At 37.4% G+C, this 72,089-nt stretch overlaps 1 protein-coding gene across 3 annotated transcripts; it reads left to right on the plus strand.

Annotated features, from left to right (window-relative positions):
* The first annotated feature begins 26,422 nt into the window (after positions 1-26,422).
* On the plus strand, positions 26,423-54,800 carry LOC136201162 (uncharacterized). 3 transcript variants are annotated; one of them, XM_065991754.1, is made up of 13 exons: positions 26,423-26,796; positions 28,504-29,140; positions 30,201-30,385; positions 31,077-31,157; positions 31,238-31,279; positions 31,371-31,415; positions 37,077-37,163; positions 37,499-37,625; positions 37,724-37,804; positions 39,207-39,332; positions 39,758-39,822; positions 54,226-54,331; positions 54,434-54,800. In XM_065991754.1, exons 1-13 carry the CDS (start codon positions 26,776-26,778, stop codon positions 54,538-54,540), a joined length of 1,710 nt encoding a protein of 569 aa, XP_065847826.1. In that variant the 5' UTR covers positions 26,423-26,775; the 3' UTR covers positions 54,541-54,800. The 3 variants fall into 3 exon arrangements, with proteins under 3 accessions (XP_065847826.1, XP_065847840.1, XP_065847833.1); XM_065991768.1 differs by having other exon boundaries at positions 37,499-37,586; XM_065991761.1 differs by having other exon boundaries at positions 26,430-26,796; positions 54,440-54,800.
* The last annotated feature ends 17,289 nt before the right edge of the window (positions 54,801-72,089 follow it).

Genomic DNA, 72,089 nt, shown 5'->3' on the forward strand with positions numbered 1-72,089 from the left:
CCCATTTCTTGGAGAGAGTTTCCAATATATCTTTTTAAATTATTTTTGGTACTAATATTGCATAAATTCATTGTGAACTCTGGAAACTACCAATTTTTCATTAAAATTCCAAGAAAAAACCCCATGCTTTTAGTCGGGAGGAATCACACAATAGACCAGGAGCAAATCGCATATAAATTCCTATATTGATAAGTAACTGAAATTTTGACATTTTTCAAAATAAAATAACAATTAATTCCTATGATGACAAAACAGAGAAAAAGGATTTTGAAAACGGTAAAAAAAAGTTAAAAATATGCTTTTTGATGTAATTTCCTCTAATTTTTTATTAATTTCATATTAATTTTTTAACAAGTTTCACCTCTCATTTTATTTCTTTTTTTAAAAAATTAAATTTAAATTGGTCCTGTAATTAAATCACCTTTAATTTAGTTCAATTTATTTTTCCCCCAAATTAATTTTAATTCGTTAGTTTGTATTAAATAGAATCGATTCAATTTAATATTAGTCTCGTCAAATTCGACATATTTACAAATCATTACCAAGATTTAATTATTCGATAACAATATGAGCAGTTTATTTGGATCACTAAATAGTGATCTTAATAAACAATTGACAAGTAAGCAATAAACCAAACGTTAGTAAAATATGATAATCTTAGGTAATATATATATATATATATATATATATATATGTATCTAAATATGTAAAAGTTCAGTTATCGAGTTTAGTCGCTGGATAGCGGTTGTAATATAATTTGACTATCCTAATCATTGAATAATGATCCGGGCAAATAATAATAATAAGATTATAAAATATAAAAATCTCTCTATATTCATTTTATTAAGTATAATGGTGTATAATTTTCTTTTATTTATCGGGTTTAATTGCTGGATAGCAACTAAAGAAAAACTAGATTATCTAGGTCATTAGATAATGACTCAGATAAATAAACAATAAATAATTGTTAAATTATATACCATTATATCCTTTATATATATATATAAATACGTACATATTAATCTTTATCCACTTTATTTAGGATTATAATCAATCGATAAATAAAATAATTTACAACTCTTTGCCAACTTCGATCATTGGATAACGATCCTATACCAGATTATCTCGACCACTGAATAGTGATTCGGATAAATGAACAGCAAATAATTGATAAATCATACATTATTATGTTTTAATATTCGATCGCTGCATAGCGATTATATAACGATCATATCATGTTGATCACCGGATAGTGATCCCAATAAACACATGATATAAACTTTGCGAGCGTTGTCAAAGGCTTGAATATATATACAATTAACGATTCTTCAAAGCAATAGTGGACACAAACACATAGATCAAGCGTTTACAAGTACAACAATACCGATTTATCGAGCGGGATAGGGTGAGATTTCATCTCTTCCATATACGTAACCGGAAACCGAACTTAGAATCATCGTAGACCACTATCTTATCCGAACTTACCCGAATGGGTCAATTCAGAATCAAATCGGTGTCCAATCAGACCGTCAAACTGATTGGTGGTGACTCAAAAACCCATTGGACCGGTCTCCTTAGAGTGACAGTCTGACACTGTTAGCAAACCAGTAGAGCGGGAGCCATTCGAAAATAGACAGTTCGCGATCCGCGGGCACGGGCGCGACACCTCGATGGATATTCGAGGTACAATCAAATTCAAATAAGCACGAAGGACAAAGAAAATACCATATTCACCTGCCCATACACATTTGCTTACAATAGAATGCCTTTTGGATTGTGCAATGCTCCTACTACCTTTCAGAGATGCATGATGGCGATATTCCATGACATGATTGAGAAAACAGTTGAAGTCTTTATGGATGACTTCTCAGTCTATGGCATGTCATTCGAGACATGTTTGTAGAATTTGGAAGCTGTTCGAGCAAGATGCAAGGAAACACAGTTAGCTCTAAACTGGGAAAAGTGCCACTTTATGGTAACTGAAGGCATTGTGTTAGGTCACAAAATCTCTAGCAAGAGTATGGAGGTTGACAAAGCTAAAGTCGAAGTTATCTAGAAGCTACTACCCCCAAACTCTGTCAGGGACATCCGAAGTTTCCTCGGGCATGCTGGGTTCTACCGACGATTTATCAAGGATTTTTCGAAGATTGCCCAACCTTTATCAGCTTTACTTCACAAAAGGGTGGAGTTCAGGTTTGATATATGGCCACTGTCGAACAACTAAAAGAAAAGTTTGTGAATTCCCCTATATTGATCTCACCAGATTGGAGCATACCGTTCGAACTCATGTGTGATGCCAGTGATATGAGTGATGGAGCTGTTCTCAGACAAAGGGTAGAGAAGAAATTCAAGCCTATTTACTACGCCAGCAAAACTCTGAATGAAGCCCAATAGAATTACACAACAATGGAGAAGGAGCTACTGGCTGTGGTCTATGCTTTTGACAAATTCAGATCATATCTCGTGCTATCCAAAGTGACTATTTATACGGACCACTCTGCACTCAAATACTTGTTCAATAAAAAGGATGCCAAGCCTCGTTTAATCCGATGGTTACTATTGCTCCAGGAATTTGACCTGGAAATACGAGATAAGAAGGGCTCTGAGAACTTAGCTGTAGACCACCTATCCCGCATTGAAGCCATCATAGAGAAAGAACAGCCAGATATAGCCAATTTTTTAGCTTGCAAGTTTATACCTTTTCGTTATTCAACAAATAAAAAGAGGAAATTCTTTGCTGATATGAAATACTTTCTATGGGAAGAACCATACTTGTTTAAACTTTGTGCAGATCAACTCATCCGGAGATGTGTGAGCCATGAAGAAGGAGAGCAGATATTACATCAATACCACTCATCTGAATCAGGCGGTCATTTCGGCGCTAATAGAACGACAACCAAGGTGTTTCAAGCAGGATTTTTCTGGCCTTCTATCTATAAAGATGCCCAAAGGTTTGTGCGGGAATGCAACGAATGCCAACGCTCAAGTAACATCTCTGCCCGGAATGCTATGCCACTAAATAATATTGTTGTATGCGAAATATTTGACATATGGGGCATAGATTTAATGAGGGCATTTCCAAACTCGTTTTGCAATCAGTATTTACTGGTCTCAGTGGACTATATGAGTAAATGGGTGGAAGCTGTGGCCTCTCCCTCAAATAATGCCAGAATGGTCATAAAATTTCTCAAATAGTTGTTTGCTAGGTTTGGAGTGCCTAGAGCAATTATTAGCGACCAAGAATCATATTTCTATAATGCTCTGTTTGAAAGGCTTTTGAAAAAAATATAGAGTTACACACTGAATCTCTACTCCATATCACCCCTAAACCAGTGGACAGGTGGAACTATCGAACAGGAAGCTGAAAAGAATTTTAGAGAAAACAGTCAATTCGTCCAGAAAGGATTGGTCTCTAAAACTCGATGACGCTCTCTAGGCGTATAGAACAGCCTTTAAAACACCCATAGGAATGTCTCCTTTTCCGACTGCTTTTTGGCAAAGCTTGCCACCTCCCCATCGAACAAGAACATAGGGCCCATTGGGCACTAACCTTTTTTAACTTTGATGAGCATAGCGTAAATGAAAATAGGTGTGCGCAGCTTAACGAGATGGAAGAATTCTGACTGTTCGTCTATGAGAATGCAGTCAAGTATAAGGAACAGACAAAGATCTAGCACAACAGGCGAATTTAGGCCAAGGAATTCTACGAAGGACAACAAGTATTGTTATACAACTCCAGGTTGAAATTGTTCCTTGGGAAACTTTGATCCAGATGGTCCGGACCATTCACAGTGCATAAGATGTTCCCTCACGGTGCTATAGAAATTCAATATGGCGCAGGTAAGGTGTTCAAGGTTAATGGGCAACGCCTCAAACACTACTTGGTTTATGAACCGAAAGGTGGAGCGGATGTGACCCATTACCTTAAACAACCAAATTAAGTTTTGCCTTATGCTGAAGACAATTACGCAATATAAAAAAAGGGTAATTAATTTATTAGTCCCTATATTTTGACAAAACACACTGTTTAGTCCCTATATTTTCAAAAACACATGGTAAGATCCCTAACCTTTTTCTCAGTGAACTGTTTAGTCTTTCCGTCTATTTGTTATATTTACCATTTATGACTTCGGAAATGACTAAATTATCTTTTACTATTTACCTTCAAACTTTAGAAGAGGAAATCCAATTTAGAAGAAGAAGCTATTTGTGTGGAGAACAAGAAAAAGAACAGACCCAATATTTACGAATTTGAACGATTAAGAAGAAAATCAAGAAAAATAACACTCAAAGTTGATTTCGGATACATTAGAGTTTAAAGGAAAGGAAGATAAAGGAAAAGAATTACGCAAATGCAAATTGACTAACAAAATCTTCATGAGAGTCTAACGGTAAGGACTAAACAGTTCACCGAAAAAATGTTAGGGACTAAACAGTTCATCGAGAAAAAAGGTTAGGGACTTTATCATGTGTTTTTGAAAATACAGGGACTAAACAGTGTGTTTTATCAAAATATAGTGACTAATAAATTAATTACCCATAAAAATATAATTAGGAACGCTAGTCGAATAATCTTATCGTATTGAAGCATTCTATACACTACCACTGAGGAAAAATGAACCGTCGTTCAAAAAGGACAAATTTTCGAAACTTGACACTCACATGATTTTGAAGTTTTGCTTATTTACCCTTGATAGACAAAAAAATCATTGTTGAGATGAAACCCACCCATGTATAGATTAATTATGTTTTAAATTTCGCACTATATTTATTCTTTTTTATTTTTATTATTTTACTTTGTTAATTTTTCGTCTTAATTTTTAATATCATCTTAAGTCTATCTGTTGGCAGGTGAAATGGCTGTTTCAAAAAGCAGCATTAGGAACAATTCACTGATATAAGGCACTATGCTGCATTTATTACTACCGTCGGTCACGTCATTCAACTCTGACTTCTCCATCATTACGCAACGTAATCAAAGTGGAACGGGGAAGGGTTTATTCATGTTCCCAAACAGAAAATGGGGATAAGTTCATTCATGTGGCAGTTAGAGTTCTGATTGGTTGTTCTGATTCGAACCGCCACACACATTTTGTATTCCCCCCATCTTTATAACCTCTCTTTTTGAAAAACCATCTCATTTACACTGCTCCTTTCTTACTTCTCCTCATCTCTCTACTCCTCTCTCCATTCAGATGGCCCGCAAGAACACTCGCTCTTCCACTACTGGCAAACAGAAAGAGAAACAACCTGGTGGTAGTGGAAGCATAATAAGCTACAACGCTTTATCCCATTAACTACTAACCTTCTCCCACGAAACAGAGCAGCAGAACTTTCAAAACACTGATCTCCATGCAACCCAGAAGATCTGTTGGGACAGTCTTGAAACCGTGGGACTGACCACTAAAGTGAAGACCTTTACCGATGGTGCCAACCTAATGCCATTCTTTGCAATCGATGATGAATCCTATAGAGAGCTGACCTTGGAATTTATCTCCACGTTCCAAAAAGACCCGTCGATCATCGAGAAGACGCACCATAAGCGCTACCAATTTCATCTCCGAGGCAATCACCTCAACTGCTCCATCAACACGATGAACATTATTCTAGGAGTGGTTCATCAGGATGGGCTGGAAGATGAACCCTACACGTCGGCTGTGTGCGAGATTCTGGAAGACTTTGACGTGGCTGCTTTCTGGCAGACCATCATGGGGCAGACGGACTATAGCCCTAGCATATCAAAAGCCTCCAAGATAGAGAACTACACGCTCAAGTACATGCACCGTATCCTGGATGGTTCCCTGTTTGGCCGTGTTCACCAGGCCACTGTCCCAATGGCTGATTTGTTTGCTCTTTACTATATGTATAACCAGAAACCTATGAATGTAGGTTACTTTTTTACATAATACATCTCCGCACTCCAGTAGAAGAAAAGTGTAGCTGGTTTGTTCTGTGGTCCATACATTAACACCATCGTGAAGAATGTGGGATTCTTTGACCCGAAATTCACTACACTGGCAAAAGGACCAAGTATGGAGCCTCTGAACTTGAACACTATGAAAAGGCTGGAGATATGCTGCGATGTAAATGGAGTGTGGTATTTGTGGAAGACCGCTGAGGCGCTCAAACAGAAGGACAAGGACCAGCCAGAAAGTTCAAAGAAACGTAAGAGCAACAAAGGTTTCGCCCAGCCTATTGATATCTCACCCTTAAAAACTTTGGCGGAAGAACAACACCATAATGCAGGTGACGAGAGGTTTCCAATAGGCTGCTCGCTTAAGCATGGAAACAATCTTGATCAATTTAAGGGTGATGGAATAGCGGCTAACGGCATACGACCAAGAGATAAAAATCCTCAAAGCAAGAATAGATGTGCTGGAAATGGGAAACAACACTGCCGGAACTAAACAAACTGTTTTCGATGCATCCAAGCCTATTCCAGACAAAAAGCCTCTTAAGAAAGAAGTCAGTGAACTTGCTGCCCTGAAAGATGCCGATGATATGGGGGGAGGATGCTCTGTCCTCCCAATCTCCCACTGTTTGATTGACTACGCCTCTCTCTCCTACTTGTGCCTGTGTTTATTTGTTGCTGGATGCATGTGTTTTTGCAGATGTAGAATTCCTTACCTATATTATTGTTCATTGAGGATAATGTTTTGTTTAAGTTGGGGGTTGGGGATTCTAGTTTTAGCATCTTTGCAACTGTTCAGTCTTTCTTGCCCCCCATGCTTGCTGCAATTATTTTCTCTTGTTATACAATGTACATCTTCACTCCACCAAAGTCAAAGAACATCACCCCCATACACCTTGTGCGCTTCCTCCATCTTATTCCATAGGCAGTCAGAGAAACTCCTCTAGCTAGTTGCAAACAGTTTACTTGTTTTGACTCATAATTAATAACATGCTAGGAATAGGAAGATTGAATTTATTTATGAATTACTTTCTTATGCTCGTTATTGCATGATGGCTGCGAACAACCTGTGAGATTTGAGCCAAAATGTTGCACGCAAGTGTGCAAATTTATTTTTTAATGAGTGGGCTTTGCATGCTTTAGCTGTAGGTAAACTTTGCCAGGGTTGCCCTTACGAGAGGTTCGCTAGATATTCAGCATAAAAAGTTGATCGTTCCTAAACACCTACCCCATCACCAAAACATCATATTCTCACCATCCCATAAACATCTAACCAGTGAGGTAGTTGTTCAAATATTTTAGAGCCAATGAGCAAGGTTAAACACCAAAAAGCTTGTTATGCTGATGCTTAGGATGGCATATCTTTATCAAAAAAAATCAATCAGTAAGGTGCCCCAACCTCAAAGAGATTTGAATCAGTGCTTAAATGAACACAAAGAACCTGTCTAGCAATCTATAAGAACAATTACCCATCACTTCTTCACACTTCAATCCTTTGACCATCTAAACTTCACCCGCACACCCTCGAGATGATTCTGCTTATGCCGAATAGTTGCAAACTTCTTATTTGGACCAAATTGCAAAGTTAATACACACACACTAAGGTATGCATTGTTGTTGAGTGACTTAAATGCCCATAAAAAGGAGCGAAACATGGCAAGCTAATGAGTGACCAGATGCAGCTTATTGTGATAATGATACAAATAAGAGATTTAGTTCATCATTTATTTCAATTTGAGTAGTCCTAACTTGTTTTAATTTTTTCATGAATCGAATATCTTAAATTGCTTGCATTAGCTGGATTTGCTTTCTTTACTGTATGTGCTTTCACCACCTTGTACATTGTGTTGCTTGAGGAAAAGCAAAAGCTCAAGTTGGGGGTAATTTGATGTGAGCAAGATAGACAAGATTGTGAGGCAGATCATTCATAGAAAAGAGCTACAAATATCAAAAGTTTCCACCAAGAATGGGAGAAACAACCAGAAATAACAGTTCACCAAGGATTCCTCTTGAACAGTTGTAAAGAAGTGCAAAATCATATATTCAGCAACAGAAACGGGCCGAACAAACACGTTTCGGATAAACACACGGGTCAAGCAGGAATCAATGAGAGAGTGAAACATGGGAGACAACTTTTGTGCACCAAGATGAAATGGATGGTTGTGATGTTATTGTTCTTTTCTATTTTTGCGTTTGGTACCATTTTGCCCTTACTGTATAGGGTTAAAACTTCATCCTAGGTGAAAGATATTATTACCGGGAGCCACTCTCTCAGTTTTTCTTTCAAGTTTCTGTTTTTAGTTTTATTTTGGAAACGAACATCTTATTCACTTATGGAAATGAGTGAGCAGTTTACTTGTTGCCGGTCTTGCCAGCCATAAATGGTGATTGTAAGTATTCCTTTTTTGTTAATGAAGCATCTTTATCGATGAATGGATATTAAATGGTATATTGAATGGTTTAGATAATGATCAAGTCTAAATGCTAGTGATAAGGGATGACATGACTGTGCTCCTGATTCATGGAAATAGCCATTTGATGCATATTGTTTTGGACGGGCACAAATATAACCATATATTGAGGTTTCATTTATGAATGCTCTTAAATCGTAATGCTGGAATAACTTAGCTCAAGGACACTTGGTTAAGCACTATTCTTAGAATCTACAGAAAAAGGGACACCTGACCTTAGTAACGTAAGAAGGAGAGACTTTAAGGATGCCTATGTTAATAGATTAGTTATATGAGCAATTGCCATTCGGCACAATGCTAGACCTACAGCTGTTCCAACCTGGTATTTGATTCAATTTATTCATGTTTTCTTGGTCTACTGCATGTTCACCATAACCACTTCAAATTTATTAGATCTAGTGATTAAGGTAACTAATTCTGAAATTAACTCAATCCCTGTGGAAATGACATTTGGTTTTGCCCAACTACACATGACCTAGTATACTTGCTAGTGTCCCATTACAAGAGATCATCATGTAACCCAATAAAGCCCTCTAGCAAATGATCGAACGAGAATAAGGAGTGACTTCAGACCAAATAAACTTGCACCATCGAACCTTTGCTGCATTATTACCCAATGAAAAATAGAAATCCTTGATAGTAAAAATACCTGAAGAAGAACCTATCCAGGTGCAGAAGTCGTCATCATCACTGCCATGCCTAATCTCCATAATATGCTGTTGCAAAACCTGTGGAAGTTGTTATAGATTTATTCATAAATCTCCATTGAGAAATTCCTCAACACTATTAAACCGGACACGTTGGATATCACGGGGCATATTTAATTGTTCTCCCACCGAGGGCTTGATCCATAATTCACTCCAGAAATTCAGCTTTGAATTATTGCCAATCCACCAGTGAGATTGATCCCTAAGAATATAGTAGACCTCTCGAATTGATGGCCAAATCAAAGAATTAGAAATTGCAGCTTTCAGGAGCCTAGAACGCGCAAGAAAACACCGTTTTAAAAGTATTGAAACTAAAGAGTTCCCAATAAGTAATTCTCACACCATCTTCCCAAGAAGAGCCTTATTAAACCGGAGCAAATCTTTTATGCCTTGACTGCCATACTCAATTGAACTACAACAGACTTTCCACGGAATAGTAACAAGCTTTCTTTTGTCAATACAACTAGTCTATAGAAAATTCCTAATACAATTATTCATCCTTTTCAAAAGCGCCACTGGCCACTTGCAAATAATGAAGGAATAAAAAGCCCTTGTCAATGCCAACTTGATCAAACTTAACCGACCAACAAATAAAAGAGAAGTTCCTTTCCATTTACTAAAATTAGCTAGGAACCTATCTGCAAGAGGCTGTAAATGACAACGCCTAGGAGCTCTGATAAAAAGTGGGACACCAAGATAAGAGAAAGGCAACCCCTGCAGCTTAATATCTCATTTGCCCCTTGAACTTGTCCAAAAAGCTTGATTGACCCCTTGAACTTTCAAAGTGTCCCGATAGCCCCCTCAATTTGCATAAAATATCAAGTTAGCCCGTTGAACTTGCATAAAATGTAATCAATTAATCACTCAGTTGCAAAAAAAGTAAGTTAAATACAGAAGATGGATTGCACACGTCTTAAAAAAGGTAAAACGATCAAGGTCGGGGTATGTGGTTCTAATATTAGAGAAGACAAGTTTTACATTTGAGCAAATAAGAACTTGCTTTTTAATTTATTATGTGAATTATGTAATAGCATTCTAAGGTGCGTGCAACACATCTTCCACATGCAACTTACTTTTTTGCAACCGAATGATTAATTGATCACACTTTACGCAAGTTTAGGGGACTAATTGAACATTTTATGCAAGTTGAAGGGGCTACTAGAACGCTTGAAAGTTCAGGGGGCAATCAAGATTTTTAGACAAGTTCATGGGGAAAATGATGTATTAAGACTTAATTTTGCAGATGTTGTTGGAAGAATCACAACAATAAGCTCATTTGATGTTAATGAAAAGAAACAAAAAAGTAGACTCGAGCTAATGAATTATGAGTATGATCTGTAATTAAATTTTTGGCAATTTAATTTAACTTTTCTTACTTTTATAAAAATAAATATACTTTTATACTTGGTTGCTTAGTTATAGATATGATTAGAGACTTGCGCCACTGTATGGATGAAGGTGGCCATAGATCTTGATGGGAGGTTAATTTTACAAAAGACCAACCATTGGTTATTATTTTAACATCAATGACCGTGAAAAAATATTTGGATAAAAACAATCTCAATATGTTGAAACTAATATTAAATGTTATAAATGTTTTGATAAATCTTAAAAATAAAATGCTTACTTAAAAAAAATGCTGAATTTAATGATTTTAAGTTCTTTGTAGTGTAACTTAAAATTTTAAGTTATAGATTTTAATTTACCAGAATAAGTTATCGAGCACATCTAAATTTAATAAGTGTTGAAAATATTTATTTTTAAGTATTTTTTAGTTATCAAATAATTCGCTAATTTGTCAGTTATAAAGTCACATTTTTCATGTAAAAAATGAGAAAGTTGATGAGATGAAGTGTTCATAATTCTACCAATAAAATTATTTATAGAATGTGTTGTAAATATTATTGACTTTTATTTACTATATTTTTTTCCTTTTTCATCTTTCAATATAAACATATGAAATTGAAAATGTATAAAACTATCCAATAATAATAATAAGAAGAATACTCCTCCTATGATAGACTCCTCACCTCGCCCCCTAGCCGCCCTCACTCCCAACCGACATCACCTCCCTAGGGGAATGGTTCCCATCACCTAGTTCGCCCCTCCCCTCCATGTTCCTATAGACACAGTAAGTATGGATGCTCAGCAAACTGAACTTATGGTTTCGGTGGATTTACGCGAGTCTGGACTTGGAAAAATTGAATACACTAATGGAAATCCTCTTCTCCCGAACATCATGAGTGCCCCCCAGTTGGTTGAAGAATGGACTTAATCGTGGTTTGAATCCCTCATCGTGAAGATACTAGGTCAGAATGTTGGGTTTATTACACTCTGGAATCGTGCTACTGAGCTATGGAAACCAAAGGGTAAGATGGACTTTATGGATCTAGGTTTTTGGATTTCATCTCGTTAGTTCGATCTCTATGAGGATAGAGAGAATGTAATTCAGAATGGCCCATGGATGGTCCAAGGTCACTATCTTACCGTTTGAATATGGTCCCGTTCCTTTGTTCAGTCTGCTGCATCAGTTGATTCCATGTTGGCTTGGGCTCGGTTCCATGAATTACTGTTGCACTACTACAATGAGGATTGTCTCATGCTTATAGGCAACTCATTTGGTAAATCGGTAAAGGTTGATAAGAATACATCATCGAAGGCCGGTGGTAAATTTGTGAAGTTTGTGTGGAAGTTGATCTTTTAAAACCTATTGTGGCTCAGTTTGTCCGTAATGGTGCCTCCTACCATATTGAGTATGAGGGTATGTACATTGCTTGTAAGAAATATGGATGTTATGGCCATGCGAAGGAGTCGTGGTTAGTAAACATTCTGGTTCAACACATGTTTACGCCTCCTGAATCTGAACCCGCAACTGCAGCTTTTGACATAGTTTCTGAGACTGCTGTAATTACTGGTATTGACCTGATTCCTGCCTCGACTGTCGCTGCCCAGAATGATATTCATGATACTTTGGCTACCTCATATGATTATGGAGTATGGATGATTGTATTGAAGCGACTGTATAAGCCCCGCCTTAAGAAAATGGAGCCTATATCTATTTCTTCTGATCCAAAATGTTGAGGTTCAACCTGAATCGAATAGCAAAACCCCTTCTGTAGCTAATGTTTTTGTGCCCTAGTTCATACACGTTGGTTCTAGAATATGTGTTAGAAATTCTGTATATTGTTTGTATACATTTTATATGTGTTATATGAATAAAGACAATAATTTATATTGTTTATATCTTGTGCTATGAAACATGTATGAAGTATCCATTGATTGATAAACATGAACTGTCCAAGACATATTCTATTCATGGGAATGAATATAACTAAAGGTCTATACATCCAGTATTTATGTAGTGGTGTAGGAAGCACCACTGCAACACTTGTATTGTCAAATATGGGTACATATATGCATTGATGTAGCTCAATGTGGGACTGGACCGATCCGCTCTAGAAAGATTCATGGTGGACGTGTCATTAATCTTTCTAAGTGTAGAACTCTCTTATCTCCAGACCTGATTTCACTATATTAAATGACGTGGGATCCCATTCACTTTGATATACGCCTCACAGGTCCATAACATAATGCCAAATATGGGTATGTTGGATGAATCATTGCACATGTTGTTGCGGATAGATGAAGTGAAAGAATTACCATTCACCTAGCGGCAAGCTAATATCACCGGCCACTTGATAAGTGGAACTGAAGAAGTGTATGGCCATAACCTGATAAGTAGTTTACTTATCTGATTCATCAGTTCACTTTCGATCAAGAAATATAATAAACCATGCAGAGAATGACAGCCACCATGTCTCTGGTTTATAATATAGATATGCAATTGGTAAGAGATACTGAGAGATCATCTGCTGGGTTTCATGTGTCTTATATAGATGACTGAAATAACTCGTATCAGTCGGGGCCATAATAGTTTACTAGAACCCACTTACGATCATTGGGCTTTAGACCCATGTCTGGCTGAGAACGGACCCTTGGGATCATGCAGACACAACTCATGAATATAATCATAAATACATGTACTATATTTAATTAGAACAGAACAAGTTAATTAATTGTCAATTAATTAACTAAAGAGACTTATGTTGTTCCCTTATAACGTTACAAGTATAGTTCCAAGATTTAAGTTAGGGCAGACTTCTTTTTCGTGAGAAAAAGGTTTTAATAGCGGCGCTGAGTGAATAGCAAGATACTGGCTTAGTCAACTGGTGACTAGGTCAGTTTCTTTACTTGAGTCAGGAGATAGCACTTAGAGTCTATTCCTGAGCTCAGATATTCAATGCGCACAACTCAGCTTGACCTCTTTACTTGGTCAGTTTTTGTTTAAGCAAGCAATAAATATATAAAGGAGTTTAAGGTTAGAAATGTGGTACTCAGCAGATTTATCCAGGTTCGGCCTCCAAGCCTACGTCCTGTCCCCGGAACACGTTCCGAGATTTCGAATTCTCTACTGAGCTCTTTAACGGTAGAGCATCAAACCTTTTACAATCTTAGCAACTGAGTATAACAAGAGTACCTTCCTCTATACCTCTACTCAATCCTAATCTCTCGCTGAGTACTATAACCGAGTACTCAGCCTCTCATTTCTAATCTCTAGAAATGATAAGTGTTTGTCCTAAACAATGATTGCTAAGACACCTTAGATGATTGAATAATCACTCTAGACTTTTACACAAAAGATATGAAATTTAGTGTAAGATTGCTTTGCTTTTTCTTGCAGAACTTTGCGTAGAGATTTGGTCAGCGTAATGGCTTGATCAAGTTCTGTGTTAAATGAAGCAACTGAAGGGCTCTATTTATAGAGACGTCTGAGGTGTCGGTCATTTCGAATTTCGAAATAACCGTTGGAGGGAAACGGCTTCCTGTCGTTGTCATCCTGTCTTGCTCAGAGCTCTCGGCCAATCAGATTTGAGTATCTTCTGTCCTCGGTCAGCTTTTGGTCAGCTCGGCAGATTGTCTCTCCATTTATGGTAAGGTCAACTGGACAGCATTCTGTGTCTTCTGAACTTTATCCAAAGTGGAAACACTTTGTCTGTAAGTTGTTCTTAGCCAGCTGCTGTCTTGTACTCTTTGTCGAATCAACTCAGCAGCTTCATCCCGAAGTTGTTCCACGAAGGTCTTCTAGATCCTTCTTCCGTTGAGTTGCGTTTTGTACATAACGACAGCGTTTTGACATACGCGGGCCGAGTTGCCTTTAACTGTTTGACTTGGGCTTTGACTTCCGTATTGGGCTTTGGGTCTTTTAATCTTTGTGTCTTATAAACAATTTAACTCAACATTGAACAAACACATTAGTAGAATAAATCAAAGCATTTAAACTTAGTGTGTTTAGAATATGTTTTTAATTATACTTAAACAATTTTGTCAAATCAAAATTATGTGGAAAGGTGTTTCAACAACTTATTGATTATTTGTTAAGTAACAAGTTAATCAATTTAATATTTAATTTGATTATGGTTAATTAATTAAATTTCCAAATATAATTAATTAATCAATTGGTTAATTAGATTGCATAGGATAAATTATTAATCGAACTGTAATGCAATTTAATTCTTTAGGGACTTAATAATAATTGTGGGTTAATTGAATTAGACCTAATTGATCCTAGTTGAATTAAATATAATCTGTAGGGTTATATTAATGATTAGAGATCATGAAGGGGCTAATTAGAAATTAACCACAGTTAACCTAAACCTAATCAGGAAAGGTATTTAAAGACCATGTTAAAAGAATTAAAACCTTACCTTCCATTGCACTGTAAATTTTGGCCAACCCCTATACTAGTGCTTAGTGTTCTTCGTTTTCCATTCCCGGAATTTGGCTAGTACCTATTCGGGTCCTATACGGTTGATGCACGAGCTCTTTGGAGATTCTTGCGACTTGTGGAATCCTTCAGTTGTCTCTAGAAGATACTAAAGCCATGAGCTCCCTATCTTAGTTCTAAAATTATTTTGAGGTTCAATTCGTGGTAGTCTAACACGATTCAAATTGGATTATAGAAAATTTTAACGATAGCATTCCGCTGCGCTTCATTGATTTTCGACGATTAATCCACAACAGTGGTATTAGAGCATATGCTCGTTAAATTGGATATATTGGCCTCTAATAAAAGTTTTAAAACTTTGATTGATTGTATATATTTTTGTGTTTTGATGTTTTGATTTTCTGTTTTGTAAATATTTATTAAAACAAAATATTTATGTTTTTCATTTGATTTAAATAGTCAAGGCTGAACTGATTTTATTCCAGGTCGGGACTGATGTTTAAATCCGGGTTTTAGAATAAAGGAACTTGGTTAAAGGTTAAAATAGGGGATGTTGTTCACATCCCCTAATATGTAATTAAAGGGGCTGCTGAGCAGCCCCTATTTTTTTAAATAGATCCCGAAGACTTCTAGGCTTAAGTCAAGCCTTGCACATAGACAAAGTTCTTAAGCGGTTCAATATGGATCAAGCAAAGAAAGGGTTCCTTCCTATGCGCCATAGATTGTTACTGAATAAGAAGCAGAGTCCCAAGACCAAAGAGGATAGAGAACGCATGGAGAAGATTCCTTACACTTCGGCTATAGGATCTATCATGTATTCCATATTATGTACGAGACCAGATGTTGCGTATACCAGTCGGGTCCCGATAGGGAGTACTGGACGGCAGTTAAGTCAATCTTTAAGTACCTCAACCGAATAAAGGATGCATTCCTGGTGGGTCAATTTAGCCTTTAGAGTAATGTTTTTTGAAGTTTATGTGCGTGTGCAGGTTGAACGGGATCAAATTCGGGCTAAAATCATGTCTCGGGGACCCCCGGGAGTCGCTCGACGAACTAGGCATCACTAGCCCGTCGAACTGGCCTCTGTTCGAAGGGGCATCAAGGGGCTAATTAGAAATTAACCACATTTAACCTAAACCTAATCATGAAAGGTATTTAAGGACCAAATTAAAAGAATTAAAACCCTAGCCCCCCCTTGCACTGTAAATTTCGGCCAGCTCCTTATACCAATGCTTAGTGTTCTTTGTTTTCCATTCCCAGATTTTGGCTAGTATCTGTTCGGTTCCTATATGGTTAGTGCACGAGCTCTTTGGAGATTTTTGCGACTTATGGAATTCTTCAGCCGTCTCTAGAAGAGTCTAAACCCGTGAGTTCCTTATCTTAGTTCTAAAATTGTTTTGAGGTTCAATATGTGGTAATCTAACACGGTTCAAACTGGATTATAGAAAACTTTAATGGTAGCATTCTGTTCGTTGATTTTCGATGATTAATCCCCAACAGTTAAATAATCTCATCCCTCTAAGGTCAAGGCTATCGCAACTGATCCTAACATCTCCAAATCTATCTTCACTTTTAGAAGTCTGACTCCACTAGGGGCGCATGGGGAACAAAAGAAGGATTTTGGCCCTCCAGGGTTCTTCCATTTGCAATCTCGCAATATTTTTAGAGATCTATGTGACAACACCACAGATGCTTCCATGGATGTTGATAATGCACTCAGGGACAAGGATAACCTTCGGTAAAGTGATGGATCTCCGGGAAGAAAGAAAAGAATTCGGGCAGGAGATAACTCAAAAGAACTTCTTGGTACACGTGATCTAAATGTGACTACTGCCCGCCCCTCGGGGCAATCCCATTGTACTTGCTACTGACCCGATATGGTCTACTAATGCCCTTGACTATTGCGTAAATGTTTATTTCCTGGAATTGCTTTGGAGCCGATGGTAATGATCGTCGTCATCTTATCTCTATGTACAAGCATGAAGTACTTGCGCTTCTTAAACCTCGTCTTCCTTCATCTTGACCTGAGGAGATGAAAAGGAGATTGGATTTTTCTAAAGTGGAAGTTGTGGATGCTGAGGGATTCAGTAGGGTAATCTAGTTATTTTGGAATTGTGATAAGTTCCAAATTCAAGTTATGATAACTCGGATCATCTGTCTTGGGGGTCAATGGCACGACCTCTTGTTCTTATCAACCTTTGGGTCCGTCTGTCCCTAAATGATCTTTAAAAAGGATTTCTTTACGGATATGATTCTGCTCCAATAGAATGTTTGAGAGGCTTGGGTCATTCTCAGTGATTTCAATTGTAAAGTTCCGAGGAAAAGCATGGGGGGGCATGCCAAGTGTTTTTGATAGATGTACGATCTTCTCTCAATGGAACAATAACATGCAGTTGATTAACATGGGGTTTTCTGGCCCGTGATTTACCTGGTCACGTGGCTCCTCCCATCAAACTCGAGTAGCTTGTCTATGAGACCGTGCTTTGTGTAATCTGCAATTCAAAAACTTATTCCCGAAGGCTGCCATTCGTCACCTACCCGTAACCGGTCTAATAATACCCCCATTATGTCACCCACGAATTTTGGCTCCTTTAAACAAACTGTTCCGGTTCGAGGCAGCTTGGCTGCAACATGCTAATTTCTGCCAGTTTTTCTCCTCGACTTGGAATGAGTCGGCTGCTATTGAGGATGATCTTTGGGCCCTAACCGGGGAATTGCAACAGTGGAATGTGGAGGTTCTTGGGAACATTTATCATAATAATCATCGTTTTGAAGCATTTGGAAGGAAGACGGTGAGTCACAGGTTCTCTAGGAGTGGATTACTAGCAACCTTCAGCATTTAGGAAATTATGGACATATCCTGGCCTCTATTTTTTGCTTGGTGTATCTGGTGGTTATGGCGATTTCGAAACGATTTAGTTTTTAATGCCAAACCACTGCCCTAGAATGCTATGGCTATTATTTGATGATTTTGTACGGAATTCATCGCAACTAAATCCATTGATAATAGAAGCTCATATGGGGTCTCGAGAACTGTTTGGATCGCTTGGGTACCCCCGAGTGAGGTTTGGGTGAAATTTAACATGGACGGAGTGTGCAAAGGGAACCTAGGTCTTGCTTCTGTCAGGGGTCTTATTCGAGACTCTCTGGGACGTTGGTGTGGTGGCTTCAGGGCTAACATTGGATATTGCACATCCTCAGTTGCTGAACTCTAGGGCTTGTGTTTCGGTCTACAAATTGCACGGGCTCAGGGAATTTGGCAAGTCATTTTCTAGTTTGATTCACAAGTTGTGCTTCGGTTCATGACTGAATTGGTTGAGGCACATAATCCTTTTTCCTGGATGATCACACGATGCATATCCTATCGAGATAGAGATTGGATTATCACTTTAACTCACAGCTACAAAGAGGGCAACATGGCGGCTGACTGGTTGGCAAACTTCGCGGGTTCTTATTCCTTAGGCCACCATGAGTTTGGTGTGCCTCATGCAGGCCTCCAGGGGATCCGTGTTAAGTAGAGTTATTCATTTGTAGCTATTCTTTCTTTTCCCCCAGGCTTTTTATCCTTCCTTTATTACAAAAAAAAAAAATATGTATAAAACTAAAATTTAATTTATAGTAATTTATTTATATCATTATTATAATTTAAATTTATTTTAATTTTAATTATTTATTATTTAAAATTTCATATTCAAAATTTAACTTAACAACTCGTTGACTAGTATTTTATTAGTAGTTAACATCAAAATTAATAATTTTAAAGTGATTTATTAGAATTTGTGGACACTAAAGATAAAACTAATGGAATATGTGAGACAACGAGAAAGGGGTAAAATGCTATTTTTTTGTGAATTGCTAATAGTTACCGTCCTATTTTGACAATTTTACCCTTGTCATATTTATTTACCAAAACTTCTCATTCTCTCATTCACAAACTCTCAACTCCTCAATCTCTCCCAAAATCACATTTGGGAACGAGAATCATGTCGGGAATGAGGCACATCAAAGGAAAAGGACCGATTCATGGCAAGGTACGATTTCTTTTACAAAATTTCATTCGAAAACACGAGTTCTGTCTCCCGATTGGGAGATGGAACTCGAATTCTGCCTCCCAAAAGGTAGGCGGTTTGAGATTTTGTCTGCCCTTCGAGACTCCTCTATGGTGTCTTGACTTCTCAAAATGATACCTGATAAGAATAAATAATAACAGTCAAAATATATACTAATAAAATCAAAATAAATTATAGCAGTCAAAATATATACTAATAAATGTATACCTGATCGTAGTTAATTGAAACTCAATTTCTTTGTGAACCTTATCCAAACTGTATCGATGGCTCTAGTGGAGGAATTACGCCATTGCTTTAATTGGGCGTGTTCATTCTCCACTCTACAGGTAGTTCTGTTGCCAAAGTGTAGGACATTCTTCGTCCATGCAACAACAAACTTCTCCTTGTGAACTAACCACGTCCCCTCAACATAAGAAACAACCTAAGGATACCGTCTCATTGTATCCCTCATCCACATCATATTTTTCTCATATTCCTCTAATCGGCCTCATCAAATCCAACTCCCAATCAGTGATAATAGCCGTCGGGTTCACATCAAACCTAAACAAATTTCTCAGCCTCTTCATCACCCAACGATAGCTCGACTCACTCTCATCTTTCATAATTGCACAAGCTATCTTGAAGTTGTTGTTACATGGAGTCATCCCAACCATTTCGAAAAATGGCATCTTTTACTTATTCGTTTTGTACGTTGAATCCATGCCAATGTACCAGTGGTAGGTTCAGAGTAATTCCACCGACTATGGATGTGCCATAAACATATGCATCAACACATCGGTATCCGGCTCTACAATCGTCCAATGCACATACTTGTTCTCGATAGCTAAATGGAAAAATTGACTCACCACGTCTCTACCCTCAAAACCAATCTTCCTCAACTGATCTCTATAGTTATACACATGTTTTCTAGTTGGGTTGTCTGTTGGATGCTTTTCCTGAAGTGCCGCCAAACTAGCACACGGCTTTGCTTGAGCCGAACTCATATCACGCACAATTTTTTTTGGACGCGGGGTGGGACTAAGTCCGCCTATTTATCGATAGCCATCTAGATAAACAACCAATGCATGGTTGTGCATACCCTTAATCCCTTCCGAAACCATGATCTTCCAACCGATATAGCATTGCAATTGTACGACTTTTAGCTGGAATTTACACTTACATGCTTTTGTCTTAGTTTTCCTTATTAAAGCCCCATCTAAAGTATTCAAAACTCCTATATACCATTCACCACGAAAACTTCTCAAGAGCTTTTGCTTTTCCCCATGTTTATGCGAACCAATAATCAACTCAAAACCATGTTGAATTGCAACTTCTGTTGCCCACTCAATCGCTTCTGAACTTGTTTGAAAAATCATGTTAGTAACAACACAGCTACTATAATCGATCCTGTCACCACCAAAATCTTCTAATGGCACCTGAACATAAATGAAAATCATAATAATTGTTAAAAATTCACTTCGAAGAGTTTTATAGTTAAATAATCGAAAAAACGGGTTCAAATTTGCATGTCTATATGCTTAAGTCGTCAGAAATAACGCATGGCCATTGGACAGACGGCCAGAAAAACCGCCTAGCCGCCTGTGCATTGACTTGGCGGTTTCCCTGGCTGCCTGCCATCGGTCAGGCGGTTTTCACGACCGCCTAGTGGAAAAACGATATTTTTTTAGAAATTTACCCCGTCTTCGAAATTAATGCCGGCTGTAGTATTTTATAGGCACTAGGCAACTTTATGTTCTATTTTTTTTTTATAAATCTAAATTCAATAAATATAACTTAATACATTCTTGACTGAACCAATATAATAACCTAATAAAGATTAAACTTTAGAAAAAATTTATAGAGAAGGAAACAATTAACGGTTATATTATTATGTGATAATGTACAAATTTAGTCGTGTGGTTATTGAAGAAGAATAAATTTACCCCCATGTACAAAATAGTGTAATCTTAAACCTAACGTTTACTATATAGTGCAAATTCAAGCCTCATTAATGAATGATGAGTTTTTTTTTTCTTCATGTGCAATTTCATGTTCTTCCTACTCTCCAACCTCTAGGGTACTAACCACCCAATAAGGTTTGAAATTGCATATCTTCTGTTAATTAATGAAAAAAAATCATCTTCCGTTAATCGAGTTATCTTCTGTTAATGATATTTGAAATTACACCATCTGCTAATTGAAATCCGCTCTTTGTCAATAACCATATAACTAATTTTGTGATTTGTTCCTATTATTATTGAGAGACAAGTTATGAAATAAATTTTGAAGCCCTTTTATCATTCAGAGGCAGTGATTGAAAAAAGAAAGACTATGGGTATTACTGTTGTGATCTTGTCATTCAATTTTGAGAGATTGCATTCTTGTTTGTCATTCCAAATATATAATACTCGTTAATTTTGGATATAATTTCTAATAATTGAGAATTCAATAATTATTATATTATAATTGAAATAAGTTTTGAATTTTATTATATATATATATATATATATATTTTTTATCGTAGGTCAGTTAAATGAGATGCTCTAGGGATAGCTGAGGCCCTAAGCAGATGCTTAGGTCTGCTTCTCTTGGAGCCTCCACTGTTCGAAATCGTTCATTTTCGAAGTTATGGCATATTTTTTTAGAATTTTAGTTTCAGTCGGAAGAGAGAAAAAATTAGGAATCGAGAATAGCAACACCTCATTTTTTTAGGGTGTTGTTAAATCCAGCCCCAATTTCCCACCTCTAGCCCCGTGAAAGGACGAAAGTACCCTATGAGGCTTTGAGGTGGGAAATGGGAGAAAAAACCTCTCCCGACACGCGAGCGTGAGGTAATCACGCCTCACCCTGTGGTGAGGCGTGATTACCTCACGCCCGCATGAATAAATCACAAAAAAAATTATTGATGATTGTGGTTAACTCCAATTATCCGTTTAGAAATAAAAATTACGGCATTTTAACTCGGATTACCCTTTAACAAATAAAATTTAAAAACATAAACATTAAAATAAAAATTAATAAACATAAAAGAGTACATATAATATCAAAAGTGTTAAAATGTATGAAGTTCTACAAAAATAATTTAGTTCGCCCGACGCCACGCGTCCATAAACTCATCCATCTCCCTCTTAATGCATGGAGCATCCTCGTCAGATCGGTGGGTAGCCGCTAGTTGGGTGACACGCCACAACCAGCTAACCCACTGCAAAATAAATAAATATTAAAAAATAAACACATATAAACTAATACTAAATAATAATATTAAATAATAATAAACTTACAAATTCGCTATTGGCGCGAGCAGGGCCGGCTCCAGGGGGAGGCCGCCTAGGCGGCGGCCTAGGGCCTCCGACTTACGGGGGCCTCCGGTCGGAAATTTTTTAAAATTTGATAATTATTAAATAAGTTATGATTAAAAAGTATATAGAATTAAATATATAACAAGAAATAGTGTTAGCTTGAATGGCAAAGACATAGTGTAGATGTTTACAAGGGTAAGAGTTCAATTTCCTGGATTAGCATTTTTTTTTGTTCACATTTTCTCTTATTTTTTCTTTTTTTCTTTGACAACACAAAAGTATAAATTATTACTTTGTTATTATAGTTATTTTTGAATTTTTTATTTTTTTATAAATTACAAGATGAAATTCACTTATGAATTACAATTTGTAATTTGGTATAAAATATTATTTAGACTCTGATTTATTTAAAATTTTAATATTTGACCACTAATTTATTATTTGGTCACATTTGGACCATAAACTATTCAAATTGATTAAATTCTACTTAATTATGATGATGTCTTGATAAAATTGTTTCCTTATAATATGTGGTGATATTTTGACATATGAGCTATGTCGTACGTTTTAAAGTTGATTTACCCAAGTAATTAATGAGATTAAAATAAGAAAACAAATCTCTAAACTAAAATTTATCAAGTCTAATTATCAAAATATCATCATATGTCAATAATTCTATTAAGTTTCCATCTAAATTGGATGGATTGAAATTTCACCAATTTGGATAGTTTAGTGGCCAAATGATAAAATTTTGGATAGATCAAGCACCAAATGACAAAATTCCTTGGATCAATCGATGTCCAAATAGTGATTTAAGCATGTAATTCATAATAAATACGTGACTCAACCAATTTTTAATCTCGAAGATAAATTCTTCTCTTTCTTTCCATAGAATCTTGCGATTAGGTTCGAGTTCAGCCGTCCAAGATTATTTTCCAGAAATTAATATTTTGTCGTCTGCTTGCTTCTCGCATGACTGGTGAGAAGAAACTTGATTTTAAATATATAAAAGAAAACTCGATTTTACATATACAAAAGCAAAAAGAATAATAATTTCTTAGCTTTATTTATTATTATATGACTTGAATTGTAGTTAATAATATATTGGTTTTACTATTTAATATTTATTATTTCTAAAACAGTATTAGATTTAGATATGAAAAAAAGTGCACAATACGCCTAGGGCCTCCAAAATACTGAAGACGGCCCTGGGCGCGAGCATGCTGGACCGGTCCAGCCTGTGGTGCATGAAGGAGATGAGGATGCGAATATCGCATATACCAGTCCATATAAGAAGGATCACAGTCAGTGGGATCGTATCCAACTGGCCGGCATCTCCTCCGATCAATGCCCCAAGCCGATGGAAATCTCCGCCAGGTATCCTCAATTGTGACAGAGGAATGCGTGAGCTTGTACGATAAAGACCTCCATGGTCGTACTGCTTTATCAGGTCTAATAAGCTCAGTTGGGATAGGCTGAGTATATCCGACCTGTCGCAGCGCTCAATCGGGCATATACGGCTCGACGATGTCTCTACACCGTATCGAACCGGCGTAGGACACTCGAAGCCGATCATCATCGGGGACAGGACTATAAGGCAACCACATCACCTGAAAAAAAATACTCAATAATAAATAATAATATACTATAAATAATACTTAAATTAATTCTAAAATTTTATAAAATACCTCTGCTGCCGTCATACGGTCCAGCTGCCCGCGTATGGTATCTAGTCGGGCGGTCATCTTGCCTGGTACCCCGACCTCCCATCTTAGTGCACGGGCATGGTCAGCTGGGATCATGTGAGCTAGTCTATGCGACCGGAACACCGGAAAATACTCGTATATCCACGCCTGTAGTAGGGTCAAACATCCGCACATACCAGAACAGTCTCCTCTGCTCGCTATCCCCAGCTGTCGATACAACGTGGCAAGTGTAGCAGACCCCCATGAAAATCATGTTGCCCCTCTGACACCGCCGTAAACCTCAGCAAGATGGGCCGGCCTAATCTTATCTCCACTATTGTCATCAAACAAAGTGGATCCGAGCATAAGCCACATCCACGCTGTGGCCCGAGTAGCGTCATCCCTACCCTGGATGACAAGCCTGTGTACAGCATCAATAAATACACCTCCACCACTCTAGAAATGTCGGGTCGGCGACAGAAGCTGGTCCCGATCCACCCCAAACATCATCATGCACATGGCATGAAGCCGGTTAGTAGTGGGAGACTCGGACACCATCGCACCGTCGACCGGGATCCAAAGAATCTGCCATACATCATGCAGTTGGATAGTCATCTCCCAGAACGGCATGTGGAAGGAGTTCGTATCGGGCTGCCACCGCTCCACGAACGCAGTCAACAGCGGAGTGTCGAGGTTCCTAAACATGATATGTGGAAGGTGAGACAAACTAGTCTTCTCGATCATCTCCTTCAGCTGTAAAATGACATATATACAATTACTGAATGTTTTTGAGGTTTATAGTTAAAAATACAAAGTACAATAAATGTTGACAAACTAAATTATTCTTACCTCGGGTGACGCACCAGAAAACCACACTCACAAATCTCGACATGCTGTTGATCTGTTGTAGCATGTCAGAAACGACCGAAGCTCTCCTCCCAACATCCGTGAGGCAACATGTCCTAGAAAACTAGGAATCATGGAACCATCAACGGGGCTACCATCCACCGGTCCACTAACTAGCCAGCTCTCATCCTCACTAGCTTTGGGACGTTTGCTGGTCCCTGAAAGTTATAAAATTATACTAAAGTTGTAAAATTATATTAAAGTTATACTAAAATTATACTAAAACTATTAAATTATACTAAAATTATACTAAAGTTATAAAATTATACTAAAGGTATACTAAAATTATTCTAAAACTATTAAATTATACTAAAATTATACTAAAGTTATAAAATTATACTAAAACTATAAAATTATACTAAAACTATACTAAAGTTATAAAATTATACTAAAGTTATACTAAAATTATACTAAAACTATTAAATTATACTAAAATTATAAAATTATACTAAAACTATACTATAGTTATAAAATTATACTAAAACTATAAAACTATACTAAAGTTATAAAATTATACGAAACTATACTAATGTTATAAAATTATACTAAAAAATACTAATGTTATAAAATTATACTAAAACTATACTAAAGTTATAAACTTATACTAAAGTTATACTAAAATTATACTAAAGGTTTATAGTAAAATTATACTAAAGTTATAAAAGTAACTATAAAATTATACTAAAGTTATAAAATTATACTAAAAAATACTAAAGTTATAAAATTATACTAAAAAACACCTGTACTCGCAAAGCGACCTCCTATGCGCTGGGTCGGCCGTCTGACCGGGGTCGGTTGCTCATCGATATCCTCACCCTCGCGATCACGTGCAGCTGCAGACTGTCACAGTACCTGGGCTACCACATTCAGGTAGTCTTCCACAGAATCGCTATCAGGCTCTCTGTCACCAAAATCTGTCGCCCCCTCCGATCCATGAATATCGGGCTGATCCACAATCGGCCCCCTCCTCACCTGCTCCGTCGCAACCCCTCTCCGCCTACGAGTAGATATATCAATACCACGCAATCTCGTATGCCGTGGTGTATCATCCTCGTCGTCCATATCTAGACGACGAGCAGATGACGGGATGGATTTCCCACCCCTAGTAGGCCGCTCCGTCTACAAAAAAATTACACTAAGTTAATCTAAAATTGTAACATATAAATTATAAATTATACTAAATTAATTTAAATGTAAATAATGTAAATATAAATTAAAAAAAACCACCATTGGACGTATGAACATCACGCCCGCACCACTAGTCGGGCGTATGAACATCACGTCCGACCTATGGTGCGGGCGTAAGAACATCACGCCCGACCAGTGGTGCGGGCATGTGGCTATCACGCCCGCACCACTGGTCGGGCGTGATGTTCATACGCCCGACTGCGATTCCGACGATTTTTAAAAACTACCCACAGATCTCATATATAAGCGTAAATCAACGTAATAAAACCGTAAATCTTACCATTTTCGCTTTCCCCTTACGGCTTTTGTCACCATCCATGATTCGATTCAAAAATTAGTCCGGATTTGATCGAAGATTGTACAGGGTTCTTGAAAGGTTTTGAGTTTTTTTTAATTTTTGTGCAAAGTGTAGTTCGTTCAATTTCCAAGGCTAGAGGTAGGAATTTGTGGCTAGGTAGAGTAATTCAACTCAAAAACTGCCGCCCTATATATCCTTCCTGTTTGTGTATGAATGCAAGTAAACGTGGATGTATGTAAAAGTTTCCCATCCCATGGTTTGGAAGTTCGGAGCAAAGCCAATACTTATATATTTCGTAGGTATAGTTGTTTGATTTGTTCTAATGGCGGAGACTTCCACTTTCTCTATAATGTCGTCTTCCCTTCCTCCTCTTTTTATTCTTGGAATCTACCGTATGTTCTCTTCTTCGACATTATATCAATTTAGCCTTTCTACTTCTTCTTCAACCTTCATCCTCATTCAGCAATCGGAACGAAATGACAGGAATTCCCTTGCAGGTTTCTCTGCTTTTATACTTCTTTTTCTTAATATTTATATTTTTAATTTTATGGCCAAATTTAAATCATGCAAGTGTCACTGTTCATTGTTCAACTACTCCTGTGCTTCAATCTTACTAAATTACTGTCAAGTCCGTTGTCGATTGTTTTCGTTGGTTGTATTTGATCAGTTTGTAATTGATTTGTTAAAATATGTCGACTAGTTAAGGCAATAATCATCCTAGGCCTCTAACATTTTCAATTTTTGCTGCTGTGAACATAAAACTTTATATATATATTTTTTTATCAAATGAACATTTAACTTGTTAAGAGAGCTTATTCATTTCATTTGCATTTTTAACGGTTTGTAAGCATTTTTCTTATGTCTAATATGCCAATACTTTTGAACCGTAAGTAAAAAATACAATTTGAGTAATGATATTTTTAACTAATTTTCTGGCATCCAGAGGCTTAATATATATGATATTAATCAACACAAATTGAAAAAATTAGAAGCTAAAGATGCCTTTTCTCATTTATTTTAAAAAACTTCTGATGGAAGTTGTTGTGTTGCAGCCAGCTAAATGTTTACAGTAGTAGTAGTAATTACAATGGCTGTGATGATGATTATTGTGGTATCAAAATTTAAACAGGAACTGAAACCGGAAAATGTATTTAGAAAATTTATTGAAAATGGAACCGGATGGAATTGTGCAAAGAAAAATATAAGCTATATTTATAAATTTTAAAATTATAAGGATGCATAAGGGGAGAGAAGAACAGAAAGAAATTTGTTCATTTTCAAATCTTGAAGAATAAATTTAGAAGAAAATTAAAGAATTTAATATAATGAGATTTGGGTAAGAGATAAGTTAATGCACAGAAGTGTAATGATATAAGTTAATGAATTTAATATAATAAGATATTTTATTTTAAAAACAAGTTTTCAGTATTTTCTAAATTACAGAAATATAATATGAAAAGTAAAGTAGAAGTTTACAGGAGTTTTAATTTTTCTGTAAGGTTTTTGAAATGTGGGAACCCTTAAAAAATAAAGTTTGGCGTGGAGACTGGAGAGTAGCAGCAGATGATATCCTAATTCTATTTGTGTCTTCATGCTGCTTGTTAGATGAGGAATTGCTATTAGAGTTAACATTAAGTTTTACTTTTAAATACTATGCTTATTTTTACAATTTAGTGCTGAAATATTCATTTTTGATTGTTTTATTTGGTTATAACAGGCAGTAGTTTAAACAATATGTAAATTTTTTTAGTGTCAATATGAGCAAAACTTTGGGGTTCTTTTTGCTTATGCTACTCTCTGTTAAGATTCATTGTTAGTACAATAGAGTTGTAATTACCAATATAATGGTTAAAATGTTTGATTTTTTTTTGTCCTTGCACGTCACAAGCAGCTATATATAGTTCGTTTTGTTTAAAGATTCATATATAAGCTATTTTATCCAAATAACCAATGATCTTTAGTATGATAGAATTAGCTTGCTATAAAAATAAACATAGAATCAACTGTATGACTTTTTATGATTTTGCTTCTCAGTTAGCAGTTAATTCTAGTCTTTATATTGTTAACAGTTCATGGCGATAAATAAAAAAGAAATTTACTTTGTCATTAGTCCTTTTACCTTTTAGATGACAAAGGATGTGACATTTACTTCAGAAAGCTATTAGTTTGCTGCCTTCTAATTTTTTTTTTTTTCAATATTGAAGGAACCGTATATTCGAACCCGAGAACATCCATACTTTGATGGTCTATTAAGAGGTGATAATGCCTCAAAGGATCAAGCTTATACTTTGGAGTTTCAAGGGAATGGTGTAAGCTTGAATTTTTCTCGAACTGCATCAGATATTACTGATGCAAGAAGTAAAAGTTCTATTGAATCCATATCTGAAAAATCTATGGACTCACCAGCACAAGATTCACTCTCGGATCCTATTGGGCATTCTGCATTTGAGAAGTTGTCACAGATTTCTCAAGTTAAATCATTTGCATTTTCAAGCTTTAAATCTGATGTGAGCGTTGCATTAGGTGATTCTTATGAATCAACGAAAAAACCTAGTGTTACCATATCTGCAGATGTTCAAAAGTATCATGTTCTATCAAACCTAGCTACACCTGTGATTGAAAAAAGCTTCAGCATGAACCAGAATAAGCAGAATCTGTTAGTGATACCACTGCCTCAGTCTGCAGCATCATTTTACAATGCATTATCCCCACAAGTGGAAATTTTGGAATCGTGCGAAAGCATTAAAAGGTTGAATTCGTACTTGCAAGCTAGAAAAGAAGATGTCCGAGCTGGTGGTCCTGGAAGATTTTTGCATGCTATAATTGCACAAGATATTTCTGGTAATTTCCTTCCATATATTTTCTTACAAAACTTACTGCTTCCTCAATCTTTCGAACATTAACAAAATGTTTTATCATCTTCCATAGGAGAAGTCTTGTACATGCTGATCTTAGACTACAATAAAATATTTAGGAGAATACTTCAATAGAATGAGCAATGTTGTAAAAAATGGGACCAGATACTCTGGTGCAACCATTTCAATTATTTCTAGTCAAGTAAAGGATATGAAATTTATTGACAACTAGAAGTGTAAATTTTTGGTCATGTTCTTGAGTTACTCCTTATGGATATGGTTGGGGTTTGAAATCTGTCTTTCTCGCTCAGGGTGCAGTTTCATTCAACTTTTTAACTATTTGAAATTCATACTTGAAGAGAAGTTTGACAATGTAACCAAATTTTGATTAAACTTCATCACAGTTGGTGTTAATGGACAAATAGACTCTTTGCAACTTTCATTTGTTTCTCTCTTTTTTTTTTTTTTTTTGATAGAGTTTCTCTTTTTCTTTTTAATATCACGTTTTGCAGCTATACAAATGCATGTAGTGCTTCAGTTGGTTTATCCTTTTTATTGATTTGTAATGTGACTGCAATTTATATGCAAATAATTCAGCTGTAGAACAGAAGTAGATCGAATTCTTCACATAAATCCATGATGTCTTGTTTCAATTATAAGGCTTTTTTTCCTAGATGGTCTATGGCCCCAAACAACAAGTGTTAAAAGCCTCTTAAGAAATAAGAAGGAAAAGAAGAAAAACTATTACAATTAATCTAGTGAATTTGGTAAAAGAAAAGTGCAGGATGTAATAACTAACATCCATTCATGTTCAAGTTGCAAAACTATCTCTGAATTCACTACGTGGTCATATTTCTTTTCTTGTTGTAATTGGAAATCTTAGCACCAGACTAAAAGTTTCATAATTCATAAAGATAGTAATGTCATAGCTGTGTGTGAGAGAGGGGACAAAAAAGGAGTGTTATAATACAGAACCAAGAAGTCAGAATTTTCTTCAACTGGGAACCCATTACATGCTCATACGATTACTATCCGTGCTTTTGCAGATGTTGGATCTGTTGCTGCAACAATCATGTATGCCTTCTACTTGAATGAAACGCTTGAAAGTGACCAATTATGCACTGTACCAGTCATCAGTATGAAAAGGGTGGACCTAGGCAATCATGCTGAACTGAAATGGTTGCTGGATTCATGCCAAATTGATGAGTCATCTCTAATATTTGTTGATGAGGTATACTTTACTGAACTGATCAATATATTTGAGAATGAGTTGTGGGTAGCATGTGGTGCTTGTATAATTGCGTTGACAGATTATTGGCATGAGCATGAACAAACTATGGCCATCCAGTTATATTTGCTAACTGATTCATGGAAAATAGTAGAAGAATGCGTTGAAGCATTTGCTGAGTTATATATATATAAATATTTCCCATTATAAAGGTTCAGAATATTAATTATTGGTTTGTACATATTTTTTTTATATATATTTTTCTTGTTTTACATGTTCCAGTATGTATATCTAGGAGTTCCATGTATTTTACCCTACTTCCACTCTTATGTAATAAGCTTGTTGCTTTGATATTTCTCTATATGGGACTTCTGGCATGATGATCTCTTGTTAATTTTATTAATCATGGCTAAATTATCAACTTTAATATTTTTACATATTGTTACATAGTTATATATCATTCCTAATATGAAATAGTTGGTGAAAAATCAGTATATTAGGAATTGTCTTTAGTCTATATCATTTTCATAATTGGATCTGCAGTTTAGCTTTATCTTATCTTTCTCCTCTTTTATGAAAATACTGGAAGTTGTGCAGCTTTAAACTGAAGTTAGGCAACCTTCACAAGCAAAATGCTTTCTCTCTCTCTCTCTCTCTCTCTCTCTCTCTCTCTAATTGATGATATGTTGAGCAGATTGACCTTGCCTATTACAATCTGTTTGGGAGTCTTAAACTTGTTGTGTTAAATGGACACAAGCTTCCAACAAAATTAGAGGTAAATATTTTGTGGGCTGACTATTTTTTGAATTTGATCTTGATTGGTGGAGTTGATAGTAATTAGTTTCACGTTTGAAGGCCTTAAAGGGAGCAGTAGTTGAAATATTCAATTGCAGAAAGGTGTATTTCATCAACTGAGATTTGTTGAACTATTAAATTCTCTTGTTAATTTCAGAGTTGTGAAAGCATGTTATTTTTGTCTGTTTTACAGGATGAATCTGTATCTTCTGGGGTTGAGGATTTCATCATGGGTGAGGTATGGTATAAATTATGCATCAGTAAGAAGCTACTTGTAGTTGAGGGATGAAGCTACTTGAGCATGAGATTGGCATTTTATGATTTTAATGTGTCATGGATGAAGGTTAATGCTTTTGGAATTCTTGATTGACCAAATAGCACAACAGATATATCACTCTGCACGATTGTTTAAAATGTTTGTCAATGTATTGATATTTATGGCATTAAGAAAAATAATTAAAATGCTTCGACTTGTTTGCAGCCCATGAATAGTAGGTAGAAAGTTATGTATAGCATAGTTGTCAAATCGAGAATCGACCTGGGAATCGAAATTCTCATTTTGTGAAAAGAAAGATTCGGTTCAAATTCGTAATATTACAAAAATATAAAATATTTACCCTGTTGAACTTAAATATTATCAAATATTGCTCTATAAATACAATTTTAATGTCAAAAAAGGAATCATATAAACCAAGTACTTAAAATTTAGATCTAGATCTAATGCAAAATGCAATTCTAATAAAACTAATTCACAAATTGGACTCTGTTTAATAACTTAATGGAGATGGAGAGTTTGACTTTCGGACTCTGTTTTCTTGTCTTATTGCCAACTTGATAATTATGCAGTGGAACTAGTTTGAGTTGATAACTTGATAAATAACAATCAGACTTGAGGAGAGTGAGTTTAGTAGTTAGTATTGTTGAAGTTTTTGATGAACCATGATGAAGATAATTTGCTTCTGATCATCTATTGTTGTACCACGACAAAGCAAAGTGCCAAAGACGTTTTCTGAATGGGATGAGATGGGACTTACATATTGATTTGAAATTGGAAAGTCATATGTGTTAATGTGTTTTGATTTGTTAAGGATTACAACAACAACAACAACAACAAAGCCTTAGTCCCGAAATGATTCGGGGTCGGCTAACATGAACCATCATATAAAACCGTGAAATCAAGTCGTGTCAGCGACACAAATTCTCTCCCTCCACTCTTTCCTATCCACTACCATATTTTCCTCAATCCCCAATAAACACATATCACTCTCGATCACCCTCCTCCAAGTTTGCTTAGGTCTTCCCCTACCCCTCACCACTACATCCCTTTGCCACTCTTCAGTCCTCCTAACCGGCGCATCAAGCGCTCTTCGTCTTACATGGCCAAACCACCTTAGTTGGTTTTCCCTCATTTTATTCTCAATCGATGTAACCCCTACTTTTGTCCTAATTATTTCATTACTCACCCGATCCTTTCTCGTATGACCACACATCCATCTCAACATACGCATCTCCGCCATCGACATCGTATGAGTGTGACATTGTTTCACTGCCCAACACTTCGTACCATATAACAATGCTGGTCTGATTGCCGTGCGGTAGAATTTTCCCTTCAATCTATTTGGCATGCCGGGGTCACAAAGGAAACCCGTAGCACTCTTCCACTTCGCCCAACCAGATTTAATCCTATGAGCAACATCTCCATCTACTTCTCCATCCGTTTGGATAATAGATCCTAAATACCGAAAGCAATCCGATGCCTGAACAACTCTCCTATCTAGGGTGATTGTCCCTGTCTCCCTTACTCCTATCGCCGCTAAACTTACACTCCAAATATTCTGTCTTACTTCGGCTCAGCTTAAAGCCTCTAGATTCTAAAGTTTGCCTCCATAGTTCCAACTTCCTCTCCACGCCTTCTTTCGTCTCATCAACCAACACAATATCATCTGCAAACAACATGCACCATGGTATACCATCTTGGAGTGAACTCGTTAGTTCATCCATAACGATGGCAAAAAGAAATGGGCTTAGTGCAGAACCTTGATGCACTCCAATCGTAATAGGGAACTCTTCAGTCTTCCCAACACTGGTGCGTACACTCGTGCATGCTCCCTCATACATGTCCTTTATGATGTCAACATATTTCCGCGAAATGCCTTTCCTTATTAAGGCCCACCAAAGTACTTCCCTTGGTACCTTATCATATGCCTTCTCCAAGTCAATGAAAACTATATGCAAGTCTTTCTTCTTATTTCGATAGTGCTCCATTAATTGTCTCATTAGATGGATGGCTTCCATAGTTGATCTTCCCGGCATAAAGCCAAACTGGTTTTTCGAGATCTTCACCGTCCTCCTTAGCCTTTGTTCGATCACTCGCTCCCACAGTTTCATAGTGTGACTCATTAATTTGATTCCTCGATAGTTGGCACAATCTTGGACATCGCCTTTGTTCTTATACAACGGGATTAGGATACTTTTGCTCCATTCGGATGGCATCTTATTGTTTCTCCAAATTTTGTTGAAGAACGTCATCAACCATTCGATTCCTCTCTCTCCCAAACATCTCCAAATCTCAATAGGGATGCCATCGGGTCCTACTGCTTTCTTCAATCTCATCTTATTTAAGGATTAGTTAGAAATTAATTTTATTTTTTTAATTTCTGATTGGTTCTTTTCCACTAATTTATTTCCTTCCTTCATTAGAGACTTCTAGTTTTCCTAAACTACAATTTGGAATCTGCTGCAGTAGTTGTTATCACGATTTTTTTAGCATATTTCCTGAATCGGCCGACTCGACCGATTCGGCCGATTTACCGCCGATTCCAATGATTCACATCTGCTTCTCCCTATAGATCCAGCTAATAGAGATGAATCAAATCTAATCGTATGGCTTGAATCGCGAATCGTAAGATTCTGTTATAATTTAGTTTCGTCCTATAGATTCGGATCGAAATAGAGCTCAATCGAATCGCATCGTATCGTAAGATTCGGATAACATATGAAGCACGGACTCTTCCCTGGGGTCGCCGTGGCCGTGTCGGACTTGTCGGACTCGGGGACTCAGCGGTGACACGGCGGTGACATGGGACTCGGCAGGGACTCGACAGTGACATGGTAGGGACTCGGCAGTGACACGGTAGGGACTCGGCGGGACTAAGCTAATGGTGAAGATATGTAAAAATTTAGGTTTTTTTTTTAAAAATCTTTTAAAACCTATAGTCCAGTTACAAAATTTGACAAAAAAAACCTAAACTACATCTAATTCTCACCTGTGAATCGCTATTTTATAAACGCTTAAGGCTTCTTTCTCTTCCTTCTTCGATTTGTTTTGCGATTTACGATTCTTAGCGATTCTCCTGTGATTTCATCTTCTTTCTTATCGTTGTCTTGTCTGATTTTATCCTCACCAAAATCCTTGCGATTAGAGAATGACTTATTTGTGATTTAGCAAGTTTTTTATATATTTTATATGTAATATATATATCTAATTAATTATATAAAATTTGCCGTGTCCCGCCGCGCCCATGCTCATATTTTCTAAAAATTCCGTTTTCCGTGTCCGCACCCGTGTCCGTGCTTCATAGCTAATAACAGTGGTTTATAGGATGCCTATGCTTATATGTGCAGCTCCTCTCTTCCTCCTGACCTTTCAGTGAAGTTTTAGAATCGTCCAATTTATCTTGTCCTACACCCAATAGTTTCCATATCTCACCAAATAAAATTATTGAAATATTTTTGTGACCTGAAGTTACAGATGATTTGACAACACAATTTTTGATCATTGGTAGGTGTAAACAAGTGGAACCTTTAGAGAATTGCTCAAGCGGTGAGAGTTTTCTATTGGCTAGCTTGAGTTGCAACTTTCAAACTTCAGTGTGCTAATATTAGGCTAACTAAAAAGTAACAACCAGATAGGGCGTGTTCCCTCTTAAATTGATGCATGATGTGTTACTCCATTCAAAATGATTTTATCGAAACCAATAACAATATGAGGATTAGGGCTATGAATGATCAAATCATTATCTTAATAACTAAAGTGTTAGCATGGTTTTAAATTTACCACTACCCAAAGTTGAGTTTGCAGCTTGTCAGACACAGTGTGTGCTGATATTAAGTTCATAGTATTAAGCTTGAGCAAGACATAGCTCATACTTATATAATTTCAAGGTTTGAGTTTCTTAGCTCGATTGTTCCCTACTTTTCATGCATCATATTTGTCAGATATTAATATGAAGTGGATCCTTAACTATCAGCTTGAGCTTTTAGTTCAATTGGTTCCATGACATGGTATCAAAGCTAGTTTGATCAAGTGGTCTAGGGTTCGATTATTGGCAGCCCCATTTGTTGATTTAATTGCACGACATGGTAATATTGGCCTGTGTTGTGACGCTTCAACCCCAGTGGACATTCACGTGTAGGGGTATTTGATTTGTTTTTTCTTGTTAATGCTTCTCGACTTGTGATACCACATAGAACTTTGTGATGGAAAAACTCTAAAGTTTGAAAGTGCGTATGCTGTATTTTTTAGATCATATAAAAACACATGGAAGTAAGATGAATATATTATAGCTTTAGCAAGTTTGGGTATTAATTATATATGCTCACTAGAGAGAGAAATATGTGCTGTCCTGTGAATATAAATTTAGTATGGCATCTCACTATAACCAAGCATTCTGATTCAAATGTTCCATTTCTGGGGTCCCACTAAACTAGAATTCAGTTCGTGATATTTCCTATTGGTTAATTTAGAGGAGTTTGACATCATTTTGGATATTTATTGAGACTTCGGTGGTGTTGGATAAAGCTGAAAATTAAGTGTTAGAAAAAATAAGTACTAAATTTTAAATGCTGAATGTTATAAATGTTGAAAGCATTAAATGGTGTAATGATTGATAAATACTAAAAATAAGTGAATTTTAACTTTATTGAATAATTTGAGTGGCTAACTAAAAACAGTTATCAAATACACTTAAACTAAATAAGTGTTTAATACATTAATTTAGGTGATTTTCTTTGTTATTAAACGGGCCTTCCTTAGGTTTTTGGCTAAACTAAATAAGTTTTTAATATATTAATTTACTACAAATATGTTCGCATGTTACTTTGATGGAAGATTGGAGTTATTGGCAGATCATTGACATTATTAGATTTTTCATCTCTTTCTATTCCTCCATGCTTTCTGAAGCTTTTTTGGGCCTGTCCTTATGTTTTGTCTTTCTACTTTCTTGCTTATTTATCTTTGTCTTTTTCTTTTCTCTTCTATTCATTATTTCTAGTTTGTTTTGCATCATATACTATCCCTAAAAGATGTTGATGTGACAGCTTGGTAAGAAGTTGCTTAGGGGGAATTTGTTAACTAATAAAATTACTATTGGAATGGTCCAGCAAATGTATTCCTCATATTACTAAATTTTGATCCAAATGTTTCAATCTCCTGCGAATGCGCTCCGAGTCGACAGTTTAGTGCTATTTGCCATTTTTTGTTGTTGCATGTTACTCCTGCCAACCATTCCGTTAATAAATTTGGGATGGAAAATACCATTCTCTTAAGCCTTATTATTAGTAGTGCAGTGAAAGATTAGATTTGGAGCATTAGCTTGAAATTCTCATCATCTAAAGATCAAAATGGATGTATCTCTTAAAATAATAGTATTATTTACCCGTTTTAGATAAGTAAATATTCGATTATAGCAGAAAAGATGGATGAATAGCTTTGAGATCCTTGTTATTAATTAATTTTAGACTCTTGGAAACAGTTGTTCTGGATAAAGGTTAATATCTGCAAACTAATGTAAGATTGGACTCCATTCATTTTCTTTTACATAATATTATATGCAATATATGTTCTCCTTTTGCTATAATCAGTAAAAACAGTTATGATTGAGCTATGAAATTTGTCCAGGACTCTTCTTGCTGCACACTCATTGCTGAAAAGTTTTCTCAGACTTCACCAGAGATTTTGGCTGGACACGGATTCAGTAGACTTTTGGTACTTGCTTTCTTTAATTCAGTACACTTCACCAATAATTTATGTTATTTGTTTTTTTCTCTATATTTGAATGGCTTATCATGTTTTCAATTCTACATACTAGAAATGGATTTTCTCTTCATGTCCTTGCTTTATCAGTTGAATTGAACTTTCTTAGACAATAAACTTTTATCCCGGAGGTTCCACTTACTCTTATTTTTCCATGGATGAAAAGAAAACATTGAAGAGCATATATTCTGCTTCGACTATTGAACCAAGTTATTTCAGAGGATATTATGTTTCCTTAAATACTCCCAGTGCCCTTTATGACAGTTGGTCCTCTTACTTTCATGTAGTTGGCAGGGATCCTCTTGGATACTGGAAATCTCACTAACCCACGTTGTACAACTAAAGACCAGTACATGGCTACATTGTTGATCAATGGTGCTGGCCGATTTGGATCTAATGGTCTTCACCAACTATGTGTGTTGATTTTATTTTCAATCCAAAGCTTATAAATGCAAGTTCTTAAAATCGACACACTAGTTCTAATTTAAAGATCTAAATATCTGTATATGCAGTGAGATACAAAATGTATGATGTGTCTGATCTCAGAGTAGTTGACATATTGCGCAAGGATTTTAAGAAGTGGACAAGAGTTGGTATGGACTTGCAATAATCTCCAATTTTATTGTTGAATCTGAAACTGATTTTGTTATGCTATGAATTTCTTCTAATTCATGCTTTTTTTCTGTTATCTTTACTTGGGGATACGGGCCATATTTACCCCTAAAGTTATTGGAGAAGATCAATGTTACCTTATCATACAAATGGCCGAATGTTACCCCATGATAGAAATCCTTACTCAAATCCTAGGAATTCCATCGGAAAATCTGCCTGTAATTACCGACAGATTTTGATTTATGAGTATTTAATTGGAAAAATAAAATTTAGCCATCATGGTTTCTACCATGGGGACAGCATAGAGCTGTTTTGTACGGTAAGGATAACATTGATCTTTCCTAATAACCTTAGGGGCAAATTAGGCCTTATCTCTCTCTACATATTATGTACAATACAAAATATTTCATTACCAGGCATTCAGATCCTAATTCTTGAGCTGATTCAAAAGTTGAGTTGATACCCTTGCACTTTTAAACAATGATGGAGAGGAGAAATCTCAGTGTATTTCATTGATGAATAATGAATAGGTATAATATACAAGTATAATGTAACTAAACCCTGAAACTAGAATCTTCCTATTTACTCCTCCAATCAATGAAGCTCGTGATCAAGCTTATAGAATATTTACAGCTTGTAAATCTGTAACAATACTAAATTCAGATAAACATGGATGCTTACATTGAGCTAATCCATGACTTGAAATGTATATTGTCAGTAGGATTGCAGAATAGCATTTTGGGTGGGCTAGAAGGAAAATGAAAAGGTTCTACAAGAGCATGCACCGTGTTTAGCTGAAATATTAATCTGATATCTGACCTCTTCCATAAACATTCATGATATTCCTTAACATACAAATAAGAAGGTACAATATTGTCAAGGAATACAAATTGGATTAAGGTGTACTAGCTATCACTTATAGTCTTTTAGAACTTATAGTAAAGGAGATTTTCTGTTATTTATTGATTAGCATTTTCTGAATTGTTGCTTTTTAGAATTATATCAATATATATCAGCTCATGAAGTTTGCTCATTTTTTGCTAGGATAAGTTCCCACAGAAATCACAAATATTAATGTACTTGCTTAATTATAAACATCAGTGCAATTCTCATCCCCTGTTTTATCATTTTGATTGACTATGGTATGGGATCACAGATGCCTTGCTTTTACAGTGTTATTTTCTTTGTTTCTTGTTTAAACACGCTTGTAAATGCATTCGGTTACTTGGTATTCCTTCATTTTTTTTTTTTTTGCCATAGTTATTGGATAACCTGGATTGTTTTTATGGTTGAGGATGCACTTTGTTTCTTGCTAGATAATACTTTTCGTTGCATCTGCAGCCTTGTGCTGAACTTGCATTCACTAAGGAGATTATTTTACAGGTAAGCCAGATAGTATTGGTTCACGATCATTGGTGTCATATGTTGCCATGAGTTCTATTGGCATACCGATTGAGCAACTTCTGGTTCACGGAGATAATTCAGCTGAAGAAATCAAATATTTTCAACGTGAGTAGATGAACTCGTATCCAGTATCAGATTCTAATTCTATTTATGCTATGTTATCTAATGATGAAGTAGTGACTTTCTGATCATCATTTGGTTAATTACTTTCTTTGAGAACCTAGTAGCTGTTACATGAAGGTCAAGAATTAAGTGCTTGAATGCTAAGTACATTATTTGTAGATTATAGCTCTATTATGTTATTTACAGAGTAAAAATTGTTATTCGAAATCTGATGAAGTTTTAGAATTCTGTTTTTAGCTGACCGTTGTTCCATTAAAGTTAGCATTTTACTTAACATCTTTCAGATATACCATGCATGCAAAACCATGTCCACTTTCCATTTTCATTTGCTTTAGTTTTGGTTTCTACTTTTAAAAGTATGAGCTTGGATTTGACTTTTTCAGTTTTACCTTTTCTTTAAATCTCAGAGTTGGAGAAACTTCGGCTGCTCGTGATTGTATCTGGATATTACGATTCACAGAAAAACTTCAAGGTTTGGAGAAAAAAATATTGTCTTATCATATTATCTTTAATTCAGGCATTTGTCCATTTCTAATTTATGGTAGGAAAACTTGAACTATTGGCCATAAGCTGAAGCCCAATTAAGTCCATAGCGAGGCTAAGATAGTCATTCAAATAAAAAAAAAAAGTTAAAATAAATCAACATACAAATACCAAAAGATTAATCAAATAAAAGAAAAGATACAAATATCATAGTTATCAAACGCTCAGGTGCAAAAGGCGCTAGGCTCCAGGCATCTTGCATGAGAAACCAACAGGAGGGCTTTGTTCAAGAGGCGTGTCTGAGTGCACCTTTATGAGCCTAGCACCTTGCTGAGGCGCACCTAGGTGCAATTTTATAAGCCAAACAATTTTTCATAAGGTTCCAAGTTAAAAAGGTGCTTTTTTCAATCTCAACCCTTGCTTATCTATATCATCTACGGTTGAAGAAAGTGCTTATCATACTAGAGTAGGAAAAAATCATGAATACCTCTACTCCAATGTTGAGAATACTCAACTTAAGAAAAGATAAAGAGAAGAGAAAATAGCATATAGTTCTAATTACTCAAAGAAAGTCTCAACAGCCAATACACCATAAGAAACCAGGAAACCCTCCTCCCTCACTAAGCTAACGCTAGGAGCCAAAATAGAGAAATCTCATGATGAAATCTTAGTACACACACCCCTGTAAATAACTACCTGGAACATTCTCCAAGGCAGTAACTAACTATTGCCAACTCACTACATTTTATCCTTTACTGCCCATAATACCCTTGGGTCTCCTAGAGTACACTTTCCATATTTTAGGCCCATTTCTAAAATGAACCAAGGTAGAAGAATTAACTTGATGATCTGCATCATTACCCCCGCCATCTATAAGAGTCTTACCCGAAAATTGACTTTGAATTGACAATGCATCTTCCCACGTAGCCTCTTCAAGGGGTTGATTTTTCCATTGAATTAACCATTTCACCATTGAGTCACCCTCTTGCAAAACACATCGTGTAGCCAGAATAGCTTCCGGAGCCAGCTCTAACTCCTTCGGTAAAATACTTTCTACCTCATCGGAAACCACTCCCTTCTTAAGAAGGGAGACATGAAAAACAGGATGAATTTTCGAAGGAGGCAACTCCAATTTGTAGGCCACGGGCCAATCTGCTCCACTATCTTGAAAGGGCCGAAATATTTCGCTTCCAGGCTATTCATTACGTAAGGCCTAAGCTTCAAATAAACCCACTCTCCTACACCAAAACTCACATCTCTGCGCTTCTTGTCAGCTTGTTCTTTCATACAACTTTGGGCCCGATGTAAATGAGCCTTTAATTGCTTTAATGCCTCATCCCTATCTTTCAAGTCTTGACTCACTGCTTCCACTCGAATTTCCCCCGGAATATACTGCACGACGGAAGGAGGAGCTTGCCCATACACAATCTCAAAAGGAGACAGACCCGTAGAGCTATGGAAAGTGGTATTATACCAAAACTCAGCCCACGGAATCCACAAGGACCAATTACGGGGCTGATCAATGGCGAAGCAACGAAGATACACTTCCAAACACCGATTGATAACTTCAGTTTGCCCATCGGATTCCGGGTGGTACGAAGAACTCATATGCAATTGTGTCCCTTGAGAGCGAAAAATTTCTTGCCAAAAATGACTGAGGAATATAGGATCTCGATCACTTAAAATAGACTTGGGCAGCCCATGGAGATGAATCACCTCCCGAACAAAAGTCTTTGCAATCATACGAGCCGAATAAGGATGCTTTAAAAGAATAAAGTGGCTGTACTTAGACAGCCTGTCAACTACCACCTAAACAGCGTCAAATCCTCTCGACTTTGGCAAACCCAAGATAAAATCCATCGACACATGATCCCATATAACATCCGGATTCTCCAAGGGTTGTAAAAGACTACCTAGTGCCAAGGAACTAGCTTTACAACGTTGGCAAATATCACAAGATTGAAGGATAAATTACACACGTAGTGTACAACTTTTATCCTATTTCACACTTTGGTGTACAATCTTCAATTTTGCACATAAAAATGTACAACCTTTTGGTGACCTCCCACTAAAGTGTACAGCAGGTAATTATGACCGGTCAACCCGAAGTCAACGCGCCACCTCATCAATTTGACTTTTCTAAAAGTAAAAAAATAACCCATTTAATATGAAATTACTTTTATACCCTTATCAAAATCATCTTCTTCAACCTCCATCCTTATTTTCTCCTCCATTATTAAGGGTAATTTCTCCCTCTCATTCTCTCTCTCATTCTCTCTCTATCTTGAAAAATAAACAATTCCATCTCATTAACAGCATTAACAAGATCAATAAATTCAATAAGTTCAACTAACAATCTGCCACAAAAATTTCATTTGAAAGAACAAAACAAAATTGAGAGAAAGAAATATATGCATACATTGAATTTACACGGGTGATTATGGAAAACAAAAATAAATAACAATACAGAGTTAGCAACAAAGAGGACAAATTAAAAGACCATTTTCATTACAATGAATGCAATCTGTTGAGAAACCATTATCTTGAATGAGCATATGACTTTCATTGCATTTCAAACAAACCACAAACCGAAATCGAGCACAACTTTGAAAGGGTCCAATCGATCTATCAATTGGTATTCCTCCAAAAAGGACTCTAAAATGACCAGCTTCAAGTAATCTCAAAACTTGATCTGCTTTACAATTTCATTACAACAGTCACAAGCTTCCAATCTTGGAAATTTCGAATTTATGATCTAGTTTAGATAACGAATTAATTATAATTATAGTAAAAGGAAAGAGGTAGAGAGAAATGAGAGTTAAAGAGAGAATGAGAGAGATGAGAGAGAGATGAGAGTTAGAGAGAGAAAGATCCTTAACAATGGATGAGAGAGAAAATAAGGATGCTAATCTATACGGGTTCCTTCTTGTTGCTATCGCAGTTGGAGTTAATAACGGCGATAAAAAAAAGATGTCGAACCTTCAAAAAAATCAATTCAAGCAACAGATGGGAGACTTTGGGTCTGATTTAATTAACCCAGGGACTATGGCTGTGGTGTTGTTAGTGAGAGAAAGAAAAATTGAAAAGAGAGGAAGAAGGTTGAAGAGAGAGAAAACATGTGAAGGAGAAGAAGAGTTACCTGGTTTCTGAGAAAAATGAGGAGAGAGAAGAAATAATTGAAAAAATTACAGGGTTGAAGAAGATGATTTTGATAAGGGTATAGAAGTAATTTCATATTAAATGGGTTATTTTTTTACTTTTAGAAAAGTCAAATTGATGAGGTGGCATGTTGACTTTGGGTTGACTGGTCATAATTACCTAATGTACATTTTAGTGGGAGGTCACCAAAAGATTGTACATTTTTATGTGCAAAATTGAATGTTGTACACCAAAATGTGAAATAGGGTAAAAGTTGTACACCACGTATGTAATTTACCCCAAGATTGAACATAACGTTAGACCACTGCACTCATGCCCGACCAATAAATATTGGCTGCCAAACGACGATAGGTGCGATAATAACCCGAATGACCACCCGAAGCGGTGTTATGGAACTCATCCAACAACAAGGGAATGAATTTAGAAGTTTTGGGAATTACTAACCGCATTTTGTAATATAGGACTCCTTGACGTAATGAATAGCCTTATGACTGTTAGAATTTTGTTGTAAATCACGAACCAACAGTTGTAACTGAGGATCTGCCTATGCTTCCGCCACTAACTGAGCACCTTGAACCCAAACTGGACTAGAGAGTAAAGCAAAAAACTCTCCATCTTCATCTCGACGTGATAAAGCATATTATACCCCAACAACTTTGCAACCCAATTCTGCTGATCGGGAGTTGTGATGCGTTGATGGAGTAGATGACGCAATCTTTTCTGATCCATATAGACCACAAAATGTGTACCTAATAAACATGAGCGCCAATGTTGCACTGTCAACACCAGAGCCATAATCTCCCTTTCATAAGCAGATTTCATTAGATTACTAGGAGACAAGCCTTTACTAAAGAAGGCAATAGGATGCTGATGTTGCATTCAGACCGCCCCAATTCCACGACCTGATGCATCACACTCTACAACAACAACAACAACAACAACAAAGCCTTAGTCCCAAAATGATTCGGGGTCGGCTAACATGAACCATCATATAAAACCGTGAAATCAAATCGTGTCAGCGACACAAATTCGCTCCCTCCACTCCGTCCTATCCACTACCATATTTTCCTCAATTCCCAATAAACTCATATCACTCTCGATCACCCTCCTCTAAGTTTGCTTAGGTCTTCCCCTACCCCTCACCACTACACTCTACAACAAACGGAATAGAAAAATCGGGGAAGGACAATACAGGAGCTGTCACCATAGCTTTCTTTAAATTTTCAAAAGCTTCTTGAGCTATAGAAGTCCAACTGAAAGAATTCTTCCGAGTAAGATAAGTATTGAATGGTTTAGCTATGCTGCCGTAATTGCAGATGAATTTTCGATAATACCCCGTAAGACCAAGAAATCCCCGGACGCCCTTGACTTGTTTAGGGATAGGCCAATCTTGAACTTCTTGAATCTTTGTAGGATCCATGGACACTCCCCTTCCATCAATGATATGACCCAAATATTCCACCGAAGATTTGCCAATACACACTACTTCTCGTTCACCCTGAAGTGATTGTCAGCCAGAATTTGTAATGCCACAGATAAATCTTGTAAGTGTTGGGACCAAATTGGGCTGTAAATGAGAATGTCGTCAAAGAAAACCACAATGAACCGACGAAGGAAGGGTCGAAAAATATCATTCATCACTACTTGAAAAGTCGTCGGAGCGTTTGTGAGCCCAAAAGGCATTACGAGGTACTTGTAATGACCATCATGTGTTCGAAAAGCTGTCCGCTCGACACTCTCCGGCTGCATACGAATCTGATTATACCCCGCCATCAAATCCAATTTAGAAAACCATTTAGCTCCTTTTAACTCATCAATTAGCTCATCCACCACCAAAATTAGATATTTGTCAGCAACCGTGGCCTTATTCAAGGCACGATAATCAACACATACACCAAGATAGATCCTTCTTTTTAACCAAAATCACAGGACTGGAAAATGTACTTCTACTTGGTCGAATGACTCCCCTAGATAACATATCAGTTACTTGCTTTTCAATCTCCTCTTTTTGTGCATGAGGATAGCGATAAGGGCGAACACACACAGGACCTTGCCCCGAAAGCAAATTGATGGCGTGATCATAAGTGCGAGATGGAGGCAGCCCCTTAGGTTCCTCGAAAATATCTTTAAAACTAGACAATAATTGTTATAATTGTTCACCTTGCAAGGAATTGAGAGCCCGGTGGTGTGACTCGTGTGTATATGTGTATTCTCCTTAAATGAAATATATTCATATAGTTTTAGTCTATATGTTATCCCATGTGTTTCCACTGTATTCACATGGTATCAGAGCCTAGTTTGGCTTCATTTTCTACCCTTGTGTGCAGAGTTTCTGAGTTTGTATTTTTGGGCTGTTTTCTTCGGCATTATGTTCTGCCCATTGTTTGGACCTAGGGTTCCAAGTCTCAGTTCATCTCATCGGATTGTCACCGTTCCTCTTTTGCCGCCTTCGTCTCTCTGTTTTCGACGTGTTTGTTTGGTGAATCTCCTTTTGTGCAGCGATGTTGCTGGCAGTCTCTTGCGTGTTGCTTCAATTGAGTTTTGCTTGTCCTTTTCCAACAAAGCTTGATGTTCCGCGCTCTCGTTTCTCCTGTCCGATTTGTTCTTGTAGGTTGCGACTCCCGGATTATGTTTTCTATTCCAAAGTATCTTGAGTTTCTTGTTTTGAGTTGTATTGTCTTAAGACTATGTATTTTGTATCTGTAGCAAGCTGAGCATGATTAAAATCCATGTTCCAGCTTGAGGGGAGTGTAATAATGTAAGCATGGTATGGGTCTTGTAGGTATGGGTTGTAGCTGTCTAGGTAGAATTCTTAATGTGTATATATATGTGTATTCTTATGGGCCTTGTAGGTATGGGCTGTAGCTGTCTAGGTCGTATTCTTAATGTGTATATACAGTTTTGATCACATGCACCTTAATGACCATGTAAAATTTGGTCATTCACCGTTAGATCTAGGCTTATTAAGGTGGAGATTCAAAGCATCCTAAGGCTTAGATTTAATATGCCTATATCTAACAGTGAATGACCAAATTCACTAGTCATTAAGGTGCATGTGAACATTGCTGTGTGTATATATATGTGTATTCTTCTTAAGTGAAATATATTCATGTGTTTCCACTATATTCATATGGTTTGTAAGGACAGACTCGTGCAATATGTCTGTATTGCCGAAAATTGTGGCAGATTAGCGGTGTTGTATCAATATTACCAAATTATTGCGCGCAAGGAGTATAAGTTCAAAAATTCCATTACCACGAGGTTGTGATAGAATAAACACAGAGATAACAAAGAAACATAGAACCAGGAGGATAATGGAGAAAATAAATTTGTATATCATATAGAAAGATGACTCAATCAACTTCAATCCCTCAGAAAATACATCCCGTCTCTTCCAAAAGGACAGAGTTCTGCTATCAATCAACTCGTTACACAAAATTAGCCATGCTTCCAAACTGCAAAATATCCCATTATAGCGAAAGAGCCTCCCTCTAGTAGCTAGCTGTCATTAGGTAATAACAAACTTTACCCCTAAGAATAACCAAATGTACAACTGGCTAGTAGAAAATAAATCAATTTCCCTCTTTGCCCTTGGCCTTGTTTCTCCTATAGTAAACCTTTAATTCTCTAGGACCTGTTGTTGTTGAAGTATGACCTAGAATTTCTTCATATCTCACACATTTTCTATCATTGCCGCCCCCTTCAAACATAGTCTTGTCCTCTAAGACTTAAGTGTGGAAACTCACTTCGTATCAAAAATTCGTCTTCCCAAGTAGCGTAATCAATGGCGTGGGACTGCCACTAGACAAGCCACTGTGAAACTAATTCACCTTGCTGCTGAATGGTGCGAGTAGTAAGAATTTTTTCAGGAACCAATGAGTTTGTCGGGTCTAACTCAAGATCTGGTGGTAGGGTGGAAGAACATGGTCGATCCCCAATTGCTTTCTTAAGCAGCGAAACATATGGAGTTGGAGGCGATAAGCAACTGGCCCCACCTTGGCCTCAACCTGATAGGGTCCAAAAAAACGGGCAGACAACTTAGGATTAACCCGATGTGCAACAGATTGTTGGCGTTGAGGTTTCAACTCCAAATACACCCAATCCCTTACCTCAACATGGACGTCCCAACGATGTTTATCGACATACAACTTCATCTGTTGTTGGGAAAGCCACAAGCATTGCTTGAGTTGTTTCAAAGCTTCATCTCGATCCAAAAGATCCCTAGCCACAGCCTCAACCTGAACTTCCCTCGGAACAAATTGAAGAATAGTTAGAGGCTTCCTCCCATAAACAGTTTCAAATGGAGTGGTATCTGTGGTCACATGAAAGGAAGAATTAAACCAATATTTAGCCCAAAAGAGCCATTTGTGCCAATGTCGTGGCTGATCTAAAGCAAAGCATTGAAGATAAGATTCTACTAACGATTCACTACTTTGGTCTGACCGTCAGTCTCAGGATGATAGGAAGAACTGAAACGAAGCTGGGTACCCTGAAGTTTGAACAATTCTTGCCAAAAACGGCTCATAAACACCGGTCACGACCACTAATGATAGATTGTGGGAAGCCATTAAGCAAACCACCTCTTTGACAAAAAATTCGGCAATTACCCGAGCTGTGTGGGTGTTTTAGGGCAACATAATGGTTGTACTTCGACAACAGATCCACAATTACCATCACAACATCATAGCTTTTGGATTAGGCAATCCAATAAAATCCATTGAAATATCTTGCCAAACAGCTTGTGGAATAGGAAGAGGCGGCAAAAGACCGGCTGGAGCAAGAGAAGAAGCTTTATTCCGCTGACATGTGGAACACTACCTCACATATTCCTTAATGTGTTGAACCATGCCCTTCGAATAAAAGGTTGTTGCAATTCTCCGATATGTACGATAATAAACCGAATGCCCGCCAACAACTGTATTATGATACTCCTCTAAAATAGAAGGGATCCATTGAGATTGAGATGGTATAACCAAATTGCCAATGCCGCAACTCATAACCCCGTTTGGAAGTGGGATTAGTTTGGAGGGTTGTCTTAATAGCTTGGAGCTGAGGGTCGCTATTTACCTCTTCCAATAATTGAGCACCATCTGTCCAAGTAGGAAAAGATGTGAAAGAGGTAAATTCGGGTCCGCCGTGTCGGCAGGAAAGAGCATCAGCATCCTGATTCTGTTTTCCAGGTTTGTACTGTACGTCGAATGTATAACCCATCATCTTGACTAGGCAATTCTGTTGGTCCGTGGTGGTGATGCGTTGTTGCAAAAGGTGGCGCAAACTTTTTTGGTCTGTGAAGACAGTAAACTTACAGGCCAAAAGATATGGCCGCCAATATTGAATAGCTAATGTTAGGGCCATGAGTTCTTTTTCATAGGTAGACTTGGACAAGTTTTTAGTAGGTAGGGCCTTATTGAAATAAGCTAAGGGCCTGTAGCTTGCATCAATACTGCTCCTACCCCAGAACCGGATGCATCACACTCCAAGTAAAAGGGTTCATTAAAATTGGGTAGAGCCAATAGGGGGGGGGGGGGGGTTGTGTGTGTGCAGCTGTAAGCTTCTCTGTCAGTGGCTTAGCAATTTTTCCGTAGTCACGGACAAACTTCTGGTAGTAGCCTGTTAATCCTAGAAAACCCCTAACTCCTCGAACATTTCGTGATATTGGCTAAGTCAAGACTGATGCAGTTTTGGTTGGATCCACTGTAACCCTTTGTTCTGAAATGCAATGCCCGAGATAATCGATTGAAAGGTGACCGAATGTACAATTTTTTGGGTTAACTTTAAAATAATTGTTAGCCAAGACTTGTAAGACAATAGCCAAGTGTTGAAGGTGCTCTTCCCCAACTCCTACTGTAGACCAAAATGTCTTAAAAAAACACCAGTACCATGCGTCGCAACCAAGGACTAAAAAGATCATTAATCACATTTTGAAAAGTTGACGGAGCATTGGTAAGACCGAAAGGCATAACCAAAAACTCATAATGCTCGTCATGCATTCGGAAGGCTGTTTTCGGTTCATCACCCTCACGCATTTGAATTTGGTAGAAACCACTTTTCAAATCCAACTTGGAATAAAACTTAGCTCCATTCAACTCATCGAGCAACTCATCGATCATTGGTATGGGGAATTTATCAGCAACAGTAACCTTGTTCAAGGCCCGATAGTCAATACACAGCCTCCATGTTGTGTCTTTCTTTTTAAAAAAGAGAATGGGGCTGGAAAACGCACTCTGACTTGGCTGGATCAACACTTGTTGGAGTAATTCTGATATTTCCCTTTGAATTTCCTCTTTCTGAACATGTGCATATCTGTAAGACTGAACGCATACAGCCGGTTGTCCCGGAAGAAGATTAATAGTGTGATCTTTGTGTAGCCGAGGAGGCAGTCCATTCATGGGCTCAAATACCACAGGAAAACGCAGTTTAAATGATTGAATATCGCCCAAAAGATCGGAGGAGTTACTCGGAATAGAGTCAATTTTGGAATAAAGGTGCGGGTTTGGAATGCCGACACTTTGCAGTTTGCAACCCCCCAACCAAACTTGGAGTGCAGCCATATCAGGTAAGGAGCCTTCCATGCCTTGTAGCTCATGTTCAAATTGCATCCATTTTTTTTATCCCTATTGGTTGATGAGACGAAAGAAGGAGTGGAGAGGAAGTTGGAACTATGGAGACAAACTCTAGAATCTAGGGGCTTTAAGTTGAGCCGAAGTAAGACAGAATATTTGGAGTGTAAGTTTAGCGGCCATAGGAGTGGGAGGCAGGGACAATCACCGTAGATGGGGAGAGTTGTTCAAGCCTCGGATTGCTTCCGGTATTTAGGATCTATTATCCAAACGGATGGAGAAGTAGATGGAGATGTTGCTCATAGGATTAAAGCTGGTTGGTCGAAATGGAAGAGTGCTACGGGTTTCCTTTGTGACCCCGGCATGCCTAATAGATTGAAGGGAAAATTCTATCGGACGGCAATTAGACCAGCATTGTTATATGGTACGGAGTGTTGGGCAGTGAAACACTGCCACATCCATAAGATGTCGGTGGCGGAGATGCGTATGTTGAGATGGATGTGTGGTCATACGAGAAATGATTGGGTGAGTAATGAAATAATTAGGACAAAAGTAGGGGTCACATCTATTGAGAATAAAATGAGAGAAAACCGACTAAGGTGGTTTGGCCATGTGAGACGTAGAGCGCTTGATGCGCCGGTTAGGAGAACCGAAGAGTGGCAAAGGGATGTAGTGGTGAGGGTAGGGGAAGACCTAAGCAAACTTGTATTGTGCATCAGTGTACCCAAGGACTTCAACCATTCAATCCCTAAAACAACATCGAGAGGTCCAAATCAAAAATTAAGGCATCCAATTTGAGTGTTAAGGAACCCAATTGCAGTTTTAATGCCACACACTTCTCTAGTACCTTGACCTGAAACCTGTCTCCTAGTTTGATGTAAATTGGTGGAATTGCTTCAACCGCCAATCCCAAGGAGAGCTTCAAGGTAGCTCCAGAATAAACTAATAGCACGATAGGAATCCCAAGGTGCTTGGAAATTAGATTGGAGTCGCTTGCGAGGAAGGAAATCCCCATAGCTGTACATTCTCCATCAGCTTTGCACTCATCTAGGTCCCCAATTTCACCCAATTCTTCCCCTTCACTGCTCTCAGCCTCTAACCACCACTCATTCTCAAGCACCGCGAACGCAACTCCCCAACTGGACACTGATGTTGTGGGGAATAGGGTTGGGCACATTTAAAACAGAGCCCCGTCCATCGCCTGTCATCCAATTCCTTTGTTGAGAGATGACGTGTTCCTCTATTGCGTTGTATGTTGTTTGTATTTAAATTGGAATTGTGATTGGGAAAGTGCATGGGGGCTTGAATCTCAGTGGGTTTAATAATGAGGTGGAATCCACTACTTTGGGTTTCAAATCAGTTGGGCCCAGTTCCTTTAAGGTATTGTTAAGCCAAGTAAAAGTGAATATTTGGGTATTACCTGTGCCGCTGTTTGCAACGCCGCCACCTCTATCATGTAATAACGAACGAATTCCCGGCGAACTGAAAGTTAATTCATCATCTCTGGCCAGCTCCATCGCTGCCTCGCAAGTCTGTGGTTTATAGTATCTCACCCATCTACCAATTTCTTCCTTCAACCCTCCCTTAAAGTAACTCAGAAATTGAGTTTCTGAATGTTTTGGAATATAGGCTGAGATGGATTCAAACTCCTCAATATCAACGATGCTTTTGGTCTGAAACATCAACCACAATTCTTGATATGGGTTTTGTGTTTGACGTCAGCCAAATCGTCCGTTGAGTCGGATTTTGAACTGATCCCAAGTCAACTGTGGATTGTCTTGAAGCAATCGGAAATACCAAGTGATTGCAGGTCCAATCATGCAGATTTGAGCCAAGGTGAGTTTCAAGGGTTCTTGTGTGCGGTGGACAGAGAAGTAGAGTTCTGCCTTGGCTATCCAGGCACGGGGTTCAGAGCCATTAAACTCTGTTAGTTTCACCTTGGGCAAGGCCATTGCTCCTCCTTCAAAGTGGTTAGGACGCCAACCCGAGTTGAAAGCAAAATTGATGTTGGATTGCAAGAGCACGCCTCCCTCTAGAACAGCGGAGGGACTGAGATTGTTAGAGGTATGTGATGCCGCTGGTTCCTTTGATTCTCCACCCTCAGATTTATTACCACTGTTTTTCTGGATTTGAGCTTCTATTCCGTCCATCCATTCTTCCACCAATTGTTGGAGAGAGGATAGAGCTCGCTGAATAGCACCTAGAGTCTCCTCGTGACTATCAACTTGTGTCTGCAGATCGAGTTTGGATTGCAAACGGGTCTGGATTACAGGTGGGTCTGCCATAGTTCTTTGTTTCCCACAGACGGCGCCAATTGATAGAATAAACACAGAGATAACAAAGAAACAGAGAACCATAAGGATAATGGAGAAAATATATTTGTATATTATATAGAAAGATGACTGAATCAACTTCAATCCCTCAGGAAATACATCCTGTCTCTTCCAAAAGGACATAGCCCTGCTATCAAGCAACTCGTTACACAAAATTAGCCATGCTTCCTAACTGAAAAATATCCCATTATAAAGAGAAGAGTCTCCCTCTAGTAGCTAGCTGTCACTAGGTAATAACAAACTTTACCCCAACTGTACAGCTGGCTAGTAGAAAATAAATCAATTTCTCTCTTTGCCCTTGGCCTTGTTTCTCCTTGAATGAAATATATTCGTGTAGTTTTAGTCTATATGGTCCATGTGTTTCCACTGTATTCACATGGTTTGAAACAAGGACAGACTCTTGCAATATGTCCGTGTCGCCGGCAATTGTGACAGATCAGCGGTGCTCAAGGAGTATAAGTTCAAAATTTCCATTACCATGAGGTTGTTGCTGAGAATTGCGACTTCTTCCCCTATTGCTTCGACCACGACCCCTTGTGGTCATACCTCCTTTGGTATAATGAATGGTTGGACTAGGAATTTCAACATTATCAATTTCCAGTTGGCGTTCTTCACTCAACAACAGGCCAACAAGGTCATTAAAACCAACGTTTTCTAACCGACTATAGTTAGGCCCTAGACCTACAAGCATAGCATGACATAGATCATCAGCAGAAACATTATCTTGCAAAGCAGGGTAATTTCCTTTGCTTTCTGAACATAGGTCGAGATATTGTAATTCCCTCGACGTAGCTCATGCAATTGATTCCTCGGATTTCTAATCTGAGATTTAGAACTAGATAAATAAGCAGAGACAATCTTGATCCATGCTTCTGTAGTAGCTCCAACAACTTGAGAAAGAACATTCTATGACAGCGAGGATGCAATCCAACTGAGGACTTGTCTATCACGTCTTCTCTAAGCACCATGATCGGGGTTCAACTGTCCGGTAGGAAGATACTGTGATGGCGGAACAATAAGCTCGAGATGTTGTTCCAAACCACCAGCATAGAGCAGCGGCATCAACTGCGTTTTGCACATCAAGAAGTTTGAAGATGTTAGCTTGAGGTATAATTGGCTAGAGAGGCTTGCCGAAAATGGCAGGAACTGGCTAAACTGGGAACCAAAGGCCGAGGTACCGTCGTTCGAAGTAAAGGAGGTGGTGGTGTTGCAGAGCTCCCACTGGACAGGGTACCTGAGGAGCTGCTGCCGGTTGTGGATTGGGAACCAATAACGGTTTCCAGCCATGATACGGAGGTTGGAGATGGTGGCGAAAATAAAAGGTAAACTGAAAACTTTAGGGTTTGATTAGTGATTAGGATGTGGTTCTGATACCATGAAACAAATGCACAATCCGTGTATATTCAACAATAGCAAGAGTATACAAGTGTGTTTATAGAAAACCCTAATGAGAAGTCCTAACTAGGAAAGGAGTACAAGAGGTAGTAGGATAACTATTAAACCCTAACAACCTAGGAACCGTATAATTCTATGACCTCATGCCATAGGGTAGCAACCTTACTGTTGTACTGATGCTCAGTATCCTCATTAATTAAGTTAAAGATATAATAAGTGAAAATATTTAGCAAACAGCTTCACAACAGACGAAATGAAATGGTTTGTGAATTGCATGATAAAAGTAACAGATCTCTCCTTTTTTGTTTTATTTACAAAAAATATAAATTTAATGACATCTAGCAGATATTAGATTTGCTAATCACTAGGGATAGAGTAGAAGATATAATTAGGGATGTAGCATGCAAATGGCAGATTTGCTAATCCACAAAATTACCTTTGAGTGTAAAGAGATGGTTGAAATACAAGTGTTTGTTTCTTGATTTCAAGAACTTGTCAGAGTGGCTCGGTCTCTGATTCTTTAACTATAGTTTGGACCATAGGAAAATGGCTCACTACTCACTAGAATACTTCCTATATTCTAACCTAGCGAACAAGATCTATCATGGCTTGTAATGGCGGTATAGGTGCATGTAAGTTAAACCCAAAAAAAAAAGAAAAACAGTTAGTTCTATTTCAGCTATCCTTTACACACAACCTCCATAGTTGCTTGGTAAAAATACTAATTTGTAAACAGCTGAAAAAAGAATAGTAACTTACGGACATTGAAGTCCGGAAGTACAAATTATAGTTTTGAATATATAACTTTTTTTTTAGAAATGCTACAAGTCCAATGTTAACTTTCAGTATTTCTAGTAAACAAACTTTCCATGAAAAATCACAAAGTAAAACTATGTATATGTTTTTTTTTTTTTTTTTTTTTTTTGCATATTTTGGTGTACTTAGAGAGAGATGTTGGTCGCTGCTGAATCTGTGGAGCATATGAAAAGTCTTGTATTGTTCTTCAATTCACATGCTTCACATCTACCGCTCAAAGTTGTTGATCGACGAGGTTAGTTTTCTTCCATATGGCAATTATTGATTTTAAATGATGTTTAATTTAATTGATTTCCTAATTTGCGAATGCAATAAAAATCTCTGTTGTCCAATGGAGATTTAGGTCTCAAAGAAGAGATGAGAATGTTCAAGATCGATAAGGTTATTTCCAGAAAGACAATTGAGCTTCTCGTTGAAGAATTTGATGGAGCATCAAGAGGCTAAGTGCAAGGCAACATTTTGGACAGCCATCTTTTGATTCAACCACCAAAATTTATTAGATGAATTCCTTAAGAGAGTGTGATTCCAAATGATTCTTTTGTTCCTTTTCTTTTTCTTTTTCTTTTTCAAATTCAATCAATAAGCTAGTCTGCCTCTCTTTGCAACTAGATATGTATGTGCTATGTCAAGATTGAATAGGAAGAAAATTCTTGGTCCTTACAATCTTTATCACCCCTTACTGTATAAATTATGGCTTAATCTCATCCATATTCCTTGAAAAAACTTTAAGTTGTGGCAACAAAATTGCAGGCTCATTTTTCTTTAGAAAATTCGATGCATACCTTATTTGTAGATGGATTATGTTACTGGGTTGACTTGAGTAGTTAAATGTAAAATAAATTAATTAGAAGATGAGCAATTCAAATATTGTTTGACGAGCCTCAAATCGAGTAAGTAGATATATTATTAAAAAAACAAAAGCACTATGGATCCTCGATCTAAGTCTTAAGTGATGGGATTCAAGGATCGGGGCAATTTATTAGCCATGATCAAATTATTAATACTGTTAACAAGGACATAGGCAAGGAGGTTCACGGAGGGTCCACCCTAGCCTTTTAGCCTGTCGGAAAATCCTTGAGAGGGGTTGGCCGGCGTGCTCTGTAATATGTTTACCATGGTTGGGAGCTCGTAGCCATGGCAGAAAATTTTTTTAGCCCTAAGCCAAAACGATGTTGTTTTGCTAAACCAAAACAATGCTTACTATGATGGTCTTTGATTTATAGAAATAGTTTATGGACCAATAAGCATTTGAAATCATGGCTAATCTCAAGGTGATGTTCCAGGAGCTTAGGCGTTAATAGTGGTTCGTGATAAGCAAGACTCTTAACTCTTGTAAGATGGTAGCTGGTGTGCTCCATTTAGCAAATGTCCTAAAATGAAAGGGTATCTAGATACCCTTGAGAAGCTTGGGTCGCCAATTATAAAGGAATTGGATGTTGATATCATTCTCTGGTCCTTATCGAAGACTTCGATTAATTCATCTTGAACTTAACATGTTCAGATGAAGAAGATTGTGGTTGAATTGTATGAGATACTAAAGATAATTGAATAGTCGGTCAAGAAGACTCCTCAGATACTTCTGGTTCAAAAGGGCAACGGTCCCTAATCAAAAAGCAAAGATAAGGATGGTAAGAAGAGCTTTCAACCTTTTGGGAAGGGAGGAAAGCAAGCTTCTAAAACCAAAGGGAAGCCGAAGAATGACAAGGGCTGTTTCCATTGCTTCGAGATAGGGCACTGAAAGAGAGACAACATAGTCTTCTTGGAATAGATCAAGAGGAACAGAGGCCCAACTTCTGATTCAGGTATCTACTTTATACATGTTATTCTATTTCATACATGATAGTATTGAATACTATGAATTGGTACCAACATCTTGGTATAAATGTGCATGGATCAAGCAGTAAAGGAATGAGGATATCAGGCGAGATAAAAGTCGCATCAAGATGTGTACCCCTGGGTGGGTTATAATATTTTATCTCAATGTTTTGGATTGTTTTATTACATTAGATTTTGGGGTATTATTTTGGATTAGGACGCCATAATTATTTATAATATTAGATATTCATAAATATCGGTTTAAAGTTTATTTAGAATAATTTTTGAAATATCATTCTTCATAAGTATAGTACTAATGGTAGAATGATCTTAAACAATCTTAATTTATAAAAAGAGAAATAAGGTTTTAAAATTCTAAGGATTTTGTAAACCTTAACCTATATTGGCATATAATCTAAACCGATAACACTTGAGACTCAAAAGATAGAGTGTTCAGTTCCCTAGTTTTGAAATGTAAGAGAAACCGTGTTTCAATCTATAAGTTTTAAACAAATTATGAATTTGATTAAAAGTAAGTTAATCAAATTATAAATACTAAATGAGCCAAATATATTGGATGTATTAAGTTCATTAAGGTATAAACAAAGTATTTTATTATATAATTAGATCATGATGATAAGAATACTTAAAAGCTAATATCTTTTCAAACCATTTAATTAAAGTACCGATGATTTAAACAAACACCTAAAAACACCATATTAGATATGAGTGTTCTAAATTACATGATATCTTAAAAGGAAGTTAAGGATATCATTATGTTGTCCTAATGAGAACAATTGGTTTGTTGCTTAGATAACTGTTTTGAAAAGAGTACTCCTCTTTTCAAGGAAGTTAGTGGGAGTGGATTTTTGAACTTGGATGTTCGAAAGGTAGTTTGTTGATTATATTAGGCCGTGAGGGTAGTTATAATCAGATAACATCTAAATTTATATAAGTCAAAATGATTAATTGAAATTGAGATAAGACTTGCTTCACTAAGAAAAACAGTAGGAGCACAAAATGGTTTTGTGCAGAGAAAGACTTAGTTAATTAGATCCCCAGAACATCGAATCCTGAATCCAATTTCTTGGAGTAATAAATGGTTGAATGGATTAATGCTCTCGAAGCGTAATTAAAGCTAAAAGACGCCATAAATTATATAACGGATGTGTCAATCTGTTTGTAAGTTCCAAACAACACATTGTTACTAAATCTACCTAGAGTACTAACTATGTAGTTGCATTGGATACAACAAGTTAGTTTGGATCCGAAGCGAGTTGCTGAGTTGGGAAGAGGGAGTTACCATTTGTGGCTTTCTCATCCTTGTCACAGTAAACATCTTCAAGTGATGGAAATGGGGAAGCTGCACAAGCTTAGAAGTTCCGGTCACAACAATATAAATCTGAACATGTAAATATGAGACTATGTCTCAATCGAAGGATTTGATTGAAGAGTAGAAAACCAGCAAAGTTGAGTTAAATAATAATATCGAGGATCCAATAATGGACTAATTGGATTGGCCTTAACATGATGGTCGTGTTAGGTCAATAAGGATAGGATCTTGCTTATACGTAACTAGTGCAAGTGGGAGATTGTTGGAGTATGCATTAGTCTCAAGATATTATATCTAGATAATGCCATTAATTGTAAAACAATAATTTGTTTTGTTAATTCACTTGTGCGAACTAACTTAATAGAGTATCCTTGATTGGTGATTTGTTCACGTTTGACGGGTTGAGGATCTGGGAAAATAAAACTGTGAGGCAATAAGATACTAAACTAGATATCCCTGGTTTGTTGTTATCGTAGGAATGATAACGAACTAAAGACTAGTATGTGTCTTGGTTGTGATGGTGTTTCACCGGTTATAGAATTAGATGTCAGACTAAGAGCATATGAATTTATGAGCCAGTAAACTTTGGAAGATTTGATATGAGAATACCACATAGTATCGACGTCATAGGTGGTTCTCATGTAATGCTCATAGATGAGTCATTAGATTCAAAGTCACTATAAGACCTAGGTGAGACACGACATGCTTTTGTTATCGCCTAACATGCCAGCAAATCGGTGCCAAGTATGGGTTAGGCACGCTGAGGAACCATGAGTGAAGTGCGTCCACTCTCCTACAAGAAAGCAGATATACCAGCCACTTGATTAGTGAAGCTGCGAAGTGTGTGTCCACACCCAAATGAAGCCATTTGTATTACTTATTCGAACTTATCATTTCACTAAGACATCAAGGAATGTCCAAGGAATAGATGAGTGTGACGTGATCGTACCTCATGCTGGACTTGATATCGCCCAATAAAGGATCACTTTGAGATTACAATTAGGTGCTCAATAGTCATAATGGCTTGCTAGAGCGCACATATGATTTGTGAGACGAAACTCGGTTTCTATCAAACTACCAATCATAGATAGACCTACATGATTAGTTATTTTAAAAGAGACTATTTAGAACAAGGCTATACGGAAGAGTTTAAAATACGTCTAATGAGATTATATGTATTTAAGCATGTGAGAACAAGTATATGTGAGTCCGGGTGAACAAGGTTTTCAATAGGATTGAAATAAGGTGCTACCCAAATCCGACCGACAAATAGACAGACACATAATTGTTTGATAACAGAATTACGTTTTAACAGTTAAAAGATGAAGAAATCATTATATATATATATAAATTATATTAAATTAAATTAGGATTTGATTTAACTTATATTAGGGAGGAATTAAAACTAATTTGAAATTGGTTTTCTATTTAATTAAAAATGGAATAATCCCTCCTAAATAGAATCGTGGATGTAGCCATTAAAAGGATTTTAGATGTTTATTTTAGTGTAAATTACACCCATGACCATTGAACTTTATTGTTTTTACAGTATAACCGCTAAACTCTAAAACTTAATATAAAAGTCAATCAGCTTTACATTAAATATGCATAGAGTTGATAATGTAATATGTGTTTTGACTTGTCGTATAAGGTAATTCCTGCGTCATCTTCCCTCTATCTATTATTCTTGTATTCTCTCCATAAAGAAAAATAGAAAATGAAAATTAAATCTCAATCCAGATTGTGTTAATGAGAGAGAGAGAGAGAGAGCTTGGAGTTCCTTTCCGATGATCTTGTAACTGCAATGGAATGGAAGCATAGGAAACAAAATATATTAATTTAGCAAACTGGTCTAGAAGCAGCAGCATATTCATCTTTCTCAAACTCTGCATATCCAATAATTAATTCCTAGGAACCAGATTTCATATTTCACTTCAAAATCAGCTGGACCATCTATATGCCTTTTCCAGATTCTTAAAGATTTATAACAGGATTTAATTGTTATTTTTATAAATAATTATTAACTCTTTATCTCAATTCAATAGTAATCGTATATAGAAAATAAGAATATAGTCAATTAAAATTGAATAAAAAAATCGACAATAATAATACACATTGTCATTTTTTCAATCAACGTCTCTCAATAATAATATCACAATAGAGACCTCCAAAAGTTATTCCACAACTTATTTTTAACAATAAGTGTAAAGTACATATAAAAATAATATTGTGATTTGTCCGATTTGCAAACACAGTTCTGCGGTTTGAAAATTTGCAAGCACGATTTGTGTATTGTGTAACATTTAAAGGATTTGTGAGTCAATTCTTAAATTAAAAAAAAAATACTTGTGGTTTAGTTAATTTATGGAAGTGGAGTCCTATATATGAGGTAATTTACAAAGTTCAACTTTTTAATTTCCTCAAATCCCTCCCTTTTGGGGTAAAAAACCACAATAATAATTTTGACAAAATGCTTGAGTTTGCATACTGCACAAACTACATATCCTTACTTGCAAATTCTTAAACCACATACATTTGGAAAAAGGCCAAACCATATAGTTTCTTTTTTGTATTATACTCTAACACTATTATACTTGCTAACTGTTTCATTCTCTACAAATTGATTTAAAAATTTGTTTTTTTATTTGATTTTGTCATTATGTAAAAAATTAATTAAATTTTAATTTATAAAAAAATAGAGTATAAAAATTAACGGTCTAGAGCCTCTAAAATAGTAGAACCGCCTCTAGTTAATTTTTTTTATTTTTGTTTAGAAAAGAAGGCAAACAAAAAAAAAAAGATAAAAGAGGGGAGAGGAGAGAGGAATTAAAAGTTAAAAAAATAGAAGTTAATGGTCATATTAAATGGTCAACGGTAATAGTGGCCATGCATGTAATTTAGTGTAAACTTCAGTGACTTTTATATTAAATTTTGAAGTCCAGTGGTCACACTGTGAAAACGAGCAAAGTTCAGTGGCCATGGGTGTAATTTATCCTAAAATCGTTTAGGCCTTGTTTGGATGAGGGTATTTTAAAGTAAAGTAAGGTAGGGTATGGTAAGTGAAGTGAATGAAATAATTTGTTGTGTTTGGATAGAAGGTAAGGTAAGTGATGGTTTAATAATGTAATTGTGTTTGGTTTGATGGTAAGGTAAAGTAAGGTAAGGTAAGTTATATACAAAATTACTTTTATATCCAAACAATGTCTTATTTTAAAATAAACTATAGAGGGTAATTTTGGAAAAGAAAAATCTGTCACCTCCCTACCCTCCAATTTGGGGTGTAAAGAAAATCACCCAAATTTCACCTCACCTACCCTCACTTACTATTACATTAAATTACACCTCAAAACAAACAAGATTAGCTACCCTCACTTACTTTAAAATACCTCCATCCAAACAAGCTCTTAGGGGGGCGACATACAATTCTATGTAGGGGAGATTATTCAATTTTTAATTATAAAAGCTCATATGATTTTGTTTTATTCTTAAATTTCAATGGTTCGTATTAATCTCATTCTCTCATAAATGTGTGCATCGCTCATGTCTATGTTAAGCACAAGCCTAAATAAATCTACATTAATTCGACCCTTGTTGGGTGCTTTGAATTGAATACGCATTCTATTGTAAGACTAATTACTTTAGCTTAAAGTGTGTATACTCAAATTTTTAGAAATAAGGTTAAACCCTTTTTTTTTTTTTACATTTAATAGTGTTTGACAAATTTTTAGAAGCTAGCACCTAATTTTGATAAATGTATTTGTACGTGGGTTATCCTAAAGAAACCAAATGATATCATTTCTATCATCCTTCAGAGAACAAAGTGTTTTATTTCCAAAAGAATTAGTGGGAGTAAGGTACACCTTCAACAAACTCAAGAACCATCAAACAACATTCAACTGCAAGTAAAACAACAATTAGGCTCTGTTCTTTATCGCTGAAAAAACTGAACTGAATGCTACTAAATACTAGACTAAACTAAGTTAAATTTAACTGAATGTTACTAAACTTAACTGAATGATACTGAACTTAACTGAATGTTACCGAACTTAACAATAATGATGATATTAGACTTTAAAATAATTTTAATGATAATATTGAACATTAATAAGCTTATAATAGTAATAATGGTTCTAATAATAATAATAATATCAATAATAAATAAATATATTATTAAAGATAAAACTAAATTGAATATCAAATAAAAGCTTGGCTCGATAAAAGCCTATGAAATTAAATAAAAATGAGTCTAATTTAAATTAAAAATACAAATTGCATACAAACACAAATTTACATATAATTTAAACCCTATGAAATTAAATACAAATTTTCATATGAAGTCAAGAGCAATTTTACCCCTAACGTTGATAAATTGGGTAAATTTGAGAAATAATTAACCAAACTGTCTTCTCGGTTATGAATCTTGTCATCTACACTTTACACGTGCGTCATTTTATGAGTAACAAAGCACAAACATATGTTGGGATGTGAAAAAAAAACAATATTATCTTTTGTACGAATTGGATAAAAAAATCAAAAAATTCATTAAATTTATAAATATTAATCTTCAATTCTATTATTAAATTACAAAAACATTAAATCCTTTTTTAGAACGAATTGATATTCAATTGGTGCAGAATAAGAAACAAAAATATATGTGTTTTATACTAGTATCTGAAATTGACCCAAATTATCAACATTAAGGATAAAGATGCAATTCTCAATTTTCAATTATGGATGCATACTTAAATTTTTTTTTTATTAAACGATGTATAGTATAATAAATTACCATTTCTTTACTTTTATCTAATTTATAGATAAGGAAAAATTATAGATAAATAATAATAATAATAATAGTAATAAATAACGATAAATTATAGATGAATAGGGAGGAAGAGTCTTGCTTGTAGACCAGGGCGAAGAAAATATACAGCCTCGAGATTATTCTTCACGTTGATCGGAATTTCCTCATAGATTGACCGCAACAATGAGATTCCTGGAAAATTCTCGCTCCTTTGAACATCTATAAGGATATTCGCGAATTAGGAAAGAAAGCTCCTAGAACTACTGAATTGGGGAGATTTTTTTGGCCGCTCTACAACTTAGCGTTTTGCCTCTACGGCGACTCCGACTCTGCTTCTCCACTCCGCCTCCATTATCATTCTGTTGGTGCTCTGTTTCTCAACTCTTTATCGAAGTGAGAGGGAGAGTGAAAGGTTAAGAGCGATCTTTGAGGGATTGAAGCCTTGTTCTGCTGCTGCCTTTTAGTTCCGCTCTTCTCATCTTTCTCGTCCTTTCTCCTATTCTTCGCAATTCACGCACACAACAGGCCCACACCGACCAACAAGACTCAACCAGCAGCCACATCCGCTTCTTACACAACCTAGCTATTTTCTTCAGCCGGATTTGATCTTCAAGCACGATTCATTATCAAGGCATGAAGAATCCCAAAGAGCCATTGTAATTTTGTTTTGAGAATTTAATACTTTTTATTGGGATGGGCGATGACCTAGGTTCTCACTGCCCCTAAATTCTGCCGCCTTCCACCGCCTTCCTTCGCCTATGGCTTCTATTTCACATGTTAGAGAGGTTCCCATGGTTGGTCCCGTGTACGTAGTATGATTAGTTCCAAGGGGGTTAAGAACTAATATAATTTTTTTGCTTAATAATGGTGACTTAATTAAATGTATGATAATTTAACTCAACTTTAGGTCAGCAAGGTTGAGTGAGATGTGAGACAGCTTTAATCAGATACTGACTAGAGCTGTTTCAATTGTGAATTGAGAAGTAACACTTTAGGTCAGCTTCCAACTCAGCACTCTGATTACTCAGCGTCGGCTTATACAAATTATTTACTGAGCAATTTAAGCAAGCAACATATATATATATATATATATATATATATATATATATATATATATATATATATCAAGAGAAAGGGTTAGAGATTACTCAGCAGACTTATCCTGGTTCGGCCTTACCGCCTACGTTCAGTCCCCGGAATCCTTCCTAGCTTTTTCAATCCTCTACTGAGCTCTTTAAAGGTAGAGCACAAACCTTTTACAATAGCAAATGAGTATGCAAGAGTACCGTTGTAGACACCGAGTCGGAGGACCTGTGACGAAAACCTGAAACAAGACGGTCGAAGCGATTGATTCCGGAAGTTTTGAAAAATATATAGAGAATAATAAGCTGGGGAAAATTAACGGCACGGCGCGGGCACACAACGGCATCCCGCACGCGGACGACGATGGTCGAACGCCCGCTTGACGGCTCGAGACGTGCACGCGGCGTCCGTCCGACGCACCGCGAGTGGCACGCTCTCGACGCCCGAGCAATGCTTGGGACCGCTGGCGGTGCGCGCCCTCGTGGGCCGTTGAGCACACGTGCCTGGCAGCGCGGAGCGCGCGTTCGGCGGCCGCGACGTGCGAGCGTCTAGATGCGCAGAACGCGCGCTCGGCGGCCACGGAGTGCACCCGTCCGACGGCGCGGGGCACGCCCCGAGGGTCGCCGGGCGGACACCCAACCGCGTCGGGCGAACGCCCAACGCATCGGGCGGACGCCCGACGAGGGTTGGGCGCTCGCCCAACGTCGTTGGGCGATCGCCCAACTCATGTTGGGCGGCCGCCCAACTCATGTTGGGCGGCCGCCCAACAAGGTTGGGTGGTAGCCCAACACTAGGTTGGGCGACCGACCAACCACAATGGGCGACGCCCAAATTTTTTTGGGCGTCGCCCATTGTTCCGGGATCCGTTTCCCTATATAAGGGCACGGATCCCAAGGTGAAGAGGGGGCCTTTTTTTGGGGGAAAAACTTTCTCACTCTAAACATTTTTAGAGAGAGAGAGTGGATTTTTTTTGAGAAAAATATTTTTTTTCTCAAAAAATTCCAAATTTCCTAAGTTCAATTTTTACTAAATTTTTATTAAAATCGGGAGCTCGCGGTTCGTGGAATCAATCGGCTTCGACTGTCAGATACCGAATCAAAGGTATTATCCGAGGACTAGACTCTTTCTTTCATTTAATTTATTTCTCTCCTTCTATTTATTTTTTTGCTATAGTTTTATTCCTTTAGTCATTTATTTTTTTTGTCACGTTTTATTTAGTTAGCGTATTTATTTAATTTTCGTTTCGTGTTAAATAAAATTCGGTTTTGTTTTAAAATAAAAACCTCGTTTTGGATATCCCAATACGAACCGTGATCCGATAAAAAGGTAGTTCGGGTATCGAAAATGTTGTAATTATAAGTTTTTTTATTTAAAAGAGGTTTCCAAATAACGTTTTAAAATAAAAACATCGTTTTAGGAACTTCCGTTTTCGACTATGATCCATCTTTGGTAGTTCGGAAGTCCAAAACGATTGAATTAGATTTAATTTAATGCTTTTGAACAAATCTGGAAAATATTGGAGTGCTGCTGTAATTTGCCAATTCTGTCACTAAAGGCTGTTTACCGACGGATTTTCCGTCGGTAAATCTGCCAAAATGTAAAAAAATGCCATTTTGGTCCCCTTTTCTTAACTTTTAGACTTTTAATCCTTAGTATATATATATATATATAATTATGTAATATATGATTTTCAAATTGTTTTAGAATTTTAACATATATAATTATTTTAGAAGAGTGGTGTTCCATTTTATTTTTATAAATGTAGGTATTATTTTCTCTTTTTTATCATTATTTATTTAAATCACATTAAAATCTATTTTAAATGTTATTTACTTGGGTATTTTGTGAGACAATTAATAGATATTAGGGAATAAACATATAGTCTTTTTGACATTAAGATTATATTAGTTATGTATATATATATAGTTTTGGAGTATATTTGGGTTATGTTAATTATTGACAAATAGAGTTATTTTGAGTGATAAATGCTATTCTCTTATTTATGAATTTCATCCACTATTTTCATATATTTAAAGTATAAATATATTATTTTCATCACTCTTTCTTATATATGTATTGGATAGTATACTTTCTTTTACTCTTATTTTATGTCTTTTGGGCTAAAATGTGTAAATATATATCTATATTATTTTCTTTATCTCTTTTGGCCATTTATGAGTCCATGTTTCAAATGGGCTTCACTTGGAAAAATTAATTTTTGGGCCTAAATGTGTTTATTGATGTAATTATAATAGTTAGAGAGTCCATTAAATAAATGGGGAAAATAAGTCACAAAAAGAGAGTTTTCAATTAAATTATTTAAGCTAATGAGCTTTCTTAGATCTCTAATGTAGATAAATGGAGTCATTTCGGTTGATATTTCAAATCGTCTTCAAAACACCACGTTTTAAAACCTTAGTCCGTTCCAACGACGGATTAAGCGAACATTGTAATCAAAATCGTTTTTTGTTAATAATGGAGATTTTGAATCGCTTTCTTAATGAATTTGTACAAAATAAAATTGACTTGTATGTTTAACCACGTTTTCTTATTAAAAGGCTTTTACCTTAACGTTTTCAATTACTCGAGTCGTTCCAACGGCGATTCGGGTAAGCTTCATCAAACGGGGTTTTAAAACGCACCTAAATCGTTCCAACGGCGATTAAGGTGCGAACCATGTAAATATCGTTTTGGGGAAATAAGTTAATGTAGAATAGACACACAACATAACATTTAAATACGGTTGTAAATAAATCACTTCTTTCTTCCCCCTCTCTGTGTATGTATAAACATAAATGGGTGATTCTTTACTGATGTGGCTTCTCAATATCATATGCTCAAAATGGTTTCCAAAAAGAGAAAGAAAAGGGTTTCAAATGAATTTTAAACTTAAAGAAGTATACGATTAGTCCGTTATCGCCTAACATGCTGAGTAGGAGGCCGGTGGTTCATAACCGGACGATGTCGGGGTGCCTAGTAGCCTTTCTCCGAAAAGGAGCTAGCCTTCTCGGCTCGTACCTAAGTTTCCCGAACCCACACCGGTCTCCCGCAAGGGATCGGTGTTCATTTTCCCATTCGTGGGTGGCGACTCTTCCATATCTCCGAGCTCCGGTCCTGCCGAGCAGCTTGATTCCACGATTGGTTGCTTTCGGCGCCAATCACCGCTTACGTCGCCATGAGGTTGTCCACCCCCCGGTCCGCCCGGGAGATTAGGCCGTGGCACCTCGTCTAACAAGTGGCGACTCTGCTGGGGAAGCGAGAAATTTGATTCCGGAAGGCATGCACTAAGCCCTTAACGGGGACGGATCGTTTTACTTCTTTTCGTATGCATTCACGAGCATTATTGCAAACCCTTTGGGTAATTTCCGTGAAACCTCTAGCGAGAGTCCATTCGTCGCTCGAAAGAGGATAGCGTAAGTTCCCCCTTACAGTAAGGCGCCAGAGGGTCCCCATCCATTCGTTAGGGGCGAATCTGTGCGGTCCTGCGAGGTCCCGCGGTCAGCCGTGTCAGCATATAGTAGCCTTAGAAGTTTCCATAGGATTACCCGTTACTATTTTTGATGTGATAAATGAATCAGTTCGTGTTTTCAAACCGCCATGATACGTGTCTAATCCTAAACTATGTAAAGAAAATGAGACGATGCGTTAATATATACTCATGAATCGACATACTAATTACCCTAAAACATCGAAACGATTTGAACTAAAGACGACTTAGTCATCTCATATGAATGAACATGTGCGACCCGCCTTGTCCCTTTCGGTGTCCCGACGAAGGCACGTGTTCAGGAAATACGTTATGACGTAAGCACGTATTAGTATGAATCGGTTCGGTGTTAAAGATAGTTACATTTCGATACAATAGACTATATTAACGGTAGCCGTTATTCACATTCTTTAAATAAATTGGGATAAAACGAGATCACGACGAAATGAAAACGAAGAACATTTCTGTTTCGAACGACCTTGTTGTAACGTGAAAAGTTTCGCACAAGTAGCCCGTCCCTTCCGAATAAAAGACGAGCTTTTACGTTATGCCTTGCGTCATTCTTAAGAGAAATGGACGTGTCCGCAAAAGGTGACTAAGAAAAGAAAAATGAACTAAAAGACCAAAATCATTCCGAATCTGCGATATATGTCAATCCCGAGAGTAGTTAAAGAAAACAAACCAATACCGTTGAATACGTACCTCGAACGAGTGTATACCCCGTTTAAAATCTCGAAGCCGAATCAAGCCAAACCATATAATTGCGCCATATGGACGAGACTGCGGGTTTTGACTAACGACTCGATCATTTCGACCGTTACCAAAACTGCAAGAAATATGGCCCGATATACGTGTTTGCTTAAATCGTGCCTAAAGGAAAGAGAACGGTGATGTCCTCGCTTTGAATAAACATGCGATTCAACGAAATGTTGATTTTCTATAACCACACTAAGATGATATATCCCGTGGATTGGGAAAAACAACGAATTGTTGCTAGCCGAAAGGTTACTGTGCGCTCAAAATAAGACTCGCCATCTTTCATGTAGCAAAATGAGCAAACGAATCCTCGACGCTAAGAACAAACGCGTTACGCGATGAGTCCGTTCCCTAAAATAAAATCCAAAAGTGATTCCATCACTAAATAAACACGTGGTTACGTCTCTCGATAGATCCAAAAGATCCCGTTGTAATCCAAAAATCGAGACATGAACCCACGCGAATAAAAGGGAACGAGTCATTAACAATAACGAACGATTGAACTAGAAGAGTAACTCGAACCGTGTCTAAAAACTGAGATGCGCTCAAAAGGAGTCAAAACCCGAATTAATGCGTCTCACAAAAGGACAAAAGACGAGTTATTCTGAAAGAACAATCCAACTTGGTCGATTTCTTAGTCACTAAACGTGGATACGTCAAAACGAACTGTATTGTCTGATGGATGATTTACTTTTCTGCAATAATCGACGGCATCACGCGTCCCCTGGACCACGATGTGAGCCCATACCAAAATCCTAGGAAAGAGACTTGGACCAACGAGTGTGTGGAGGAATAAGGATGGAAGAGAGATGATGTGATGAATGTGATTGTTATCTAACGTTTTCTTTCTCTTATTGCGATCTACTTACGCATTATGTACGATTTTCGCTAACTAGTTTGTTTGTATAGATTTATGTCTTGTTGTACATCAGTCGAGTCAAATTTAAGTTATAATGTGTTCTCTGCTTAACGAATCATTGCAATCATACCATATAGAGCATTGCATGCTAACCGCATTGCGTGCAGCCATTCTAGGTTTCATAGATTTAGGACGTGTTTATTAGGAAAGTGAGAAAGAGTCGACCCCAGCGTCGCGTGTCATTCAGGAGGCATACTAGTTATGTCGTGACGTATCCCATACGTCTTTGCCTTGTCATACCTATGTGTTGGGACGCATCCTATGCGTCCTTGGCACATCTCATGCATCTTCACCGTGTCGTTTGTATGCTAGCTAGGAGGCATGTCCATTATGTCGTGACGTATCCTATGCGTCTTTGCCTTAGCATACCTTATACATGGTAGCGTACCTCGTATGTTTCTTCAGTGTCGTAGGCACTAGGCGGAAGGTACAACCCTTATGTCATGGCATGTCCCATACGCTTTTGTTTTGGCATACCTCGTATGTCACGGCACCTCCAATATGTCCTTACCCTGTCAAGAGGCGTACTGTTCTCTCGTGACGTATCCCTTATATCCTTGCTGCGTCATATCATCACGTGTCCACCCGTCGTGAGTCCCACCTGTCATGGGATGATGTATTCCTTGCATCTTTACTTTGTCATACTCCATGAGACGTAACGCACCCCATGCATCTTCCATTAATCATTCAGACACCGATCAAGAGGCGTACCCGTTATGTCGTGACATATCCCATATGTCTTTTCCGTGTTGTGCCTCGTATATTATGACCCATTCCTTGTGTCTCTACCATGTCATTACACACCGGTCAGAAGGTGTACTATATGTGTCATAACGCATCCTGTACATCTTCGCCTCATTCCTTGCGCCAAGCAAGGGGCATAAGTTGCATGCCCCATATGTCAGGGCATATCAGGTGCTTGTTCACCATGTTATGTACGTTAGATGAAAGGCATACCATTTGGGCTGTGACGTAGCCCCATACGTCCTTACCTCGTCCCATCTTCCATATCGTGGAGGTCCCATATGTCTCCATCACGTCAGCTATAGACCAATCAAGACGTGTGCTCGATGCACAACTATGCATCATGTACGTTCGGGTATTGTCAAGGTCGTACATCACGATAGGTCGCATATGCAGCTTCCATATCAGATACACTAGTCCAGAGCCATATCCCGTGTAACAGAAGACATACCCCGCATGTTATGATGTGTCTCATATATTAGTTCGGAGGAGCACCTTTAGACCTTTAGGTATTCCCTACGTCTTCGCCATGTTATACTTTGTGGGGGATACACCGCACATGTCTTTATCATCCTGTTCATACCATTAGAGAGTGTACCTGGTGCATCGTGACATGTCACATGCGCCTTCATCATGGTGTTTACATCATCCGGAGACATATCCCATATGTCGTAATGTGTCCTGTATCCCTCTATCGTGGTTAGGCTTGTTTGGTGGTCATACCCCGTTTATCCTGACATTCGCATCTTGGGGGCAAGTCCCGTACACTGTCTGCACGGTCAACTCAAGACGTACTAGGTGTGTCGCCATGTCACCGATAACATATCGGTTGTTCAAAAAAAAAAAAAAAAAAAAATATCACGACGTCGGTTCCCTCGAGACTCGAATTAACCATTCATCACATGTCTCACACACGTCCTACTTACGCCTCAAGACATACCATGTATGTCGTTACGCCTTAGCCAACACATCTCAAGATTATGACTGGTACCTTGATCTCAAATAGAACCATAATCTCACGGGTCGTCGTCACCTCCCTTTCGTATGTCGCCATGCTATACACCATGCCTAGGTGATTCCAAATTACGTTGTGGTATTATCCGTGCCCCTCACCTCGTAGGTTGCCATCATGACCTTCGCAGGCTAAGACACGCCACGTGTGTCGGCGCGCCGTGCACCTATACTCCAAAGTTACGTGGTTGTAAGATCGAAACCTTAGGTGCATATCCCACGCTAAGACATGCCACGTGTATCAGCTTTCGGTGCATATCCCGTATGTCACCGCTGGTGCCTTAGTCATACGTTGGGCCTTGTCAAAATGTGCCCCACATTTCGCCTTGTCATTGACAATATTTGTAGCCCACGAATATGTCATTAGGCTATCCAATTCTGGACCGACCTTTGACGCGTGTTCCGTATGTCATCCCTCGCACCTTACTCACATATCAAAGACTGAGTCGTTTATACCATCCAGTCAAGGTTAAGCTTGTGGCACACACCCACATACGCGGTTCGGTACGTCCTATTCGCATGACAAATGTCGAGTCACTCATGACATTGAGTTCCAGTCGAATCTGGGGAAAGTTCATATATGTCATCACGTGCATCTTGCTTACACCCCCAACGTCGAGTCATTGGTATCGACAAGTTCAAGTGGACATTTGGCCCGTACCTGTCATATAGAGTGATTCATGTCATCGAGTCCAAGTCACACCCTTAGGCACATACCCTATGGGGCCGTCTCAAGCATCCCGCTCATACTTCGACACACTGAGTCGTTCATGTCGTGAGGTTCCTATCAAACTCTTGACGTACGCCCTGTAAATTGTCACTCATATCTTGAGTACGCCTCAAACAGCGGTTTGTTTATGTTGTCAAATCCTCGACACGCTCCCCTTACACCCTTGGTATTATTGTCTATGCGCCCCAAACTCTGAATTGCCTTATTTACGAGTCTGAGACATATGCCTATGTGTCGCTATTTGGGTCTCGCTCGTATCAGTAGTATCGAGTTGTTCATACCGCGGCTAAATCCAACATTTGGCACTTACCTTGAAGGTCTTGGTGTGCGTCCCCGTTGCTCCTCGAGTTGTTCATAGTAATAGGTCCTAGTCATCTCAAATATCGGTGATGAACCCCATACGTTGTAAATATCCACATAAGATCTTTAGGGATTCTCATAAAACATGTCATCATCAGGTTTGCGCTATGAAACAAATTGACCTTCGACACATACCGGGTAAGTCATCGTTTCCGTCTCGTTGATACCTCGATCGAATTAGGACACTTCTCATTCTACCAGACGCACCGATGTCCGCAAATTCATCGAGGTATTTGGGGTCTCTAGCTTAAGTTAATCCTTAGACTGCACCATGCGTGTCGGTATCGTGTGTAGCTGACACTTCTAATGTTGTTAGAAGGTACACCTCGAGTCATCTCTGTGCTTCATCTATACCCAGAGTTGGTCAGATAATACGTGTGTCGTATGCATACCCTATTCGTGTCTCGTACCTAGCATGTTGGATTTCCCCCACAATGGTCGAAATCCCAAAATCAAGCCATCACATCGTTCGTGAGTTACGTATAAGTCAATCGTGGGGGCACATCAAGTGGGACTCCCATCATACCTTTTGGCTACCTCTAAGGCATACCACGTACGTCATCGTATTTCCTGAACGCACCACGTTTCAAACCACTATGTCAAGATGCTAGTGAGCCAAGTAGGAGTTAATAATTGGCACGTACCTCGTACGTTGACATATGCATCCTATTCGTACCTCGAGTGTCGGGAATTCCGTGTTCGTTATCCCGTCAGATAATACCCATCATCGTAATAGTTGCTTTCCAAGAGAAGCTGACGATTGGCGCACATGACATATGTCACTCGAGTCTCCCCTATGCCTTAACCTATTTAGGGCATGTCCCGTGCATCACCACTTTCTGCATAACACGCCAAGGTTCTGTTGGTACGCCTACGTATTCGTGTCTTGGGTTTAAACTAACCATTGACCCACACCCCATATGCGGTGGTCTCGTCCCGCTTGCTTCTAGTTTA

The sequence above is a fragment of the Euphorbia lathyris genome, chromosome 1, assembly GCF_963576675.1.
Source record: "Euphorbia lathyris chromosome 1, ddEupLath1.1, whole genome shotgun sequence".
Lineage (NCBI taxonomy): Eukaryota > Viridiplantae > Streptophyta > Magnoliopsida > Malpighiales > Euphorbiaceae > Euphorbia > Euphorbia lathyris.

Excerpts from the sequence above, each read along its gene's own strand:
- LOC136201162 (XM_065991754.1), top strand. The coding sequence starts at position 26,776 with ATGACAGGAATTCCCTTGCAG. Across the intron at positions 26,797-28,503 it reads TGACAGGAATTCCCTTGCAG|GAACCGTATATTCGAACCCG; the intron begins GTTTCTCTGCTT and ends TCAATATTGAAG. Across the intron at positions 37,805-39,206 it reads TAAGAAGTGGACAAGAGTTG|GTAAGCCAGATAGTATTGGT; the intron begins GTATGGACTTGC and ends ATTATTTTACAG.